General features: G+C 40.6%; 2 protein-coding genes across 6 annotated transcripts; one reads left to right on the top strand and one right to left on the bottom strand.

Annotated features, from left to right (window-relative positions):
- The first annotated feature begins 13478 nt into the window (after positions 1-13478).
- HIBCH (3-hydroxyisobutyryl-CoA hydrolase) lies at positions 13479-49828 on the top strand. Its single transcript, XM_041487590.1, has 12 exons — positions 13479-13614; positions 14571-14655; positions 15543-15623; positions 17622-17674; positions 30059-30137; positions 34242-34387; positions 35036-35122; positions 36288-36346; positions 37078-37159; positions 41655-41774; positions 42938-42971; positions 47924-49828. Exons 1-12 carry the CDS (start codon positions 13585-13587, stop codon positions 48037-48039), a joined length of 972 nt encoding a protein of 323 aa, XP_041343524.1. The 5' UTR covers positions 13479-13584; the 3' UTR covers positions 48040-49828.
- On the bottom strand, positions 49421-69055 carry CUNH2orf88 (chromosome unknown C2orf88 homolog). 5 transcript variants are annotated; one of them, XM_041487593.1, is made up of 4 exons: positions 62781-63027; positions 60305-60382; positions 57632-57704; positions 49421-53644 (listed from the first exon to the last, which is right to left on the bottom strand). In XM_041487593.1, exon 4 carries the CDS (start codon positions 53483-53485, stop codon positions 53222-53224), a length of 264 nt encoding a protein of 87 aa, XP_041343527.1. In that variant the 5' UTR covers positions 53486-53644; positions 57632-57704; positions 60305-60382; positions 62781-63027; the 3' UTR covers positions 49421-53221. The 5 variants fall into 5 exon arrangements, with proteins under 5 accessions (XP_041343527.1, XP_041343529.1, XP_041343528.1 ...); XM_041487595.1 differs by lacking the exons at positions 60305-60382; positions 62781-63027 and adding an exon at positions 68994-69055; XM_041487594.1 differs by lacking the exons at positions 60305-60382; positions 62781-63027 and adding an exon at positions 67486-67587.
- Positions 69056-72089: the final 3034 nt, after the last annotated feature.

The following is a 72089-nucleotide window of genomic DNA, read 5'->3' as shown; positions in this document are numbered from 1 at the left end:
ATTATTGACAGTTAAAAAAAAAAAAAAACAAAAACCAACATATGTTTAGTTTTAAACAGAATGCTAATTTTGGTCTGAAGGACCTGATTCTGCAGAGTGTACTGGCCTAAAGTTCTGTTAAAACAACTGGGGACAGACTTCAGGCAAAGACCAGGTGCTACATTAGTAGTTTGTGTTTGGCAAGGATTGCGAATGGATAGTTTATTTCAGCTAGTTGCCATGATATAGATACTATTATATAGCCTGTTTCAAAGAAACAGCTCCTCTTTAAGGCTGAAACATATCTTTGAGAAAGTTTGTTCCTTCCATTTAATGTCTTATTTTACCCACAGTTACCAATGCATCTTTCTCAGTCTCTCTTACAGAATTATATAGTAAAGTATAAGAAAACGGACCTCAGCTATTTGTGTATGGCTGGGGGAATAACACCACTCCCAGGTATCAGGTTTCAGCGCAGGACAGCTACTCGTTTTTTCGAAGTCTGTTTGGAAGTGTTGGCAGGATCTAAATGACCTTACAAAGGAATTTCTCAAACAGAAACAAAAGGATATTGAACTGCTTCCCAGTTCTGACTTTTTCACTGCCTTATTAGACAAGGTCAAGCTTTCAACCATATGCTATGGCACCTCACTCAAGGTGTTTTGGAAGCAAAGTGGAAAAAGGGAGCAAACTTGATGAATGCTGTCAATTCAGAGTGCACAAGTACTGCCAGAAAAACCGTGGTCGAAAAGTTAAACATTCTGATTTAGTGTCTCTACAGTGTATAAAAGAGTAAGTGCCTGTGGTGCTTTAGCTTTGCAGTGAGGAACAGCCAAGTGCCTCCTTCTCACGTCATTGAGCTGAGAGCTCCCAGCGACTGGGCTGGACTTCTCTGTGCTTGGCACCGTGACCAAAAGTGCCACCTGATTCCACCTGGCTGTTCCCCCCTGCTGCACAAAGAGCACGGGTTCCTCTGCAGCGGCTAATAAAGCATTTCAAACGGGGCACTTCTACTCTAGGAGACAGCTGCAATCTCAATACACCTCTAAATTTTTCAGTGAAGCTTTCCCAGTATTTCCATTGTCTTAGGCTCTTGCAGATTGCAATCTATTTATAACAGCTCAGCTATTTCTAAACCTCAAGCAGACAGAAAACTGATGCGTCATTGCAAGGATATGCCTTTGAAATGGCTGGGTGGGAAAAGAAAAAAAAAAATCCAAAACACAGGAAGGCAACAAAAGCAGGAAAAAATAGTCTTTGTCTACGTAATGGTATTAACATTCCTTACCCTTTTTCTGTCACATCTCCTGACTTCCTAAATCAGCACATCAACTATGAATTCTAAGTACCTGTGCTTTTTAAAGTCATTTACTAATTCCTTTTCTTCTTTCCCTTCTCTTCCCCTATAAATAGCTCTATAAATAGTTGAGGAAAGGCCTGTTGCCTGCAGTTAGACGATTTTATCTGCTTTTCAGATGTACAGCCCAGCTCCCTGAGGACTTCTTGTATTGCTACAGCATGCTGTTAACTCTTTGTTACCAGAAGGTTCAAAACTGTCAAAGCACCTATGAAGGAGGCAAAAAAAATTATATGTGCAAAACCAATTGCAAAGTGAGGAAAAATTCTATTTTAGCATAATATATGGCTTTATTTTTTTCACATGTAGAGAAATTCAGACATGGACTGTGTAAGGTTTACAGGAAAAAAAAAATCAGGATGTTCTCCTCCTTTCAAAAAGAATATGTTAGTGTTAGAAAAGTTCCAGGAAGGATGCTCAGAAGTTTGGACTGACTTCTCTGCCTGGAACAGCTGAGAAGTTTAGTATTCACCAGTCAGATAAAGAGGCTAATTAGCAGGGATATAGCAGATCTAGAAAGTCCTGAATTGGAGAAGGTAAATTCATTTACTCTTTCTTCTCATACGTGACAGGTCTCATCATAGCTTCAAATGAAGCTATGAGGAGACCTGTCCAAATCTTGCAAAGAAGCCATGGATGCTAAAGGTTTGTCAAGTGCCAGCAAAGGAACATGCACAGAAGAGAAATGCCCAGGTTACTGGATTTTTTGTTTCAAAGATCTGTAATCTTCTGGGGAACAACTAAAAGGTTCTAGAATTACAATAAATTAATAGTTCTCAAAAATTTTGTATCACAATTTGCTTCCCCTTCAGTTTTTCAAAATACCTTACATTCTTATAATAAAATGTTTCAAGGTTTTGCAGCTCTCCTTTGGACCACAGGTTGTTTCATGAGCCCTGCAGTTCCCTGGGCCACCATGTAGTAAATATCACTAATCCTCATACTTTGCCTTAAAAACTGTTTACAGATGTACTGAGTTGGGAAAGAATTTTTCCTATTCCAGAACGGCAGAGCCATTTAAATTTTTTTAAAGCATTTCCTACCTGAGTGACAGAAGGAGAAGCCAGAGCTATCAGCAGCTGGCCCCTCCTTGTATCAGCTGTATCTAAGCCAGAAAAGCAGTAGTCAAATGTTCCTCCTGTCTTCCATAGCCTTGGCCACTGCTAGCAGGAACAGCAGGGAATGTTAAGGAAAGCCTAAGGTCTCAGTTCCTTCTTTTTTTTGTAGTATGTGTGCTGAATAACGTAACTACAGAGAGTGCAAATGCCATCAGCTCTGAACTGTAGGGGGCTTTTGTTGTTCAGGATGAAGTGGTATAAAAAAGTTAAACAATTAAACTAAACACTGTGGAGTACAATTGTGAATCAGCCCTCCTGATGCCTAAAAACCCTTCAGACAGCACTCTCACAACTAATCTTGAAAATTCTCCAGGAAACCGTGTTATTTATAATTTTCATTGGCAAAAAATGAAAATGTGGATAGACACAAATGTACATGACACATAGGTTGTCTGTCTACCTCATATGTCTCACTTCCTAAATTAGTAACTTAAGCATAAACTAGCATTCCAAATAGTAATACTGGAAAAGAATTTCAAAGACTTGAAACTGCAATATATTTTAAATTTTGATTCAGCAGCAACAAATTTTAAGTCAATGCAGTATCATTAAAATAGAATGCAGTAATTAGTTTACAACACCTGTCTTATCTTACTCATCTTTAAATTTATGAGCTAAACAAAACTGGTAAACCTTTGGACTTGAGCAAGGTGGAGGTGATCCTGCAACAACAGGGGCTGAACAAATATACACAGTTCATACAGAAAAGGTGCAAGAGGAGGAAATGGATATTGGAAGGTTGGTTACTAATTAACCCGGGCCTATTCAGGAAAGGAAGACAGAAATTGAACAAAACTACAGTTTCAATTTAGCTATTTCCTGAGCTAAAGCTCTTCTGAACTATAGGTTTTTTCTGAGGTAAGTCTACAGTATTCACATTCTACGTATTAGATAGGTGTGAAAGATTCTAACAGATCTGCAAATAGTTCCTCCTCTTGGAAGAGTGAAAATTACACAGTGGGGGTCACTGCAGTCAAGTTTCTGGGTGCTGAAGTCACGTCTTGGAGGCAGAATGTTTTCCTCCACCTCCCAGAACGATGACACATATTCCAGAGAGAACTGCTCTGGTTGTTACTCTGCAGTGACAAAGTCACAACCCCTTGCTGCAGTCATTCTGTGCTGAGTAATTATGGTACCTACAAGCACTATGACTGATTACTGTGAATAACTAACAAAAGCAAATGAGTCCCTGGGAAACAGACTGATGATTGCAAATACCCTACAACCACCTGAAATGACATACTGGGGAACATGACGGAGTTTGGGGCTTTTTACTTCTATAAATATAAATACTAAGCTCTTTTCTTTACTTAAAAAGTAAAGAAGGTGGGAAATTCTTAGATAGGTGGGAAATTTCCTCAGAAGAAAAGATAAATTGAGAGACTCCTGTGGAAAGGAGTGTGGCTGAGTGAGCACATTTTAGTACATGGAGGATTTGTTTGTCCTGTGCTAAAAAAATAGGCTCATTGCCTTCTGCAGAACTGGGTAACAGGTGGCAGAGTTACAGGCTCACATGTGAAGCCATGGCCAAACTATTTGCTTGGAAAGAAAAAGCATACATCCCTTGTAACACAAGTAAGACCCTTGTAACCCTTGTAAGATCCTTTTAAATATCAGTTTATAACAGTTCACAGAACAGTTTTCTTTAAGATATAACTGGAAAATATATTCCATGTGTTGATTTGTAAAGCAACACAGAAATTCAAAGCATCTGAACCTTCTTCCTCTGGATCCCATAATCCTGGGTCATTGTGCTATGTGGCTTTTTACTGGTACATGCACTGCAAACATACAGATAAACCATATTTATGTTTTAGCTCACTAATAGGAGCAATGACAAGATGCCATTTGTTATCACCAGTGTATGGTGTCCTACTGTGTCAACTAAAAGGTTAATGTTAATGAATGAAACAGATGACTTTCTTTACTTCACAGAAGTGAGAACTAAAACAGAAGAGTGAAAAAGCAACAAAGTAATTTCTCATTCCTTGCTTCTTCAGACTATTCAAAATACACTGAAAATTGTATGTTGCTGTTGTAATTGACGTGACAGAGAGCTGTACCTGCAAAATTCAGCTGTCTCTTACTAGGAAGGGAACTGGTCAATGATGAGTATTCCAAAAGGCTCTCAAGAGCTAAGGGATGCTAGTGGTGACATAGGAAAGGAAATGCACAGATCAAGTGTATTTCATGATTCTCCTACTCAGTCACAGGGAAAAAAAAATTATTAACTTTTCAGATTGAAAATGAATTTCTCTCTCTCCTTTTTTTTTTCTAAACATAAAGTCTCTGCTTTCTTATGAAATTATTTAAATTTAGCATAAACCAAACAAAAGATGTTTTGTCTTAGTGTTGGCCAGAACTTCCTCTTCTTTATTTTTAAGCTATAAATGCCAATAAAATCACATTTCAAAGGTCTTACATTTACAGAATAGTCTCAGACTAATTCTACATGGTGCAACTTCTCCTAGGCAAAAGCACAGCCTTTAATTACATGCTTTAATTACATGCAGGTCCCAGATTGAAACCCTGCTGTTAACTCCTGCAGTTAACTGTACAATAAAGCACCTTCTCACTCCTAGAGCCTGAAGAAGTGCTCTTAGCAACAGCTCTATGAGGGAGTGCCTGCATTTTACTTGGCAGACAGAGGTGTGTCAAAGTATGACTCAATCACCTTGAGTTCCGTGTTATTTCTGAAATAATTATATATATTCCCATGCAGAGCTGGTAGCAGCATGAGCCTCTGCTCCAGCCTGCTATTGCAGAGACACACAGAGTGATGGACTGTCTGGGGCTGGACAGTGGCAACATGAAATCCATGGAGCAGACGCAAGACTGAGATTACAGAAAGAAGCTAATGAGACTAGAAATCATGCATTTCCTTTGGAACTATTTAAATCTATGCTGTGCCCTGCCACAGCTGCCACTGCCTTTCTTCACTGAGCACTATATCCCTAGGGAAGTATATCCAGTCAATAAGGGCTCAAGGAACCAAGTACTCTGTCCCTGTCACTGCCATTGCAAGTTTGTTTATGATCCAGGGTGACCGTATTTCTTCCTTGAAAAAAAAAAAAACAACAAAAAAATAACAAAGACAAACACTTCTCCTTCTGACTTGCTACACATCCTTCTGCCAGGTTAATCATTATACACACAGCTGATAAATTGAGTTGCATTGAAACGCATGATTACCCCATACTGGACACTAATAATTTATACTTTGAACAGAATATATCTGCAGCAGTGAGTGACAGATGCTTATTTAATAGCTTAAAGGCCTCTGTTTATTCTACTGACCTCTTTTTCCCTTCATTATTAAGTTTTTCCACTCTGCTCTGCTGTCCTTTGCATCATTTGCGGCATTAAGTGAGGTATCTTTCCCTAGGCAATGTTCAAGTAATTATTTTACAGTTTTCATTGTACTCCAGGATGAAATAAAACAGAAAGAAATTTTGAAAAATATTCTTAATATTGACTTTTAAAACAAAATGCAGATCTTTTCAAGTGAAAATAATACCTGTGTGAGGTGCCAGACTAGAAACAGAAAGGTTTGAATACACCACATCCATTTAAGAAGATACTGACTGTCACACTGTCAGCCAAACTGCACTGCTGAAGAGCCTCAGTTTAATTTAGAGTAACAAATTCTTGAAATAAACATCTGAGGTGCTCAATTCTCTGGTCTGCCAGAAAGCTACTAATTTGCATCAAATGCTTTTGTGCTTAATTCACTCTGATTCTGATGGAGACAAAATAGGTAACTAGTCATTCACTACGACCCCTGAGAGGGAAGCAGATGGTTCAAGACCAAAGTGTGTGACATTCCAGCTGAACAACAGACAGAACAGGGAGGCCAAGAGGAATCTTACATACAGGACTGAGCTCCTAAAATAGATTTTTAATGATTATAAATGTTTGGGTAATTTTTCCCTTTTTTTTTTTTTTTTCCCCTGCTTCTTGAGTAATATAATTCTACCACAACAGATAGATCATACAAGAAAAATTTCAGGCTAATGGTAGTTGGCAAGATAAGCATATAATCTGCATTTAAAATCTGATATACATTCATTGATATAAAAGGTATGAAAAGCACTACCTCCAAAGTTAACTGAACCAATGCTAAATATTAGGTAGCATTACAAGCAAGCCAACAGTGCTTCAAAATGCTACTGACAAAGGAATTGCTGCAATGTTTTAAAGTAAATGAGTCAAGTGACATGAACTTAATATTTGGAATATTGTTCCTCCTCAGGCTGGCTAAGTAATTCCAGTAGATTATAATTATGAGCTACACAAGATTCGGTGGAATGTTAGAAGGATATATTTAAAATATTATTCACTAGTCATAAATAAGACTTTTAAAACACCAGGATAATTAGTTCCATTAAAGTTACATCCCCATTGATAGGGCTCTGCCTCTTGCTAGCACAAGTCCATCAGCTGATCTGTCTGTTGTGTCACATAGAAATGTGTTAATTAGGCTTATTCATAACTTCCTTTGTTTCAGAGCCTGAAAGTTATGCCTACATTTGCCTTCCAACGCTAAGGTAAAATTTGCAGAGCTACAGGAGACAGGTTGTGGAGGAAGGCACTGAAGTCAGTAAGCCCAGTTCCCAGGCTTGAGGCTTCTACTCACTAGGAGAAAATTACATGCTCTGCACAATATTTTTTTCAGGTATCTCCAGTACTTTCAGAGTCAAATTCATTATGTGGCCGTTACTGTTATTGTGAATCATTGAAGACCACATCCTGATATAAGATTCTGCGTCAGTAACATGTATGGAAGGTCTGATGCTGGTGAGAAATCTAGTCAAAACCAGTGCATGGGTAGAGTTTTGGCTTGAGAAGAATGTGTGCAGCTCACTCGTGTGAGGGCAATGCTGAGGAGGATTATATATTGTAAAATCTGTATTTCAGATAGCTAAGTCAAACCAAGTCAGAAACTCACAGCTGTTGAGGACCCTTGGTTCTTGGAGTCTATCAGAGAGATTTCTTAAGAAACAGCACTACCACTTTGCACTCTACACCACTGCATAGTTCCTTACTAGTTCCACTGCTATTTTCATGTAATACAAGCAAAGCACCTCAAATAACAACCAGTTAACGCAAATAAGCTTGATTTTAATTTCGCATAGAAGCACACCGAGTAAATCTTGAATTAACTGATATTCTGGGACAGTGCTATTTCAAGAGGTCCAACAGGGACAGTATTTTGAAATACAGACCCACATGGTGTGAAAACCACATGCCTTTTTCTCTTCCTACATACAGGCAGCTCTGACTCTCACAGAATCAAGCACACACATTGAGAGCAGAACAGCAGACGTGATGACACAACGAGATGCAATACAGATATCATTTCCTAACAGACTCCTGAAGTCTGGAAGGCAAGCTTCCCTGCCATCACTTGCTTCATTCCCTGCTTCATCCTTTCCAGACCTAGGAGACTCAAGAACTGATTACACAGCCAAAGACACCTTCAGCAGTGAGATATCTTTGGGGTATTTTTTTTGTCCATTAGAAGTTAAGTGTCCTACCAAGAAAAAATGCACTTTCCTCTAGCCCCATTCCCACACACACTCCCTACAGCTATTTCCACCCACGCTACAGCTCTTTTTAACTGTGTTTAAAAAGCTGAGAGCGAGAGAAATGTGCTGCTGCTGCTCCTCCTCCTCAGGTGGGCGGGTTGGTAGCTGGTCAGTTTTCTGCAGCATTTCTCATTGCTAAATGCGTGGGAGGCTGAGAGCAGAAAGGGAAGGAAGCGGTCCTCTTAGGAAGGGAGGCGTATCGAAGCGAGTGGGAAGCAAATAGCCCCTTCCCACCTGCACATGTGCAATTATATCCAATTGAAAAACGAACACAATAGATCTGCAAGCAGAGCTTTCCAAGCTGTAGTCCTAAAAGGTATCAAACAGCTTGGGTCTCAAAGCCAAAGTCGGGGGTGACCAGATCTCTGGGAAGACAGCATTTTTCACCCACGGAGAACAGGCTCGTGGGGAGGAAAAGGAGGAGGGAAGAGGGCGTTCCTTACAGTTATGGCTTTGTACGTAGGTGGAGGGTGGTTCGGGGAGAGGAGTGACAGATTGCTGGTGGCAGCAGGGAAGAAAGATGTAGGAGGGTGTTTGCCCAGGGTCCCGTCTCACCCAGGGGGTTCTGGCAGGGTGGCTGCAGCACGAGTGCTATGTCTAAGCCGGGCTGGTGGGAGGAGAGGAACTCACTGCTGGATGGACCTCGCTTGGATCCTCTCTCGTCCTCTCGGCAGCATCTGCAGCAGCACACAGCCACTCCCACGCTTTCCCCGGTGCTCTCTGAGGCCAAAAGAAAATGAAAACTATTTCACTCACACAGTTTCATTATGGATTTGCTTTCAGCCTTTTCCAAACACTTTGTAGTTCCCCACTGATAAGATGCAAATTAATTGGTGAAGAAATACACTCTCTTGTTACATACAGGAGAAATTCACTACTGCATGCCATTAGCCATACGCCCTCATCCCAAATCTACGATTGCAGATGTTGTATGAGTGCATCATCTGAAAGGTCTCTGACCAAAAGCCCTGGGGAAGGCAGGCTGTTCACATGAGATGACTCAGGTTACAGACAAAAGCCAAAATTTGTTTCCCCACATTACATAGGTGTTTCAGTCCTTCTCTGGGTTGGCCTGCTGTTAGAGAGTGAAGAAACAGATTTGTTTTCTGCTTATTTTAAGTCTACTTCAGCTCTCAGTGATGTCCCTTGAAGACTCTACTGCAGACTTGAGCCTTTACTCTTAGGTATCCAAGGTGGCATGAGGAAATTTCAATCTGTGTCACCTGTTTTCAAGGGCTGTCAGCTGAGTCTGGACTGAGAAATAACAATGTGAGGATTGCATGAACTGGTAATTTTCCCATTCTGTTCCTCAAACCTTCACAGACACATTTTCCCTTAACCTTCACAGGCTGTAAGGATGCACTTACTATCCACACATACAGAAATGAGATGCCAGCTGTTAGACCAGCAGAGGAAAAGACTGAATTTACAGCAAACCTGGAAACAGCAGCATGGGACATGATGAAGTACTTGTACCATTTATTATCTGGTCTTGATCAACTACTCTGGAGCTCTCAGAGGCAAATGTGAGGCACAAATTAATGGTTAACCAGGGGTGTACAGGTGGCACACAGAACGCAGATGAGCTGCTCTTGGAATCCTTCTTGAGAGCAAGAGCTCCCGCATTCTAAAGTTACATGTTTTTCTGGAAAAAAAACCAAAAAAACCCCAGAAAAACCCACCCAAACCAGAAACAAAACCTGAAAACATCTGCTCAACTCTACAGACCTCCTACAGTCTGCAACTTGTTTTCTCTTTTCAAACCTGCTGAAGGTGCTGCCAGGAAACTTCTCCAGGGGGAGGAATTACAACCTGCTTATCCTTCTGGCTATTGCACTTACACTCTCTGTTCCTGGCTTGGTCCAGCATTGTGCAGCCCTCTTTGCCAATTGTAAAATAATTCATAAAATCCCAGGTTAAAGGTCATCTCATTCTGCTCATTCTCAGGCAACTCCATTACTTTCAATCTTTTTTCCACCACCTACCTTAGAAAAGTATTTTATTTACTTTTTAGAAAGCATTTTCACTTTGATATTCCACTCTGAAAAAAATGGGGTGTGCAGGAGGACTATTGAAAAATAGGATGATATCTGAATTGCTTTTTGGACAGGACTGCAGCCAGCTAAATGGCTGTGAAAATATAGCAATTTTCTAACATTTACGAATCCCCTGCCCCTAAAAAAACTATAGGTAAATTCAAGCCATCACCAGCAGGTTTAAAAATGAAGGCTCAAGGAAGATGGCTCTTATTTTGCCACCTCTTCTTAAAAATTACTTAAAAAAAAAAAAGGGAACTATTTTAAAGAAACATTAAGTATAAATAGAATGTCATCACCGTGGGGACAAATCAGTAGTTGTCTCAAGGCAAGGCTTGCTGTTACTTCATTGTTTGCAAAGGACTAGGCCCACTTGTGTCCTAAATCAGACATAAAGCTGGAAGACCACAAAGGGTTTACACCACTACTTACACTGAGACAGGAGGAGAACAGATCAAAATCAGCGTAAGTAAAAGATGAATCAGATCACCAGCTTCTATTTTGGACCCCCAGAAACAGACATCCCATGCAGTCATGTCCTGATCACAGCCTTGCCCCTGTGCAGGTGGACTTTGTTAGGAGATTTCCAAGGATTTCAAACAGCCTCCACCTGCTCCTACCCAAGGTTAGCTGCCACACAGCCATTTCTTCTTTTTCACAACAACACTAACAAACATTATCCCACAGAAAAGTTCTTTTCATATTTGTCTGTGAATTGTAGAGTTTCAGTCACAGGAAATGAGAAACAAAAATGTTACCTGCTTATCAAACCCTCTAATTAGCGATGCCTGGATGAGAGCTGCAGAGTTATCCTCAAAAATAATTTCCTAAATAATTATCTAAGTCAGGGTTCAGGTTTGCCAACTGTGATAATTTGGTGTCATTTAGCCTGGTTTAGATTTAATTGCACAGCACTTGATATAATGCAGCATATAGGGCTGTCTGCACACAAAATGACACCAAAAAGCTGCATCATTGATTATCATATAACCTTTAGGTGAAAGTTTGAATAGTCAGGATCACCTAATGAATTCTTGCAATTAATTAGTTTGTTGTAGACAGTCTCCCAGTGCCTGCAAAAGCACCTCATGTTCTGTTCCCAGTTATTTTTTGTTCACATTGTACAAGACTGAAAACTGAGACTGCGTTAATACAGAAATGTTCTGGTTTGGTTGTTTTTTTTTTTTGGTGCCTATTTAGTTTGATTAAAATTTTTACAACCAGATTTAATATACTCCGAGAGTCACTGCAACGGAAATGCCAACACAGATGACGCCGATATAAGCAGAGGCTGAATCATTTTAGAAATAAAGAGCAAGGTTGCCCTCTGGAGACTTCTCTAGAAGTGCTTCTGAGAGCTAGGACTTTTTTTTTTTTCTTCCAGCAAAATAAATTTGCTAAAAGGTTTTAAGTTTGGGGTTTTTTTTCTTCTTTTAAATACAAATGTGAATCAGGGCAGCTGATGCTAAGAACGTGTTACACCAAGATATGATGAAGCTACATTTCAACCTAATGCACTGTATTGTCATTTCCTCCATGGTTCATCATGTCTTTTCAATAGCAGTCTCACTTGTCAGCCTAAAAAAACAGTCATGGACTGGTCTTAGTTACTGAAATCAAAGCGAATTTTGTATTATTGACTCCTAGCGTGAAAAACTCTCAAGTGCCTTAATCTTTTATTTTTTTAAAAAAGGCAATTTTCACAGTTGCAATTTCTGAGTCTATTTATGCCGAACGCACAGGCTGTGTTTGGGCTCACCGTCGTCTGTAGCTACTGTTGGGTCAGTAACCGTGCTAGTTCTAAATGTAAATGTAAATACGTGTTCTCCATGTATTTACATTTACATAAATACACGTTCTCCATGTATTTACCTTCACGGATAAGCCGTTCTTGGTGGGATGTTACACTAGAGCGGCTCCTTAATCCCACCTCACGCTGTCCGTGTGTCAGCAGCGGCAAGGGCAGTACAGGTCTGCCGAGTGTTGCAGGTGCAAAGGATGAAAAGAAGCCGGCAGGGCAGAAATTAAGAAACCGGCCTTACTGCTGAAAACAATAAACAGCCTGAATGCAGCTGCGGCGCACGAAGCTCAGCTCTGAAGGCAGTTTGGCAATGCGAGCTTTCCCCACCTTCAGCAGCCAGCCCCACGGCTGGTGTTACTGCGACACGCGGCATTACCCGCTTCACCGGCAACGCAGCAGCATCACCAGATGCCCTCACACCATCCGGCCTCATCCCGAACGGGGCGCAGCTCCCTTTCCCTGCCCAGGTGAGGAATCTGCCGTGGTTACTGCGAAAGGGCTGCTCGTGGTGGCGAGCCAGCGGCCGCCCCCCGTGAGCCGCTCCCGGTGGCGGAGCCGCTGCTGCCCCTCAGAGCTCCGCGCATGCGCCCCGCGCTGTGCGGCGCCGCGGAGCCGGTGCGGGAGCGGTGCCGCCATGGCGGGCCGGGCGCTGCAGGCGCTGCCCAGGTAACGGGGGCCGCCCTGAGGGGCTGCAGCGGCGGCGGCGGGGAGCGAGGGGAGCGCCGGCCGAGCCGGCCGGGGATCGCAGCCCCGCAGCTGCTGCGAGTTGTAGTTTGGGCCTAGATCAGCCAGGCCTTCACTAACTTTCACCTTCAAAAACAAGCATGCGATTAAAAACCGGCGTAGTGTAGCGCGGCACTAACATATAACGCGGAGCTGGCTGGGTTTGTGCGCTGAAGGAGCTGAAAGGTGAAGTTTCTCACTCCAGCCTGCCTCAGTGGCCATTAATAAATTACAGCCTCCCTGCTCAAAGCCAGTGGCGTGTTCACCAAGTTTGACAGCCTGGGTCTCTCCTGTCACCCACAGAAGTGCGAGCTCGTACACAGCTTACACAAACCTGGTGTAAATGCATGGGAAATACAACGAGGGCAGGTTTGTGTCATTGAAACTTTTGGAAATAGACAAAGGTTTTGACAAGACTTTTTTTTTTTTTTTTTTTTTTTTTTTTTTTTTTTTTTTTTTTCTTACAAGTGTTTTCAGAATGTCAGTTTTAAGGAACCATGGATTTGTGTTTTATTAGTAGGGTGGGGAATTTTTTGTTTGTTTGATTTTTTTTTTTTGTGTTTGTGTGTGTGTTTCTGTAGTAAATTTTATTCAACTGAACTCAAAATGTTATTGTAAAACAATGTGTGGTCCAAAAACTTGTCTGAGTTTTATTACTCTGAAGGACTCAAAGTAGTTTCCAAAGAACTGTTTAGGAAATGCAAATAGAAGTACAGAGGGAAAAACTTAGCATACAATTCAATTCCAGAGTGCATGTTTTGTGATCCTAGATGGTGTGTTTTGAGAATATATTTCCATAAACACTTTTGTAAATATGTTACTCAAGTTACCTAACTGATGAAATTTGCTTTATTTGTTTTTTCATGCACAGAAAATGTCTAAGCAGACAGATTCAGCAGCAGAAGTGTTGTTGGAAAAGAAAGGAGGTGCAGGAATAATAACTTTGAATAGACCCAAGGCTCTCAATGCACTAAATCTGCCCATGATCCAAAAAATTTATCCTCAAATAAAGGTTAGTAGCTCCACTTCTACCCATCCGCATATGTTATTTGAAACCAATTTTAAAATGCAGTTATACACTTAGTGTACTGACTTAAAGGATGAAAGTTTGTGTAAGTACAATGAGCTCACATTTATAGCATGGGAAAAACCAGGCAGTTTAAAGCAAGTTAGAAAGAGGAGACACATCAAAGAACAGGCTGTGAGACAGAGATAAAGTTAGCATCTCCATAAGTAAATGCACATCCATGTTAATACCAGGACTGAATTAAGAGCAAGCAGGGCTCAGCATTTGTATGTTCCTTTTGGCAGCACCCACCTGGTCAGCTGGCACAAATTTCAACCCATACAGTGGTGCTGCTTCTTGATGGAGTGCATGTTTTGTGGAGAGGCTGCATGGCTGAAAATAAAAGATACCAGCCACTGGGAAGCAGGGAACTGTCAGTGTCATTCCTTAAATGAGAACTCATGGATTTGCAGGCACTGTTTCTACAAGCTAGTGAAGTACCATGACACTTTAAGCATGAAAATAGTCTCTTTTAATTTAATGATACTATTTATCATATGCACAGAGTCAAATTCATTAGATACCAGTATTTGTTGGATAATTGTCTGATGCCTTTTGGTGTTTATTAGACATTTTTGAAGCACAGCCTGAAAAGGTGTCAGTTCTTGGTTTCTGTCAGGCCCTGTTTTTTGGGGTGCTGCCTTTCTTCAGAGGCTGAGAGCTCTGCACAGGTGTTTTTCTGCAATAGGAAAGGCAGCTCTGCTGATCTCTGCTCTCATGGGTGAATAGGATGCAGAAGTGGCAGAAAGACATTTAGATCTCAGACTTCGGTTTAAGACAATCTATTTTAAAGTATGGTTTGATTTGCTTTTTAAAAAAGTGAAGAGTTATGGACTCTAAACAGAACAAGCATTTTTTACACAGATTTTTGTCTTATGTGGTAATATTTACTTATTTTTTAGACATGGGAGCAAGATCCTGAAACTTTTCTAATAATTATAAAAGGAACTGGAGGAAAAGCTTTTTGTGCTGGGGGTGACATCCGAGGTAAGGACTATCCTCACTTAAACATTTCATGTCTTTCCCAGTCACTACTTTGTGTTGATTTCCTTTGTTTACTATGACTTGGGTAAGCAAAATCTTGCTACACAAGAGATCAGTTGTGCTGACTCTTATGATACCTTGACGTGCAGATGCTATTTAAGGTATTTGTCAGGAGACAGCTGTCAGGACAGTGTATAAAAGAGTAAAAATTACATTTTTATGAATAACTGATTATAGCAGCCAGTCATTCTGGGAGGAGAGGGTTCTTGTCTCTACATTTCTCTTCCCAGATTTTCATTACTGACAGCTTCTTTCCAAGAAATTTGAAGGCCCCTAACAGGTAGCTCTGATAGTATTGGATAATTTGTGCCTAATGTTTTAGATGGCTAGATACAGATCTGACAAGGATGATCAATGTACCTGTGATTATTTTTTAGCTATGAACTGCAGGAAATCTCCAAAGTGACAAAATTAGCGTAAACTGTAGGTAAACAAGCAGCACAGGTTTTTGTTATAACAATGTATTTTAATGCCATGCTCTAATTATCTTCTCATTTTTAGTGTTTAGAGTCTTCAGTATACTCAGTTTTAAGTGACTGTTCTAAATGTTGGTATGAAAAGTAACACAAATGAGTACTAGACATTAGGAGGGGTTAGAAAATGGAACATACTCTCACAAGTATGTGACAAAGTGTCCAGCAAAATACAGTTAAATCAAATTTGAGACTTACATTCATATTTAAATTTGAGCAAATTTTCTCAAATATAATAAAGAAGGATAAAGTAGGTCTCTATTTGCTGTAGGAAATTTGCCAGCTTATGTGGCATTCTTTTACTTGTATTTTCTACTAAACTTACAGTTATCTTCGGAATTTTTATTTCTCTTTAAGCCATCACAGAAGCGGGAAAAGTTGGAGATAGACTGATACAAGATTTCTTCATAGGAGAATATAGGCTGAACAATGCCATTGGTATGTTAATAACAATTTCTGAAACAGTACAGTTTTCATAACACTGGCTTCAAATGTAAATTTATCTCTTTGAAAATCTATTAAAGACTGTGGTAACATCAGAGAAGTAGTAATTTTTTTTTAAACCAAGTTCAATACCAGTAATATAACATATCCCATTTTTATTCCTTGCATGCAGAATGTGTTTCTTTTGTTTAAATTATTGTGACAGCTACTGTATCCCATCCCATTGTTCTGGTTAGTTCTATTTCCTCTGTGGAAGAATTAGTTTTAGCTGCAGACACTGCAGTTCTGCCTTGAGTGTCATTGATCTGCTTCAAAGAAGACCTGAGGTAAAAATAGATGTGTGGAAAATCATTAATATTCAGTCAGAAAGCAAAAGATTAAATTATATGAAGGCTTTCCATTTAAATAGACTGCATGAAAGACTAGGGCTGCATAACTCAGGAGTGAGCTGCCTTGGTTTATTGCAAAGACACTGGGTGAAGTTTACTGGAGTAAAGCATATTAAGAAAGGATGTTAATTCTTTAGGGTAAAAGCCAAGATTTGAAGGTTTTCATGAGAAGAAACTACTCCAAACATATTTTAATTGAATACAGTTTGAGTTTTAAAATATGGTGTCCAGTGTTAGTCACTACAGGAGGGAGGGTGCTGTTGCTTGCATTGACAGAAGAGCACAGCTATTAGAGCAATTCCTGAAAAGTTATTTTTACTTTGTTTGACAGTTTCAGGACTGAGCATGCTTGTCATGTACCTTTCTTTCCTTCACCAATACAAGGCAAAAAAATAGTTTAAGGTTTCAAATAGTTGGGAAAAAATAGTATTACCTTGCCAGTTGAACTTGATGATGATTCTGTTGCAAGGGTACATAATTTAAAAGTCTGTTTTCTTTTTAAAATTTTTTAAAATTATTTGGTGTTCAATATTTCTAACGCATGTAATTACAAAACCTAGATTTTGCTAGCTTTAGTATGACTGTATTCCTTTAAGCCTGAGATTTCTGCTAAAAATATTTATTTATATCTTATATTTTACGACTTAAAAACACAGCGGGGAGCTGCTGTCACAGCATTGCAATGGGAAAGGCTTGCTGCTATAGAAATTTGTTTCAGGGGGCAGCATCTACAGCCCATGCATTAGCTTGTCTGTTCAAGTAAGAACAAAGTTCAAAATACAATTCTCTTAACATTTTCTGACTACTAATTTGAAGGATTTACTGCCTTTTAAAATAGTTTATTTTAAACAAGGCTCTATATAGTTGTTACAGAAAGTCTCACAACATGGTTGCAGGGGATACCTGTATCAGCAATCTCTTTGGACTGTAATTCTGACCTGAAAACACTGAATACAGGGCAGCTCTTTCATTCACAGTGAAGTTCTGAGTCTTTCCATGAATGGTAACTGAAAGCTTTGGGGTTTAGTTTTATGCCTTCTAAAGGGCCCAAGAGATGAAGTTGGTAATGCAGGACATTGTCATCTGAACCTGCCTGCACCACATTCAGGGCTGTATGCAAGAGCTGCCATGACAGAACATGCCTGCATTGCAGAATTTACAGTCACATTGTGGCTGGAACCCGCCCATACTTCTGGCTTTGTAATAAAGCATTGAAGGGCTGGAACACACCCCGTGCTCCTAATCCAGACTGTGAGAGGGGGTGAAAGGGCATCTGCTGTGTCCCAACATCAGACAAAGCTATTTATGCTGGCTAAACTGTCAGGTACTCACATAGCAAACAGTCCGATGTTTGATACTTGTATAATGTTCTCTTACAACACTCACAAGCCAGGAAATCAGAAACTAGTGTTTCTTTTCAGTACTTAAGAATTACATGAGGTACCTTCATTGTAAGATGATAATATGATTACTGCTTAAATTCTCATTTATTTTCTGCTGCTCTTGCTGAAGTAAGACATAGGGAAGCCTGTCATGTGGCAGCTAGTCACAGGCCCACTCTTGAAAAAGATGGGTGATTGTTTTCCTTTACATTTTCTTACAGGCACCTGCAAGAAGCCATATGTGGCACTTATCGATGGCATTACAATGGGAGGGGTAAGTTAAGGACCTTGGTGTGATACCTGATAGATTGTTCTAAAGTCATCTCACGTTGTGTCTGTGAGTTGAATGAAGCACACACAAGGCATTGATTAAGAAAAAGCATCATAATCTGAACCTTCATCTCTTGCTTGTTTGAGTGCACTGCTGCCCTTGTAGGGCCTCTCCTGTTCCTTGGGAGCTAATACAAGTGCTTTCTCTAGGAAAGGAGCAGAATCCCCTTACTGCTGGAAATAGCCCTCACAAAGGTTCTCAGAATACCAAGGGGGAGTTTACAGATCATACAAAATCTCAGAACAGTTCTCCATTCTAAGTGCATTAAAAATAGAATTATATAAAAATACATTTAAAGAGCAGCTCTTTGAAAAATTGGGAACATTCTAAGCTACACCTTAACAGACATTCACAAGTTCTGTGTTTTTCCAGCAAATAATCTGGAAATGCATCTACTTTCTCACCTCTGTAGTACTTTTAAAACATCATTTGTGGGATACTGATTCCACACAAAAGTCACCCAGGGCTGCTTATTACTAAAGCATCATAGAGAAGACTCCATCATATTGCTAGTTGTACTCAGTGTTAATAACTTTTTCATCAGTTGTTGTCTGTAAACACCATAAGGAGATAGTTAACAGGGAAATACTGTGCTTTTTTTACATGCTAAAATGATGTTTTAGTGAGTGTCACATCTGTAGGATATATTTGCACCACATCATAGAGTGGATTAAAATAATCTTCAGTTATTTTTAACACTGAGTTTAACTGTGAAGCCTGTCTGCCATGTCACTGCTAAAGATTTGTATTGTTTTCTGGCATGTCCCTATGATGTAGGTGTAGAGTCTATTTAAATAAAGTTTGTCAAAGATAGATACGAGACGTGGAACACTACATGATCCATGACCTGTCATGACTCTTTCCTTTTCATCTTTCCTTACACATTTCATTTGTCTGTTTTGGTCTTCTCAGCTTTTGATCTAAACATGCAGTAGCTCTCCTGCCCTTTGCTTCTTTGCTATCAAGCCCCAAAGATCTCAGCTAGAGAGCCATTCTCCCAGCCTAGCATACATACATTGTTTCCAGAATAAAGGGGACTTGTTCTGTAGCTCTTCTTGCAGAAAAACGGCTTTATTGACTATAGGAGTCTTGAAGGTTCGTAGATAAAAGATCGGGAGTCCATTTATGTTATGGACTTTTGAATAATAGGATGGAAAGCTATGAATGAGCAAAACTGCCCAGCAGCCAATATCTTTTTAAAGATCCTGCAGATGGCTTGTTGTGACTGTGGCCTGAGCAGGAATAGAATTTTGTCCTTTGAAAGAAAAGTGTATTTTTGGACTGAAAAGAACATAATGGAGTCAGATGATCCTGCCTTACTAAGATTCTTTCTGAATTCTCTTTCCTCTAAAGAACTTTTAAAAGACAGCAATTAGCCTGAAACTTTATTTTGGGTAACCAAATTTTAGTGTAGGATAGCCAAATTTAATGGAACTGTGACACAGTTTAACTGTCATTAGGGTTTGAATGAGCATTTAACTTGCTTATCATATACTAGAAGTAGCATCTTTACTTGTGGGTAGGGGATTAGATTCTGACTCAGAAAGTATGCAGCCTAATTTAGGGGAACTAAGTAAAAAAAATCACAGAAGTGTGTTAAAAACTCAGTTACTATGTGCTTGGATAGTAAGTGATGCTGCTGGTGCACAGATGCCATAGATCTGTGATAGTAAAACCTGGAATTTTATCCAAAAAATGAACTGGTTCTACTTCATTATTGGCTAGGGGCTGGTAGATGAATTTGGGAGCTTCATTGGCCAACAGATGGGGCTGTGGAGCTTGTTCTCAGCACCTTGGCTGTTCTGTAGTTCATCAAAAATTGATATTCAATATAAATGTATCTTTTCATCTTTTTGTACTTATTTGGAGCAGTAAGTTCAGATTTGTAAGACAAATTTGTTAGAAGCAAAGGTGACTGCAGTTATCTGAAAAATAGTGAAATGAGTTATAAATACCACATTTACTGCTAAAGGATGTGCATTGTTGAAAGGAACACTGGGCACACACTCTCAGGTTCCTAAAAACTACTTCAGATTTAGCTGCTTTCTGTCTGTAAAATTTCTTTTCCTTGAAATTAAGTACCTGAGCAGTTGACAAGAAGTTCAGATGTTTGGGGCTTTTAAAAATATTATTTTCTGCAAATGACGTCCTAAGTTTGGTCTTCTGGTTTTAGAAAAGTCACAGTCTTGTCTTAAGTTCTTTGGAGATGAATATAGGTGATTTATAAGATCAGGCCAAAGCTATGGTTTTAAATAAGGCTTTGGCACAAAATAAGTTCCTGCATCAGACACTCTCTCTAATAGATAAAAAGATTCATAAAATTGTTTTTCAGACCTGTTTCAGAGCCAAGTAAAGCACACTAGACAGTCTGAGTGGTAGCTTTTCAATGATTTGGCTTGGAATTCAAGGAGACTATTTGACAGAGGAAAAAAAAGAAAAACTGTGCACAGACTTTGGAAGTTGGTGAAAATGGTCAAGGTCACTGGAATAACTTAAAACAGTTTAAAAAATCTGTAACAAAACTTCAGTAGCTTTACAAAATGAGAAGTACATTTTCAGGAGGAAAGGCCATTACTTTTAGTTTATAGAAGAATCTGTAAGAGAATGAATGAAGTGCCCTTTTTTGTAGTATCTTATTCTAGAGCATGCAGGATTTAGAAACTTCCTGAGCCAGGCTGTATTTCAGAACTTCAGAACCACAGTGCTAAATAACCACCAGTGGTCACACTCACCTCTCTGTACATCTCATACTTCTTGACCATAAGTAGGCTTGCTGTTCAGAAAGGCCTCAGATTTCACAGTTGAATGTTGTGCTTTGTGAAAAGCAGCTTGTTGCTCTTTCAGGCCTATTGTCTAATGCTTATTTTTTTACTGATGAGTAAAGAGAGTGTTGCTCAAACATAGGAGTTCTTGGCCTTGTACAGTTTTCTACAGGATTTAATCCTTTATTCTGGTCTGTTATGCAACATATTTTCTAAGTTTGTTTTAGCCTTGCTTTGAAAATTTAGGCTTTTAGTTTTAGGATGAAAAAAAAATCTTCCAGTGGGGGAAATAGGTTTTAACTTTAACTTATATTTAAACAACATTTTCAGAATGCAGAAATGAGTTTGGTAGAATTGCTTTTTCTTTAATATAGTTTGCAATCTGACCAAATTTCCATCTCTGACTCCCTCAGATTGTGGAGCCCAGTTTGTGAGAGCAATAGCAGTACACAGGACTGATTCCTCTAATCTTTCCTCAGAGGAGGACCTCATGAGTAGAGACTGGGAGAAGAAGATACCAAGCTGTGACTGGGTCTTTGGGTTCATGAGTGGCTTTCCTTTAGTTTTGTCACCACACCTGGCAGTATGGGTTTTTAGGCAAGGTCTTTTACTTACACTGAGAGTCAACATCTAAGTTATTTATTTAGAGTTTCTTTAGGGTGGCTGTTGGACAGTAGAATTTTCTTAAGAACTGTTTGAGTATTAGTCTCTTGTGTAATATGAAATGAGTTAAGCTTTAGACTACACAGATGTATAGAGCTGGGAAGAGCATCAGGATTATACTTTTGCACTTGCATTAGGATTAAGTACAGCTAGATAACTGCCTAGCTGATTTTCACCTGGTGCACTCAGAACTCTCCAACAGCAGGAATGCTGTTTTTTCTAGATATGCCACCTGAGTGCTTAGTTATTCTTTCAAGCTTGGTTTCCCTGGTGTCTAATGTAAGTCTTTAGTATGTGTAATCAACATATTCCAGTCTTAGTCACACTCCCTGTGGACATTTTGAGATACTTGCACTACTTGCTCCTAGTCCTCTCTCTTTAATAGGGATAAGGATAGCTGTTCAGCCTTTGTTATAGATTAAGTCTTTTAGTCTTCTTGCAGTCCTCTGGAGTCTCTCCCATTTGTGTACTTTACAGTTTATTGCCAGAGACCAGACAATATTTTAGCTGGAGGATTCATCAGCACCAAGTAGAGCAGAATAATTATCCTCCCTATATTACAGAGATATTCTGTCACAAATAATCCATGTAAATAGCAGTTTTGAAAGCATCCAGTCCTAGGAGACCACCACTCCTATTTATTCCCAAAACTATTACTGTCACCTCTTTCCTCCTTGCCTACCATATGCTTCCATCACAGTGCATTTCTTTATTGCTTACCTTTTATCTGTTTTAAATCTTCTTCCTTGAACTGATTTGTCAAAAAGTCAGTTTTGCAGAGCCACCCTTTTCTTCAAAGACTACAAAGGAAAATAAAGTACTCCTTTTCTCTGAATTCCAAGAAACTGGAGTGCCTTAGGAGGTGGCCCTGGGCTGATGAGGCTGCCCAGGTATAGTGAATCTAGGCTGAGTGTTCTCCCCTCAGCCTTTGGCTGCCTGTTGGTGCCAACTCTGCTGTAGTGTGATACCCTCAGTAGTTCTTTTCACAACAGCACTGCCTTATTTGTACTAATTGTATGGTTTCTGTAAACCCCTGAAAAGTATCTAGGCATTTGTTCCATGGGAAGCACACTTACCATATCTGTATTTGATTATGCCTTCCTAAGTGTAGTTATTTTCATTTTGTTAGTTCCTCCAAAGCGAGATGGTTTTGAATCTTGCCCTTCAAAGTGTTTGCCTTCCCCAAAAGTAAACTGTGCATTACAGAAATCCTTGTTACTTCATCATCCAAGCAGATAATGAAGCTGTTAAATGAAGTTTTCATTGATGATTGGCTCTGCATGACCTCAGCTGGGGTACCCTCTCAGTTTTGTTGAAAACTGCTGCTAACTCTTAATGTTGTTTCAGAGGATGGCGCCCTCCATTTCCCAGTGATTACATCTAGGCTGTGCTTCCTTGTGAAAGGAAGCAATGCTGTGGATGGGAGACATCACAAACATTGCAGTTTAAAATATGGAGCTTTCTCAGAATGCTGCTTAATGAGTGATGTCATTTTAATCAAGGGGTGATGCAGGTGTTCCAGGGAAACACATGCAGCCAAATTCCTGAACCTATGCCATGGTTTGGAAGTATGAATTCTGTCGTGCATCTACCTGTGCATCTTCTCTTCTGGAATACAGATTAAGAATTACTGCATCCGTGTTGCAGTAGAAGAGTAATCTGAGTACCCAATATTTAGCTTAGCTCTTTCTCACATTAGTGCCATTTCATTTTTAGCAAAACATTCCAGATGCTGACATTGCTAGAGGAATCTGTCTTTCCTTGTAAGTCAGATCTCAGGACCTGATGGCACATCTACCAATAGTTACAAACATCTACATTTACACTTTAGCAGGATTTGGTCAACAATCCTTATTAAATTAATATTTGTTCTCAAGTAAATTGGTAGTGATGTCATAAGCAGCTTGTATGTTATCCATTTTAGTCAATAGAATTTTAGTACACAAAGGAGCTGAGTTGACCAATAGCTGTCTTTATCCTGTCCCATTTTTACCCAGATTGTGCAGCTGTAACTCTTCAGGAATGTTCCTTTCACTACCAACATATATCTAGTCGTTTAAGTTGTGTGCATGTAACTTCTACTCAGAAGTGCATTAGAGACCAACATTCAAAAACTAGGAAACATTAGGATTAAAATTCTCTATAAAATCTCACCTTTTATTGCCCATGTGTGATGCAATTTTTAACTACAGGAATGTGTATTTACAAGTGGATATTGCCCACAGAACAAAGCTATTCATTTGTGGTTTAATTTGGAGTGCAAATTTTATTGCACATCATGGAAATTCTGCTTAGAATTCTTACATATATATATATATACATTCATGTACACATTTGGGGCTCAGGTTGACTAGCTGCAGCATATGAAAGCTCACAAAATATTATGATTTTACATAGTACTTCTCTAATGGATATTATTACCCCTTCAGCCCTTTTTAAAGCTAGGAAACTGGAACCTAGAAGTGTCAGTACTTCTTGGGACTTGTCCTGATTCTTACTCGTTTTCTTCCTTTCTGTAAGTATGTCATGCCTCTTGTCAGCCATCATGCTCTGGAGCATCTTTAGTTTTGTTTTAATTTGCACTCTAAAATCTGCCCTGGAGTAAAAGTAATTGTCATACTAAACCTAGATAAGCTGCTTTCCAGTTCTCTCTCTGCCTGTCCTCCTCCCCCCTTGCCTCTGAATCACAGGGAAGCTTGTGGCCTGTTTTGTTGCCAATGCTTTAAAGCTGAAGGCAGCTTTAACTGTGAAATAGAATACAGATTTTGCAAGTACAAACAAATAGTTGTGAGATTGACTTGTGCACCACTTACCTCCTGAAATACGGGGTGTTGAAAACAATGCTGAGGCAATCCTAAGAAAGGGCTCACTCCTTGCTGCTGTTCCAGTCTCTGCCATCTGGCCATGCTGCTCTGCCTGCTTGGCTCTGGTGTATGATCCCAGGGATAAATGGTGCTCTTCATTTTGTGGCTAATCGGACTAGAATGCCAGCAACCCTTGACATCAACAGAAAGAACCACTGAATGCTCAATCATTTGCACATGATGTTATTTCCCAAAGGGATTCATAAAGCACTGTCTTGAATACAAGTATTTTAAATTATAGCTCAGTACTGGTACAGTAAGTAAAACGCCTTTTCTCTCCCTCTCCTTACTCCACAATGATTGAGATTTTTGCCAGCTTCTGCACAGATTTGTTCTTTCCATTTAATACCAGACTCTTGCATGCTAAAAGTCTCTATTTTTCTCTAATTCTAGGCCTTTGTGTACCTACCTAGCCTCATATTGAGAGTTATCTCATTATTTCCCTCCCCTTCCCTTTATTATAGATCAAGGAGTAAATGTTCTAAAGGGAGTTATCTTTGCCTGTTTCTCCATCCTTTCATATTTCTGCCCATTTTCCTCAATTCCTGAAGAATTTCAGTGCTCATTTTCTCCTTGAGGTGCAAGTCTTTAAAGCAGTCTTACACTTTCTAAGCACTTTTCTCAGCAAAATAGAACATCATTACAAAAATCCTCTGGATTCACTCCTGTTATCCCAAATAACTGTGCCACTGTTAAATAAAGTTCTGATGCACGTACCTTCTTTAAGAACAAGAAGTGTTTCTTCAATTTTAAGATAAAACCTAAAAGCTCAGTTATGCACTGATTCAAGGTGCTGGAACAGGTGCCTGCCCTCCCTGCAGACATCAAGATTTGATGAGCTGGACACAAGGATTTCTTGCAGTAGCTACATTTTTAGGTGGTACAGAGGGACAATTCTTCCAGAATTTTAGAAACAATAAAAAAGTTGCATTTGCCATCTTTTTTTCAGAATACACATGGCCAGTTATGTATAAAGAAACAAAATTGGGATAAAAATACTTTCAAGTGTAAAACTAGAAAAAAGTTGCAGTTGTTGCTAATTAAGAGCTATAGGCTTTTCAGATCCAGGTCTTCTTACATGTCTTCTTTTCTTTCTGTTGCAGCACAGGTCTTGTGTCCATTAAAAATTGTGCAGATTATGATAGCTACCCCAGTAAAAACTGTTTGTGATGGCTGAAAACTAGGGCTTTTAAAAAGTCAGTCTAAATCTGGTTGATAAAGGACACTCACTGTAGCAGCACTGGTGCATAGAGTGGCCTATGTGTCTTTTTCTCTAAGTTTCCTTGTAAGAAGAACCTGAGCTAAATGATCACTATTCATGTAGTTGGCTCAATTTGTTTAAATACTTAGGGGTCAGAAGAACAAGTCTAAGCCATCAGATATTACTAGAGATGTCTCCAGTCAGCTCATTGTGCTTCTGTGTGCCTGTAGCAATTTGGACTGAGACTCTCTAATATGTAATCAGTATATGGAAATAAATATCTTATATTTAAATTCTATAACATCAATATTTTATGTTTTAAAATACCACACTAAATTGTTGAAACAGTCACAATACCCATTGTGTTTAATGATATTTTTAAAACACTTGTATGGAGTTGATTTATATGTCAGCAGCCAAAGAAGGTGGTATTCTGTGTCCAGATTGATCTGCCACACTGCATTGCTCTGGCTCACTGTGTCATCTTGTCTGTTAGTATCTACAGATGAAAAAGTGGATTATACTCTTTGGAGTGGGCCATAACATTAATGATAAACAAAGATTAATTTTGATTCAGTTTAAGATTCATTGTGTCTGGATGCAGGGGATAATGCTCTTACATCCATGATTTTTGATCCACTGTAGCTATAAGCTCCTGCTGCTTCCTGAATCAATTCTACTCACCCACTTTGGAAACATTTTTGCTGCTCCTTGGCTATTTTTGCACATTTATATGCAGACATATTTGCCCTTTGTTGTGTTATGCTCAGTAGATTGCTACATTTCTTTTTGGTTCTAGCACTACCAGAAGCTATTCTCATGCAGTTAAAAATGTAGGAAATGCAGTCACTTGATGGGAGCTGTTACAAAAGGACTTTCACTCCAGTCTGTATTGGTATTATCATAACACTGCTTACCCAAATAGCTAAAAATTATTTACCAGCCTGGTGAAGGTGGTGCAGGCAACATCCCTGAAGACTTTTTCTATTTATGTTTCTTTTATTGTGCTGCCTAAGCATTCCTAGGCAGTGATTCCTTTACAGTGTGAGATAGATTATTTAGTGAATAGCCAAGTGTGATGTGTGGTTTTGCTGTGACACAAGTCTGCTTTTCTATATGTGACCAGGAAGGGAGTACTTACTTCCCTCTGTATAGTTCTCTGTTATGGTGGCCCTCAATTTCAAATAACGTCTCTAAATTCTCTGATTTACTAAATGTGGGTCATTCTCAATTTAAGATAATACAACCTTTGGGACACAAAAAGATTCACAGTAGTTGTATTTAATTTCTGCATCTGCTGGTCACATTGTTTCTCATTAGAAAAATACATGTAATAAGGTTCTGTATCCATCATGAAAAAAAAAAAAATGGAAATCAATGATAAAGTTTCTATACACAGTCACATAATGACTTTTGAAATACAGCATTGAGTGGGCAGTCTTTTATGGGACATAACATTCAAATACTCTGCATTCTTTTTTGGAAGCTTGTTGATGAATTCAGACTGAACTGCCTGTAAAATGATGTGCCTCCCTGAGGCATGCTGAGACTAACACAGTCCCATGCTATGAAGAAGCTCCTGTGAAGAAAATTAACTCTATCTCAGCCAAAACCAGCCCAGTAGTTTAAATTGGTTGCTTGTTAATTTCTTTATTCTCCTTAACTTCTAGTCTCATTCAATAAGTACTCTTTACAAAATTCAGCCGTCAGTGGAAAAAGAAGTTTCCAGCAGTAAAACCTGATTGACCATGGGAGTGTATTACCCTGGAGAAGTCTGAAGGAAGACATCAGCTTTAGTGTACAAGATCATGAAAAGTAGAACTCTGACAGTGCAGAATAAAGTGTATTTTAATAAAGATATTATAGTGTTAAGACTTGTATGTGTAAATGCTGGAAGTACCTGGTGAAGTGAACACAAAAGATTTTTTTAATGGTGTGGAGGACCTCCTAGGGGGCACTCCAGCTATGTAAGAGTTCAGCTAAATGAAAACAAAATAAAATTAGAAAATCCAGAAATGAATGAGGAATGCATTTAGACTTCTGACTGGTTTGTTCTTTCCACAGGATGTATTAACCTAATGACTGTCTGTCCTCTGTGTTAGATCTAGAAGGTTAAACATGCAGTGGTATGCTAACCATTTAGGAAGTTACAAATAAACAAAAAAGCATATGAACACCAGTAAAGAAGTTACTGGGATTTTTACCATTAACTAATTTTTCTTTCAAAATTTTATCTCAGTACTGGATTATTTAGCAATTTTCTTCAAAGAAGCAAGAATATTTGCACCTGTTTCTTTATGGCTAAAAAGAAAATACAGTTTTAGTCTCTTAAATATACATCTGAAATAAGGCTGTACAAAACTTGAAGGCTATCTACAACCAAATCCAATTATGGCTAAAGCACTTGAGAAAGTGAAAACTGATTTAATTTCTTCTTTCAAAAGAAAATTACATCTTTCAGCTTTCTATTATTAGAACCCACCATTTATTTTTATCGCTCTAAAAAAAGAACAAGCTTGGAAGAGAAGCTCCCTTCATGGAATTCACACTCGAATCTTTGGTACTTAATACTCAAGCCAAAAATTTGAATCCTTAAACAAAATTCTGATTGTCAAGAAAACAAGCCAGAAAAAACACTTTGAGATAGATGGTATTTGTATTTTTAGATATGGGATTAGAAAATACTAATTTAAGCATTAGAAATACCAAAGGGGCATGATTGTATTTCATTATCTTTAGAGAAAAGTCATCGTTATTGCTGAACATGCATAAAAATAACAGCAGGCTTTACTTAATGCAGTGAAAATATGCTATTATGACATTAAAGAAGTTGGAAGTGATGAAGTCACATTTCCATTTCATTTAAGAGTTCTGGAGCTGTTTTAGGAGCGAAGGCAGCTTTACATTTTCAGGACAACCAAACACAGGCCCATTGCTCTTGCTGCTGCTCAGGTGAGACCTGACCAGTGCTCAGAGAAAGGGCTAAAGGACAGATCAGGGGTGAGACATAAAGTTTTATCCTGTGCAAATAAGATTCAAATGTTTCCTCAAACCCCATTTGCCTCCATGGAACAGCAGTGCTTCCTGTGAATACATTTGGCTTAGTTCCTGAATATAAAATTGAGTTTGATAACCACTCACCCTATGGGTGCATTTCTCAGGAAATTAAACTGGAATCTTAAAAACTTCATACATCTATATTAAAACCTGAGAGTGCCAGATAGTCATTGCACAGAAGAAACTTGAAAATATTTTCAGATTTAGTTGTGTATCACACTAATGGAATAAAATAATTTCTTCTCGGGCAGAATTGTAAGAGAGGCCCAGGAAGGGAGAGAGGAAATTTAATTCTATTAAATGGAGATAACTTTAAAAAAATTTTGACATAAAACCTAATGAAATATCTCTGTAGATAAGCAAAAGAAAAAGAAGTTCTACTCTCACCTTAAAAACCTGTCAAATACATACTGCATGTCCAAGAGAGTATCACCCAACTAATCCCACTGTTTTTGCTGGGAAGTATGAAATACTGTGAAGCTATTTGTGAAGACTAATAGCCTTAGCTGGGTAAAGTGCCCTTTTTCTAGTATTTGAACAATTAAAAATGGTATTTAAAATCTATTATATCCTCATCAGACACTGGCTTCTTTTGGCCAATGATTTTTAATATATCTTAGTTTTAACATGAAATGGATGTTGGAAGGTCTGAGCAAGTGGAAAATTAACGGTGAGAAAGGGAAGTAAACTGAAATGGTGGAAAGGATGAAAGAGAGAATATTTGTGTGAAATAACTACTTGTGAATTATTCAGCAGAGGATCTTGTCTCTAGATAGGATCAAACACACATTTCTATTGACAAGTATGATGTAGGAGAGAAATGAGACCTCAATATGTATGTTGTGTTTGTGCCCTATAATCCAAGTATTCTTGGATTACATTGAATATTTTTGTTTTATTTGTTTGCCTCTGTTTGATTTTATCAGTTTGCCTCTTAAAGATTTATCTAAATGAAATTTATTTTGTGCAAAGTGATGTTTTTTTTTTTTTAATTGGGACTTGCTGCTCCTTACTACCTAAATACAAAAATATGGCACAGACAACACCAGAAACTCTTCTGCTTTTGTGGGAAGGGTTTCATCATGACAGGCTGCTAGAGAATTGTGCTAGATACTTAGAAATCTGAATACATTTGTGCTCACACTTGGTGAACGCAAGTGCCCACGATAAAAAATTAGTTTCTAACCATTTATTTTGAATTTGAATCAATAATGCTGAAGGCTTTTTCTGCTTGAAATACTTCTGTGTTTATAATGTAGGTAATTATCACATTAGAAGAATAGTTAATTATTAATTCTTTTGAAAGTATTAGGATGACAACTTTGTGAAATTTATGTATTTTTCAAAAGTATTGGGGTTTTTTTTTGTTTTTTTTTGGTGATATGAAGTATGTGCAAAAATTATAAATGGAGTAACTTTAGCAAAAGGATGTCAACTGTCTTAGTAGTCCAGTGGAGATAACAGGGTCACTCATGGTTTTTTGAAGTTATTCTCTGTATGACTCACCATCTTTCGAAGCATAGAAAAAGCTATTTCAGCCAATGATGAAGATAATATTATGCTTTATTGGCGTTTGAACCATAAAAGGCCTTTTAATATTTTGTTGAGGTGCACATGGTAAATCTAGTATTATTTAAATTGTAAAGCAAAGCAATAGGTATGTTACATAGAATTATTATTTTGATTATTTTTATGATTATTTTATGATTAATCAGAACCATAACTGTGGTTATGATTATTTTTACCAGTAATTTTATAACTGTGTCCTTTGCCTGTATAGGGAGTTGGTGTCTCAGTCCATGGACATTTTCGAGTTGCTACAGAAAAGACTGTTTTTGCCATGCCAGAAACAGCAATAGGTAAGTGTTTTAAGAAAATATCAAATGTTAACATGTTTAGGCTTTCAGTGTTTGTGTAATCAGGGTGAAATGTCTTTGACTGGATGCTTTGGTGGTAGGGAAAGAATTTTAAAAGGGAATTGGAGATGACCATATGTGGAAAGTATTTTCTGTTAAATTATCAGAAACTTCTCTGTGTTCTGGGAGTTGGTCATTGAGACTCTTAACTGTGTAGACTGACACAAAGGCTGTCAGGATAAAACTTTTCTTGAAAAAGAACACCAGCTTTACCTTGGGAACTCAGTGTGAGTCAAACTGGGTGTACCACAAGCTGCTTTGCAATGTTAATGAGAGAGATTTTGGAATTCTGGCTTTTCTTCTAGATTATTAATGTAGACCCATTACAACTGTGCACAGATTGTGCCTAGGCAAGAGCACCTTTTTTTGTTTTAAACAGCAACATGTACCTTGTGTTTTCTAATGTTTGATGCTACAGTTTCTTTGTCAATTCTGAGGGGTACAAAAAAGAAATATATCCCAGAGCTACATAAAGATAGAGGTATGGCTCAAGAAAAATGAGTCAGATTAAAGGGAACTCTCCTGATGCAGCTGTCAAGCACAATAAAGCATAATAAACCACCCAAATACAAGCAAGATCATTACCATTTTAATTCCTGAGAGAAATATTAGAGCAATTCCTGCTAGCTGATAAATGTAATTTTTCTGAACAAGTAAAGTTGGGAAGAAAAAACCAAAAACTACTTTAGCCCTCCAAGTATTGTCTTATTGCTGAAGAAAAGCTTAGTAAACTAAACTTAATCTTTAATACAACATGAGTTTTCTAAGCTCTGAAATTAATAATCAGTTGTTGTATATGGAAACCATTTGAAGTTAACAATTTGTATTTGGGGTTTTTTTTAACTAAATGGAGGTTCATTGGCATATGAAATTATTCTAACAATAAAAGTACCTTCACTTTTTTCTTCAAAGGTAAAGATATAAGTAGTTTTATATTAACAAGAACTATGTACTTTACACAGATTTCCTGTGTTGACAAGGACTTATTTAAACAAAAATAGACTGTGAAGATGTGAAGGAAAAGCTTAGAACTTGCTTAGGAAAGAAAGTAATTAAACCCCTTTTAGGATCATTTAGAAGTAAAACCACTGAAATCTGTTTGGATTTAAAGGCTTAGCTGTTTTGATCTCTGTGGGGTGTGTTTAAAATGTCTAGCTCTGTAGATACTGTATTAATTGTTTTTTTTTTTAATGTGCTCACTTATTTCAGTAGGCATGACACCATTGCTGTGAAATGAAAACAAAGCATTCATTCAGCTGCTCTGTTTTCACACAATTATTCTCCATTTGCAGAATGCCATAAATAAAAGGATATAGATAAATATGCCACTTAGCAAATAGAAAAGGCTGTTCTAGACTGTAGGAGTTTGACATGGATAAGATAAAGCACTGGAAAGCAGCACAGAAGTAGGAAGGTGTGGAAAAACCACTGGTGGGGAGAACGAAGGATGAAAGCATAAGGTGTGGGCCTTGAGGTGATGTTACACTTAGAATGGATACTTCCTTGCATATCCCTGCTAAGTTTTTAGCTTTCTAGAAGTCAATACTAATAATTTTCCACCCCCCTCTGCCAGACAAGGTAAGAATGTAGCAGCAGTGCCTCTTCTACTTGGCAAATGCAGGATTGCACCTTTGGGATTACAGCAGAGCAGGTTGCACCTGTGTCAGAGCACAGGCTGCACATCAGCAGTACAGGCACAGGATCATGGCCTGGGCAGCCCAGCAGTAACACAGCTCTACTCTTACTTCACTAATTGAGAATTGAAATTGAGAAATGATTGCCAAATGCTAACAAAAAAATCAAAAATCAGGTGTGGAATACATTAAGAGAACCCCAGTAGCAAAGAGAAACGTGGGAAGTGTTACTGAGAGAAGGGCAATATGTAGAACATGGACAAGAGGAGTAAAGTTATAAGAGAAAAAGGAAGACAGGAACATTGAAAAGGGTACAGTAGAAGCTATAGCAGACTATGCAACCAAGTAAGTTTAAAGTGGATTAGGTAGACCTTCACTAATCCTGTTTGTAAATTCCTTAATTAAAGAAACCTTCATTCAATTTAGGTGTATTTGCCTCTAAAGCTACTTAAACTAATCAACTTCACAGTTTATTTAGAACTGATTTCCTGTGTATGGCCAAGTGGAAAGACACTATGGATCCCAATAGAAAGATGTTTTTCCTCTGAAAGTGTGCTAGAGTGTGGGGGGAGCAGTAGTCCAGCATCAGTATTATTTTAATATAGCAAAAATTAAAAATATTGTTGTTGTTCTAGTGGATGGAGAGAGTAATGTAATTGCCTTTTTGCTTTGGAGGGCATTTTTAAGATAGGTTTTACTTTTAAATGATGTAGGGTTTGTTTTTTTCTTATTGCAGTAGAAGGATATCCAAGGGGAGACAGATGAATAGAAACATAAAACTAAATAGAAGTCTTGGCATCACAGTTGTGATAGCTCAAGCTGAGAAGGTAAAATGTAGAATAGACTATTTGAGAATGTGAGTGCAGATGAAAAAGAAGGTAAGTGATGAATTGGAGCTCATACAGCTTAGGGCTTTTAAAGGGTATCAGCAAGGCATTCAGCATTTCAGAAGAGTTGTATGTCTCAGTAGCCTGGGAGATGAGGAATAAATCAATTAATGACAGCACACACATCAGTGGGAATAGAATACTATAGCTGTAACTGATAGGAAGTGACTCCTAAACCCAGCCTTTTGATGGAGTAGAAGCAGCAGAACAAAAAGAAGACCAAGAGGGAACCAGAGGAGAAGCTGAGGTGGGTTAGATATTAAGATTATTAACAGAGAAACACTGAAGAGCAGCTGTCTGAAAGAAACCTTCCCTTATTGCATCCAAGAGGGAGGACTATTTAGGGAGCACTAATTTCCCATGTCTCAAAATACTTGGAATAGGGTCTTTCTGTAATGCATACATTGACTCTTGTGAACAAAAGCAATTACACATGAGTGAAAAATTACCATCTTCTATCAGATCCCCATTTAAACTCCTTATGTACCTCTGAATTTTCCCAGTTAATATCTCTTTGACAACTGTCTTACAAGTTTCTTATTGCTCATTTGTATTCTGTTTTACTTGTTTTGATTCATTTAGTTCATTCTCTGAAAGTGAAAAAAAAAATCCACCACACCTTTAATTTCTTTAGAAGACTTAATTTTCATGAGTGCACCATTGGCATGATTTCAGGGTAGTAACTGGACCCTGCTTCCATGCATTCAGATTTCTGAAACCAAGACTAAATACTGAAATCAATAGCTAAACTAAAGTTTTCTCAAGTTTGTTTAAAAAGATGTCTAAATTTATTTTTGGTGAGCAATTTATATAACAGAAGGTAGATACTTTCCAATAAAACTTTTAAAAGTATTTAAAATTCTAGTCACAGCTTTAAATTCTTTAAAAAATTACCCTAATCTGTAGATTTTAAAAAGCATATAAGAGAGTTACTAAACTGGAGAGTTCAATATTATTTTTAAATTTTAGCTTAGTCACAATCCTGTCAAAGAGCCAAGTACTAAGTCAGCCTCCACCTTCAGGAAGTCCCTATCAATATTGTTGATCTGTTATTGCTTTCTTAGCCCCAAAATTTGTTCAAACTAAGCTGTGCAAGAGGCACTTCATCAGTGTTTAATATTTTTATAATAATAAAAGATTTCAGTGAAAAAGCAGCATCCAGTTTGAGCTTGCACAAATTATTTCACAATTCTTTGGGTCACTTCTGTTTCCTTGCTGAGAACACAGTTGCTTTTTCAAGCACCTAAAATTGTCTCAAGTTGTTGGCAAATAGAATAAATATTCTTCTTTGGTATATGTTTGTAAAGTACGTGCCAGTGAAAAGGATGAAGTTTGGAAAGTGTTCAAGAGTTTGCTTTTAGGAAGGGTTTTGATGCCAGAAATGTCAAGCCAAGTCAAGGAGAAATTCAGGCAAGGTTTCTGTGCCTATGTAAGGAAGATGAAAATAAGACAAGAAAAAATTGCTGCTAGTGATGATTAGTACAAGACCTCCTCCCTTCACTTTTGTTTTGTGTTGTTTATTGCAGGCCTTTTCCCTGATGTAGGTGGAGGGTATTTCTTGCCAAGGCTCTCAGGAAAGATTGGCTATTACCTCGCGCTGACAGGCTGCAGGCTGAAAGGAAGAGATGTGCTGAAAGTTGGCATCGCTACGCATTTTGTAGAATCTGAAAAGGTAATGTGCCAGCAGTGCTGGCCAGGGCACAGCCCACACCCACACTGAGCTTTGGGGTTTTAGCCCCCAGTGCCCTGTTACCAACACCCACGTCTGCAGAGGTGCACTGACATTAGCTGGCCATGCCCTGCGAACGGGCATGGTGAGACACTCTCAAGCTGTCCTTCTAGCTCTTGCCAGCTGGTGACAGCTTTGCTTGAAGGAAGGAGCAAATGGTGCTGTTTTTACAATCCCACTGTTGGAAGGGCATGATCTACTCAGCTGAATGAAGTTGCTTAAAAAATTGTGCAGATTAGACAACAGTGTATGAAACGAGAGATTCATACAACTGCAAAGTTTGCAGTGAAGGTAACCCTCCATTAAAATGTTCTTTCCTCTCAGGCTGGTGCAGCTGTAACACTGCCTTGGGGGGCTGCTTGGGAAGCACTTCTTTGCTGTTCACTGCAGACATAGTTAAATTGGGGTGGTTCAACACTGACACATGAGCTGTCTCCTTGTGTTGTTTGTTTTGTACTTCTTTAGGGTCTGTCAGAAAGTTGGGGAGGATGAGGGGGGTGTTTATATATGTATATCCTACTATTACCATAGTAATAGCCCAAGTAGTAGGTTTTGTTTTACTTACTTGTAATTAAATCTTATTTTTAACAGCTACCTGCCTTGGAGAAAGACCTGATAGCACTGAAATCTCCTTCAAAAGAAAAAATTGCAGATTTATTGAACTCTTACCACATGAAGGTAATCTGAAATTACTGAAATCAAGCAAAATTGTTAAATATATATAGACATTTTTATTTCCACATTACTGATTATCTTTTTCTATGTTTGAAAATAATGAGTTTCCAAACTCGTTGCACTCTCTCCATAATACTTGTGTTAGCCCCATGTAACAATGGGCATGAAAATAAAAGGTTTTGCCTCTACAATCAGTGGCTGTTTTAACTCTTTTGATGTGCATTGCAGTTCTCTTTCAAAAGAAAACCTCTAGAGTCAAACCAGTATTCAGTGTTACTCAGTCAATTACTTTGCTGTTGTTCAGCTTTAAAATCAGCTGTGCTACTCTTGTTATTGCTGTTTTGTAATTACTAAGTTCATAAATAAGATTAATTGGAAAAATAAATGGGATAAGCTAATTTACATCATAGTACTGATTATTTTGACAAAACAGAATGCTATGAAATAGGAGTGATTATATGTTGCAGTATCCTCCTTTACAAGTTTACACTGAATGGAAAAGGAAACTGTGTATTTTTAGTTATCAGAGCTGAAATGCCAGGGAACATTTTCAGCTTCAGCTGCAGTTCCTGAAACATCTGCTTATGTCCCAAACCCCTTAATGCCAGAAGATGTGAAACATTTGACAGCCTTCCCACAGAAGGCCAGTGGATCTATCATACACTTTTTATGTCTAAATAAAATTTTGTTAAATTACATAAAAAAGAGGGGCAAGAGAAAGGCTTTTTTTTTTTTTCTTGGTCATTAAAAAAGCCTAAACGCAGGCCTGTATATTTTTAAAGAAAATAAAAGGTTGTTTTAAAAAATAATCTCTGATTCTTGAGTAGATTTATCTGCACTGACATTCTTAGTGCATTGCACAGAAGTGTTTTGATAGAATAATCAGAATTACTTGTGTACAAGATAACCTCCCAGACAAATAGCATATGTAGTAGCTCTGAGCAAGCACTGCAGTATGAAGCAACATCTTTAACATTCACAGGATAGTGACAAATTCATAGATCCACACTGCAAAATTTTATTTCATTAAAAATTGCACTGTCTTGTGAACATTAAGTGTTCATTTATGGTACGATATTTCTGGAACACAAGTCACTGAAATTTTCTGGTACTGATACACTTTTAGTCTAAAATAACCAAGTAAAATATGTATTTATTTTTTAAATAGTGCACAATTGATCAAGAAAAGGAGTTTGCTCTTGATGAACATACGGAGAAGATTAACAGGTATTCAGTAATCTTTTAAAATTTTTTATTCTTGTGGGTAGAGAACATGAAGTTAAATCTAGTAACAGTATTTCACAGATAAGGTGAGAGAAATTACCTCCAAGTTGAAGTAACATTTAGACTTTAGGGAGCTTTATCTGAAGCTCATTAAATATTTCACTCATCAGTACATTAAATACTTGGGCAAAGTAACCTGATTCATAGCCTACGGCACATTAAAATGAACATTTTCTGTAGATATTGGATGGGAATTTGTGAGAGTAACTATTCCACTGAACAGGACATGTTACCTAACACATTTACAGGACTCATTGGGTTAAGGCCATTTCTATGATAGCTTGGAACTTAAGGAAGGGAGAAATAAGTGAGAGTGATAAAGAGCTAAATCTCTGCAAGAAGGATGGCAGTAACTACATTTGGAGATAAAAGATGCTGACACCAAACCAGTAGAATGGAGCTGATAGCTAAAGATTTACTATGTTCTAAAAATACAGCTAAGACTGATGGTAGTAATTGAAATTTACAAATAAATACCAGTTTGTTAGTAAGGTTTATTGAAACACTAGAGATTTGTAAAGGAAAAGGAGATGCCCGAGTTACTTGAAACTGAACAAGATGGAAGACATTGCTAAGAAAAGCCAAATCAGCTGGTTATGCTCTGTTTCCAATATCCCTTCAAAGGTAAAACAGAGACTGAAGCAGCTTGTTAACTGATTTTTTTTTTCTTCTAGTCTTTTTTCAGGAAATAGTATGGAAGAAATTGTTAAAAAGTTAAAGCAAGATGGTTCTCCTTTCGCCATGAAGCAGCTAGAGGTAAAGTTCTCTATGTCATTTTTGTTAGAGATTTTAAGTCTGGTTTTATGGTTTCTTTCCATAGGACAGACTTTAATTATCCTACAGGGCTTTGGACTGAGAGCCTCAGGTTCTCACACACAGTCCTGAGGGATTCTCAGTAGTTCTACTCAGACAAGGGTATTCCTCTAAAATCACACAATGTGAGCATCATCTTATGGTGCATAAAATTGTAATTTAGTAAAAAAACCAAACTCCCCTTTCTTTTCCCCTGCCCACAGTCAGGGGATTGTTGGGAACAAGTGTTCCCTTTATAGCTTCTCATTATATTGCCAAGGCTTGGAATAAAACAGTGCCAGAACAGTATTGTTGTTTTTCTTCCATTCCAGATATGTCATTTGGGTAAACAGCAAAAAAAAAAAAATAATCACAAAGTATTTTTTGATCTTTCTAATGCATTTCTGAGTGCTGGATGTAGTCACTACTCAAAAAACGTGCAGCAATGCTACACACGTAGTTCATACTTCAGCCTCAAAAGCAAGAAGCAACTTACATTCATTTATAAATAGTATTGTATTTTCTTTTTTTCCTTTGAAGTATCTTTGTTCAGGTGCCTTGTAAAAGTTTTGTTTGGAGCTAGTGAAATATTCCAACTGGATAGAATTGAAGTGTTCCTCCAGCAAAAGAGTCGTTTTAACTTTAGTTACAGCTCACAGAAGAAATCCTCCTTTCATAGTGAAATAAAACATCCATCATCTCTGACTTGATATGAGCAGACGGAATTTTATAAGGTAGTATTCACATTAGGCACCCTGTCACTTTTTTAAAAAAAATTTAATTCAAAATGTAACACATTGTCACTGGAACTATCAAACAGTTTTTGAGAAAGGAAGTTCTAAGACTATCTTTGTGCCAATCAGTACATCTAGTACATTGCAAGAAGTTTAGCATATGTCTTATAAAAGCAAAATTGAAGAGAAGGCTGATTTTTTCCCCTACCATTCCAAGTTCCATTGGATTAAGCAGTCAAGTTGAGTCGAGTTGGTGCCAGAATAAAAATGTTAACTGTTCATATTATATTGATTAGGTTCAGTGAATGTTGAAAACAACAAAGAATTATTTGTTCTTTTTCCTTATTGTTTATGATAGTACATTTGTTTAACAGTTTCAATTCAGAACTTAAAACTAAGTAATCTATTGATAACTAAATTAGGTCATCTACTTCAAAGTTATGATTTTGTGTAACTGATTTTTTAAATTCCTGAATACCAACAACAACAACAAAAGGCTATTTTGTTGCTTCTTCTGTTCTCTTATGTCTTTAATAGGACTTTATAACAACTTTTTTCTTTCATGTGATTCATAAATTAATGTCCTTGGAGTTGACCAGAGTTTCAGAACAATCATCTGTTCTGTTCAAGAGATAAGGCTCTGTTGGTATGACTTGCCTCAGTCCATGCAGAAATTAATGGGAAAAACCCCATCAAACAAATCCCACATTTTCTAGTGGATGCAAGACTTTAGTGTGAACAAATACTTAAATTTCAGAGGAGTTTCTGACAGCAGACATGCTGTGCTAAGCAGTAGGATTAGGCAAGGTTGTGAAACCAAGGTTTCACTTCAGTGTCCAGGTACAGGAACAACAGCAAATCTGCCTGATAAATGTCATATCAGCTGATTCAGTAGCAGCAATGTCTCTGCTTATTCTCCTTGCCCATTCCTGTATTTATTATATGTATAAGTAAGCTTATGGAATAAGCCCTAACTGAAATTTTAATACAAATATCCTAATTTGGAGGTACCCCTTGGTACATTTACCTTGTACCTTGGATCAGCAAGGTTAATAAAATGGAACTCCTAGTTCTGCAGTAATCCAAGTATGCTATGAGCCATGCTCTCATGTACCCTGTTCTCTTTGACCTACACTAGTCCTGCTTTTTACTTTCAAAACATGCCTGCTTGGCAGGCTGTCACATATTTGATACTGAAATACTGTGTGAAGAAGAATATAAAGTTGTTAAAATCCTACTTGAGAATGACTTCATGACTTACACCACATTTTGAACCCAGCTACAAAGTGGTAGAAGCTAGAGAACTAACACTTTGAATTCAGTAGTTTTCGAAGCTTTAACTTTGTAGTGCTACTTTGTTTTCAGGATTTACATGAGACACAAAGCTTTAATCTGAGGTAGGTGTGCCATTTCTAGTGGCACGAAGTAAATGCAAGGTCTAAACCTGAAAAGCATCAGATACTTGACCGAGTTTTCACATAAATAAATGATGGATGTCTTCATCTATTACAAGGGGAGTGATGCACTGGACTTCTGGGAGGTTTTGGGGTTTTCAACTGAAAGAAAGTCACTATTCCTTCCCACTTTTATGCTTGTAAGGAAATCTGCTGTGTCAGTGCCACTTAATTCAGTCACCTTCTGTTAGCATTTTATTGGTGTTCAGTCTACTGCAAATTCAGCTTAGAGCTTTGAGGATCATTGTGTCAAAATCAAGATGGTTTGAAAGATACTGGAATAGATGTCAAATACTTCTATGAAGACTTATTTGCATTTTAGTACTCCCCACTCCAGCCTATCCTGTCTCTTTTCCAGGCTTGTTCCCTAGCACCACTCCCCTCCTCTTTGTACAGAGGATGTATTTATAGCTACACCGGTGACTCATTTTTCTGCAATTACACCTACCCATTTTCCTGCCGTGATCCTCTTCCTCCAGCTTGATTTAAGTCAGTACCTCCTCCACCTTCAGCCTCATTGATATGCCAAGATAACCAGTCTAGTGCATCTAGCAGCTCCCTTAAGTGCTGTTTCCAGACCTTCCCCATTCCAATGCTTGCTTTGACCAGAACTTGCCATGACCATTTCACCCCTGGAACCATCTGGCTATACCATGCTTAGCATTTAACCTGGTCTGAGCAAAGACTTTCTAATCTAAATGACAGAATGTGAAACTCAAAGGAGGACAGATGAAAGATAAGGCCAGCAAGAGCATCTTACAGGAAATAAGGGGTCCAGTTAAGAGCTGCCACCCAACTGGGACCTACAGAGTGATGTAGTTAGAGGAACAGCAGATTTCTTAATCTGCTGAAAGGCACCTCATTGTTGGAGAGCTTGACCAGGACTGAGGAACTGTTGGCCCTTGGAGCCAATGTGGGCTCATTCTTTGCCAGCCACTCTCTCAAGCACAGTGATTACATGCAAGTTACAGAACGACAGAGCCAGTGCTTTGAAGGCACAATTCCACACACTCCTGCTTGTATAGCAATCACATGTTTTCCAGCTTAACTAGGCAAAATGGGTCACTGCTGTATCAGCTGGTGTCTGGAGGGATGAAGAGTAATCGGGAGCTAGAAAAAAATGTTGCTGCTGATGACTGGAAACCTGCCATTTCAGGCTGTGGTAAGGAGCCTAATGTCTGCAATGAAAATGTAAAGAGGCAAATCTTACCATCTGGTGCTTTTTAATAGTGATAAAAAATGTCCTAATTATTATCAGGAAATGTCTGTTGTACCATGAATGGTACATACCTTTTATTTGGGTTTACAGAGAAAGGAGGATTGTGTTTACAGTAAGAAAACAATGATAAGCTACAATAAGATTTAGCTCCTTTTCCCCACAACCCCATGAAGGTTTAAAGCTCAGTTCTTTTTTCTTAACTAGGATTTTTGTCTTTCTCCCCACTTTCCCCTACTGTTTACTGGCATGCAGTTCAGCAAAGGATACTCCTGAGAGCCAAATTTTCAGCTTTTGTTTGTGTGCTTTACAAGAATCCTGTCTGTGGCACAATATTTATAGCCTGTGCTTCTGTCAAAAGAAGTAAGGCAAAACCTCCAAGCTTCCTATCAGCAGAGTAATGTAGGGCTAAACTACTTCAGTATCTGTTGATCCTAGACAAGAAACCTGGATAAATATGTTTGGTTTATTCTAACATTTTCTTCCACAGATTTCTTCTTTGCATATCGTTTGGTCTTTGCCAATGATCGTGAAGCAATGACTTGAAGTTTGTTGCCAATCTCTCTCTTACTACCTTATCACTCTATTGTACCAAACAAAACTTAAATGCTAAGCAATACTAATATCACTACAATATCAGTAAATCTAAGAGTAATTCACACTAAATATATATATATATATGATATTAAAAAACAAAGTATAATTGATTGTAACACTTGCCTTCACTTATCTAAAGATTCTCCTTGAAAATGTCTCTCAAACTACAGTAATTTCTCTGGCTAGTAGTAATTTTATCTTAAATGATGGGACCTTAGGAATTCTAGGTTTTCCACAAGTGATGGCACACATCCCAGAGATCTTGCTGATCAAAGCTTATACAGGAAAGTTCATTTAATGTGACACCTTGGTGGGAGGGAGCAGGAGGAATAGTCACAGAGGTAGCTCAGGGAGAAGAGAGCCATCATTTACTTCACAAAGTTTAAAATGCACAATAGACAGACTAGCAGAAGTGTCCACATTGAAGAAAATAAAAATAATGTTAATGTCTTCCCCAGACTATTAATAAGATGTCACCTACATCTTTAAAGCTGACTCTCAGACAGCTCAGAGAAGGAGCTTCCATGAGCTTACAGGAGGTACTCCGGATGGAATACAGACTGAGCCAAGCGTGCATGGTAAGCAGCAGCTGAGCCCCTTGACCCTCTCCAGCCACAGGGGGAGAACAGTTTACCAGACACTAAAATTTTTATGTAATTTCATCAAGAGTTTATAATTTATAGGTTTTAACCTTCAATATCATCTTTGTGTGTTTGTGAGGCTGTCACTTGTTTCTTGTTTCATGTTATTATATGGAATGCAAAGGACACTACATTAATGATGGTCAGATGGGAATGTAGAAGACTTCTGTTAAAAAAGTATGAAAACATTAATATATAGATAGTTTCATGTTTGGATTGTAATTTTAAAACTGGTGCTCTTGAACAGGTTTTTTATTCAAATTACTTAGTCCTCAGTGCCTCAGTTCCCAGCAGCAGGGTGCAAATAGTTGTTTATCACTGCCTTTGAAAAGTGTTGTCTATGAAAAATTTATCACAGCAAGAGATTTTAGTGCTATTTGTACTAAGTGCTGAGTACTTGGATAGCATATGGGAAAGTGATCCTTGCAGTGGAACAGAGCTGCTAACTGAATTACCTGAACAAATGCCTTGCAGGGTTTGCCATGGCATCCTTATTATTAGTTTTGTCACATTTTAAGATAAGTTTTTTATATGTCCGATTAAATGATCTGTGACAGTTAAAGTAAATACTTTAAAAAGTGAAAATCTGTCTAATTCTGATGTTCTAATGCCTGACTAAAACTAAGATTGTGGCTCCATTACTAATGAAGCATGCTTAGGGATTTAAGTGTTACATTTCCCTTTTTTAAAAAGGAATTGGATGTTTACGGGATTCCATTTAACTGCAAAGTCCAAGTATGCAGAATACATCACAGTTCCTGAAGACTGGCCTTTATCAAAAGAACTTCTGATACCACACACCTTAGCCCCATTATGTGAACCTCTTTAGAAAAAGATCTGAGGTGTTACACAGGGAGAACTTGGACTGTGGCACGGTGCCTGATCAGCTACAGGTCAACAGACTGATTTTAAGAGATGTGGCTGCACTTAAGAAGATACACAGCTCTTTAATAAGTAAAGACAAAGTAGGCCTAGAAAAGAACAGTTCAAGTGGGATTTGACTGAATCTTGAGAACTTGCATTTCAAGCAGAAGTAGGATAGGGAAGGGTGGGATAAATAGAGCCTCTCATGTTAACAGGTTTTTTTTATCATCTTTCAGAAAGGCCATGACTTCTACGAAGGGGTTCGAGCAGGTAAGTATCCACACCAGAAACACTCCTCTAGCTTAACAGCACGCAGATTCACAGTTGTGGTGCTTCTTTGGAAATCACTACAAGTGCATGCAGCAACAGCCCAGAAAAAACTTCCCAGCTTTCCATAGGTTTTGCTTATTGAACTTCTGTGTGGCCAAAATTTATTATTGTTCCAAAGCACAAGAGCCATGTTGCTTCCTTTGTGCAGTCTCAGTTCCCTAACGTTATTTATCCATCTGGTTACACCATTTCTCATTTAACACTGACAGTACTGAGTAGAGCTGCATGCATCACTTGTGTCCAGGTTTAGTGTTGCCACAGAGCTGGTTCAGCCAGCTACACAATGCTTTGAGACTCAAAATCAAAACCAACTGTTTGTATAGAAAATGGTTAGAACAAAGATTTACTTTTCCCCATATCCAGAATATCTCTGGATGGAAGTGTCTTACTACTAAAAAACTATATATGTAAACTTAACATTAACTAATTCAGCACTTTAAGGCATTGGTCAAGAGAAGTAGTGATAAAATGAGAGCAATGGCTCAGCAAGTTTATCCAGGGGACAGACTTCGAGCCTGTCCTTGATCCTACTGCTGATTCACTGTGCAGTTTGTCAAACCCAAAGTCACATCTGTTAGGAGCTGTAGCAATTATTTATGTACTGTTCATCACGAGATGAAGTAAAGCACGGGCATTCCTTTCTCCAAGGAGCTTACAGTACAAGGCATTTAGATGCATAACTTTTGGTAGGACTTTCAGTTCACACAGTTACGTACTCAAGTATTATCACCTCCTCCTCATTGTTTTATATCTGTCTTTATAGAGCAGCTTAAATTCCACTTGAGGAATGGATATTAGTTGGAGTGGCTGCTATTAGTAACACTCTACTAAAGATAGCCTGGGGTGAGAGATGCAAAATTTATTCATTCAGCATGGGGAAGGTTTCTGACTTTAATTAATTAGTTTTTAGCACTTATTAGCAGACACTCCTTTGAAGAATTTACCACACATGTTGAGAAGTGGTTTCCATTATGTTGGTAATGGGGACAAGGATACCTCAAAAATACTGTTTCTGGGATATATTCTAAATCAGCAAATAAGCTGCTGAAATGTAGTTATTCAGGAAGTGACAAACTCCAAGTCTGAGAGTCAGAGGAACACCAGCTGAATTTCTCCTTGCAAGCCACAAGGTCATGAAACCATCTGGGACTGCAGTACAGTACAAAGGCAAATCCCTTGTCAGTATGGCCAGGAAATACACAAACTGCTTGTAAAGAGGCTGCAAGAACTGCAATTGGGAAACTTCTCTTTTATACAGGATGATGTAGCAAAAGTTCAGCTATCTGAGGGGAAGGAAAAAAACAAACCCACCAAAGATCCAAGTGCACTGAGGGGATTGCTTATAATAATAATTTGTTCCTGAAGCACTTTTGTTCTCTGCTTACTGCATAGATCTTGTTCTCAGATTTTCAGTCTTAGCATTGTTTCTCTTGTTGCAGAGGAGTATAGAATCTGACTCAAGATGACTTTTGTAATTTAGTCTAATTTCATAAAAATCATTATCCATCAACGTGCTGAGCATCCTTTTTAACAGGAAGGGAGATTATTAAGTACTTCACAGGACCAACCATTGTGAATAAAACTGATAAAAGTGTTACATATTAGCTTTCTCTTTCTTAAAGCCTTACATTACAAGCATTTAAGAGCCAGCTCTTGACCCTCTTACCACAAAAAGATCTACCATCAAAAGAAGTTGAGTTACAACAATCAGATTTTAGTTTAAGAATGTTTCTCGGCAGCCAATGGCCACAGGTCAGGTTTTACTAATACCTTTCATCTCCTTCAAGCCATAATTTTAAAAGGCTTTCTAGGGAGTAGTTTTAAAGCTTTTTAAACCTGCTTTGACCTGAGGTCAAAATTTCTTCCTTTTTTTTTTTTTAGCCAGTTTTCTTTCAACCTGAAAATCTGCTGTGGCAGTCTTCTCTGTTTATGATTCTTGTGATTGGAACGATTAAAGAAAAGCCAAACATCTTAAAGCATAAAACACATGGATCATATTTCATCAGTATTTTCCTATAAAATGGTAAATGTGGACTTGGAACACATTAGGTATCAATTTTTCACCTTGATTAATAGAATAATATGTCAACTAAAAAATGCATAGGTCTGGGTAGTTGCCAGGAATTGTTTTTCAAATCTTACTGCTTAAGAAAAGTGTTCATCTTTGGAGTCAGTGCTCAGACACATCAGGTAGGATACAATCTCGGCAGCAAATCTCAGGGGCAAATATCTGTTAATTCACCCTCCTAACTCTTTGTGCAGGAATGTGCACTTGAAATGGAATTGTAAAGGTCTTCTACATCTTGCTGATGCTGCAGAGATGGTATTTGTGTGCAGCTTCTGCCACCTCCCCTGCAGGGCTGGCAGATGTGAGCTGTACCCTGGGCACCCCAGGGCCCTGCACGAGCTGAGAGATTTTATGGCAGCAAACAGAATGTCAGGGGCTTGGAAATACCAGAGTTTTGACTGTGCTGGAGGAAGATCAGCAACAGAGCACTAACTGAAATTTGGTAAAGTCACTGCTACTGAACAGAAGAGCTTTGGGATTTTGATTAAAAAAGGTGAAATGCAAGAACAAACCTTTAACATGATATCTGTGCTCAGTTACTTTTATCATAATGAATTTCCCTTAGCCTACCTTAGAAGTCTTCAGAATTTCTGTTTTCTTCATGATTGATCTCAAGCTGGAGAGATACAGAATGTAAAGAAGTCAATGCAGAAAGGGACTATTTTCATGATACTATTAGAAAAGAAATATTTTGACTCATACAAGATTAAAGACTCCAGTGGGGAGACCATTATGAGCATTGAGTTTATCCTCCAAGGTAGAACTGGCCACAGATCCAAACAGAAAGATGAACTTGAATAGACAGCAGTACCCTGGAGTGGAGAACTGGCAGCACTTACTACAGCATGGCAGAGGAGAAGCTCTAGTAACATACACATGGACACATTTTCCTCTTCATTTAAACCACCTCTAGTCAATGTTGACTTTTGTGGATAACAGACTGTGAACCTCAACTAAAATTGAAGAAAATCTGTAGATAACTACTATTCCAATGGAATAAATGTAGTTGATTTAGGATAATTACATCTTTTAACCCAAGCCAATGAGTGGTTTCACTGTGTTCAGAAATACCCTGCAAGATCACAGCTTTTCAGTAAGTTACCCAGTTGAACAACATAGTAAAAGCACTCTTTCACAGGACTTTTCTTTTAAACAATTGTCCTCATGGATTCTGTTTTCAGTGGAATTGCAGTTTCCCTTATAATGGGTTACCTTTTACAATTAATTTGTTTCTAAGGAGTCCTTAGTTCCCTATTTACCAGTAAACAGGTGTGGGGCTCTATTTGCCTTTCTCTGTGGGGATGTAAGCTAAAGCATTGTGATGTCTGTATGCCTTCAGCTACAGAAATACTAATTAGTGCAGTTGTCATTTGAATGGTGTGTATTTTCTAGCCATTCTCAACCATTGGTTAAAGACAGAAAAGTGATAGAGAAGTTTTCAGGTCACATTTTTTTTTTAGAAGTTGGAAGGCAGACCATAATTCCTGGTTTCTTTGGTAAGCACAGTCTCTAGGTAGGTATTCTTTTAACTGAACATAACATTCCACCCCCTTACACATTCCTCATCTTGGATATTTGTAGTTCACTCAATAAGAACAAACTTAGTTTGTAAAAATGTGACAACTTACCCAAAAATAGCTGTTATTCTTGGAAATATCTGGTCTCTGTGTGTTATAGTTCACCTGCCTTTAGAACTATCCTCCTCTAAATGCTTTGTCAGAAAACAAACAAATAAAAACCATTCTCAGGAGAGAAATTTTCTCTTCCTGCCTGTCCTCTCTTATCTGCTGTGGGCTGTGTTGGTCATGAGGTTCCCCCAGGCCACAGGTGCATTTCCAAATCAGGTGCTGATCTCACTCCTCTGAAGGGAATGAGGGTTGTGAGGGTTGTTGGCAATCAGTGCAGCCTAGAGAGCCACAGTTCTTACAGCTGTTCTTCTTTAAATGATAAAAATCTCACATTTTCAGTAGCACCTTTATAGGTTTCTTAAAGCCTGCAGGGTGCTTGGAAGGATGCTCTGGAATTCTATTTGTACTGGTCAGTTTTACACACAAATTAACTCCCTCTTGTTTTATTGTTGCCATTGCTGACATGCCTTCAACATTCCTGTGATACAGGGAATGTTCTTTGGGAATTGCCATTTTCTTGTTAGCCTTTTACATATGATTCATTCAGTGATGGTTTTTATCTTCAGTGATGTATTTCCCAGGATGCAGCATGAAGTCTGTGTACTAAGGTTATAGAGATTGTCACAGTTAAATCTACCCAGGCCTCAGTAGCTGTCAGTATTTACAAATATACACCCTCACTTCCCACAAAGATACCCTGCTTTACTCTCTCCTCGTGAGTTATTTCATTATTAATGTGATGTGTTTAAATTAGCTTTAGGCACTTAGCACCACTGAGTCATCTCCTGTACTCTCCCAAGAGTCAGATTTTGCACAGAGGTGTGAAAGCCTTGTCCAAAAGCAGCACTATAAAGTGCCATTCGCAGGCTCCCATGAAGTGTAAGGCAGCCAAGAGTGTCAGGTCTGACTAAACCACCCATTTCAGGTCTGTTCCTTCAAATCTTGGGCTGCTCTGAAGTGATTCACTATTCCTTGTATCATCCAGCAACTCCCAGAGACACCTCTGGGCAGGTCACAACTCAGGAACTTCAAATAGAGTAGGAACATCTGTGTTACAGAAACTCTGCCTTCTCCAGAGCACACAGATTTGGTTCCCCCATGGAATCACTGTAGTGGTCTGTCTTGCTGCAGTCTTAAGTCATTTTAATTGGAGGAAGTTTATGAGTAACTTTGGTGTTTCTCTGTTCACCTGGCAGTGCTGATTGACAAAGACCAGTCCCCCAAATGGAAGCCTGCTGCTCTAGAAGAAGTCAGCGATGAATTTGTGGACAGTTGTTTTAAACCACTGGGAAATGACGATCTCAAGCTGTAAAGATCAAACCTACTGACATCTTATCTGTCTGCTTAGTTCTGTGATACAAAAATTAACTGCAGTGTGATCAATTTGGACAAGACTTTTTTAACTAGCCTGAGATTCACAAGTCTATTTTTTCTTTTTTTTTTTTTTGCATTCAGGAACATTCTCTGTAATGAGAAAATAATTGTATCTCTGTTTAATAATGGGAAAAGTCACTTCAAGGCAAATTGTTATTTTTACTACTTACACAGTGATTAACATTTAATTTTTGCATCAACTTTTAGTTTAGGAGGAGCCCTTGGGGAAAAGAGCACAGTTTAAGGGGTGACCTAATAAGAAAAAGTCAAGAGACCTTTTGTGCTCTTGGCTTTGTCACTGATCTGGTAAATTGAGATTTGTGCCACAGATTCTTCTGTGTACAATAAAAATAAAATATGGTTAACCTTTAACGCAGTCAGAGCTACAAAGGAAAATGCAAGACAGAATCCATGGTGTTAAATACCCTTTTAAATAAAAGTTCAGACTGATACATTATTAGTCTGAGAACAAGAAATTGTTCTATTGATTAAACATTTGTCATTTTTCAGCCTTCTGTGTGATGTAAACATTGTTTCAAATGTGATAATCTTGCCAGAGCCTGAAGCACACTTCTCTTTGCTTGCATAGCCCACTTTTTAAAATGTCATTATGTCTGATTCAACTGCATAATCAGTATTTCACAATTTCAGAAAATTGCTGGTTTTTCTTGGTCTTACAGCAGCGAAGAAACAAGTGCCTCAAACCTCGCTGTGAACACCAAGCAGCAATTCCCAGTGCATTCAAGGTGGCAGGGTTCTGATCTGGTGATACATGAAGTTACACAGCATAACCAGAACCCCTTGATACAAGTATTTGTGGGAGGGAAATTATTTTTTCTATTGTATATGCAACAGACAGCTACTAATCTTTCTTCAACATTACGCCTTCTTTTTTATGCTTCACCAGATCACGTAGCAGTGTTTCTATCTGCTTACTTCTACGCTTACAGGCAGGTCACAAGTACAAATTTTGGCTTCTCTGAAGACCAAAGGAAGAAAACTTCTGCTCAAATGCCATAGTCAGTAACCAGCACCACCTGACTTTTTGGGGAATCAAAAACTCAGAGCTGCAGCAGAACCATTGTGGAATTTTCAACGCTGGGCAGTTTTTATGACCAACAGCAATGGTCTGCAGTGGCTTAAGGCTCCTTCCTTTCTAGGAGCTGTTGCCTGGAAACAAAGTCCAGGAAATTCAGGCATCAAAGTGAACTACCAAGAGTGACTTTCAAAAAATCAGAGGTGAGCAAATGGAGAGCTAAATCAAGAAAAAATGGCACCTTGCTTTGGCACTAGAGTCTTGTAAGATAAAATTGTTAAAATTTCAGCTGTGAGTTTATGTTACCATGGACATACTTGTTATGGGACTGTCCTTGAGTTTAGTTCCAAAAGTAATTGAGATTTCATGAAAACCTCTAGGGTAATTCTGAAAGTGTCACGTGACTTTCTAGCTCAAACTAGTCCCATAAGAAGTGCAAACTTCCCCTTGTATTATTTAAAATTTTTATATGTTTTACATCCATAAACAATTGGTATCTTAAATTTTATTTTTTGAAGATGAGTTATCTTACTAATTCCATTATTTTTGTATAAAAGGAGCAGTCTTTAGCCAACTCTATTAAATGAAAAACACAGTAATTCCCAGGGAGTAGGGATCATGGCTCCTGTGATTGTACAAGATCTTAGGAAGAACATACTTTTGAATTAATAAACTTTGACTCACATGTTCAGTTGCTTCCAGAATTTATGTGAACAGGAATTATCTCAAGCTCAAGGTAACAAGATCCTGTCCAGTCTTTGCAATCTTGTGGTTTTTTTCAAATAAAAGGCATACAAGCAGATGGTAAGTTGAATTTTATTTGGTCCACAAGAAAATATTTTCCACAAAAAATATTGTAAAAATATATTGTAGTGTGTTTTATTTGGGAATACTGATGTGCCTTAGTCAAGAAACGTCAACTTTACAAGTTGTGCTGCAGTTAATGTATTTTGAACCATTATTAGAATATCAAGTCAGTCACATCATACCCACTCAGATTAATCTTGTTTCCTGGAGAAAATATAAAGCAAATGTATTTTTAACTCCTAAATAGAAGTAAACAGTTTCGCAGAGTATGCCAGTCCCAAACTGGAGTGCCTTTATTACACAAAATGAAGTCAAAGAATCAGTGGTAACTTAGCTGGAAACCCACTGTCAGTGGTTCTGTAAAACTCTAGCACAGCTTAGCATAAATTTATTTAGGTGAAGAAGTCTTGATTTTTACAATGTATTAGTGTTGTGCCTGTTAATGTACAGCAGAGCTCTGGAGAGAGATCTCCGTCCATCTCTTACCAGACTGTAGCACTGAACAGATTTATTTTCTATTAAGGGTAAGTGCATTATTTATAAGGACAGCATCCTGTAAAAGAGATGATTTTCCTGGTGAGAAGCCGTCTCCCTGTTGTTTGCTTTCCATTTGCTGCGTGCCTTCCCTGAAGTGCCAGTGTCATGGAAAACATCCTAAAGGAGCTGGAATTGCACTTGGGGCCACTCTGGAGCTGCTGTAATCTTCAGGCACCGGCGAGGGCCGAGGCTGGCGGCTGCAGGTGAGGGACCGGTCGGGCCAGCAAGCAGCTGGTGCTGTCAGCCCGTGGGCAGCTGTGGGGCAGGCAGGGCAGCCACAGGGGAGCAGTCCTTGGGGCACGTTTGGGGTGCCTGGGTGACCCCTCCTCTGGGGAAATGCCAGTGCTGATCACAAGGGATGCTGGGGTGGAACCTCAGGCTGTGCTATAGCTCTGCCTGCTGCAGGCAGCCTGCCAGCAGGGAGCTACTTTCAAAAGGGCATCCGATATTCCTGAAGAGTGTCAGGTGCTAAGGCTACATCCAGAGGAAGGATTTGAGACGTGGCAACAGGAAGCACTGCAGCACCTCACTGCCCATGGCAGCCTCCAGGGAGCCTTGTACAAGGGCCAGGGCAGAAGCACCTCAAGGTGCTCTGACAGTGAGTGCAGTTTTCTGCCTGCTCCTCACCTGCCTGGCCAACAATGGCTGTGGAGCTTTGGCTTTTTATTTTTCATTACTGTCGTTAGCAGTGTTCACATCCTCAAGCCCACACTCATGTTAGAAAGGTTGGCCCTTTTTTTTCTTTTTTGTAATAAAGCTTTATTTTAGCTAAAATAAGAATATGAATATTTTTTAATACTGTGCTTAAGCAATATCCATTTGATATGTACTGACTTGATCAGTGTTTTGGCTTTGCTTTCTAACTCATACTAATACATGGAGGTATTTTAGAGCAAACAGAGTATGATCAAATGTTCTATATGCTGTAGAACTGGAAGGAACATCACTGTTAGGAGGAGAATTTAAGTGAACCATAAAACCTTAGTCCCACTTTGCAAATGGCTTTGAAGACAGCTGTGTAACTTCAAAGAGGACGATATTACAGCATAAGCTGATTTTGTTCCCTTTTCCAGCAAAAGCCTGAGAACAGCCCTAATAGCAAGTCACTGGGAATCCAGTCTGGTCACTGGGATTTAATGGCAGCCTTGTGCTGTGTCACAGAGAAGCATTTTCCACCCTTCATTCCAGATAAAACCCCTTCCCCATATAGGTAAATTTCAAATACCTAAGTTTGTGTCACAGCATTTGGAAAACAGCTCAATTCATAGACTGTCTACAGCATTTGACATGGTCCTCTTTCTGCTTGCTTCCCATTGCTTGAAAAATCATGCTTTGGATCATTTACTAGAACTATGTGTACCTTTTAAAAATAGTAACAGCTTTAGCCAGTATGGAAAGCATTTCTCTATAAAATGAAAACAAAATGGAAAGCATTCTGATCTAGGAAAAAGAACTTTGTCTTTTAAACTGGGCGTCACAGAGAAAGAAACAAACAGGTGGTAAAAGCCAAGCTGTTAGAAGGCTTCACTTCGTATAAAACATCAGCAACATTGTACCTTTGGGATGAATGAAAACAATCCATGGGTGTTCTGATCTGTCAAACAGGAGCTGTGAGTGCAGTGGGTCAGGCCGTGGATCCTGGGCAAGCAGGGAGCAGCGTGTGGATGCACTGGGGCAGAAATGCAGCCCTTGAGCTTTGGGCCTAAGGCTTAGTCCCTAACTCTGCATTCAGGGCACTGCTCAGGGATTGGGCTCCTGTGGCTCCTGCTGGCATTGCCATGAACAGCTTTTCCAGTGGGGAAAAGTTTTTCCAGCAGCCTACAGAAGCTGAAAGAAGATGTCCTGTCCCAAGAGTGGTACTTCAGAGAGGAATTTCAGTGTAATGCAGCCACAGCTCCCATGAAACAAACTGTCCTGAAGCACTGCCACACCTTTGAAGGTTCCTTTCACTAGTTCATCAGTAGTTTTTGCACATCTCTCTGGGTTACAGTAAAACAACAAAACCAAATCCTCTCAAACCAGCACCCTAACACAAAAAAACCCCAAACAAAACCAGAAAAACAAAGAGCTTCGGTCTGAACACAGCAACCAGATGTCATTAACCTATCTTACTGCAGGGTTTTAGAGACAAGCTCTCATGCATTTACAGAAGCATCTGTTAATGATAATGCACTGCTTATCGACACTGGCACGTTTCTCACTGGTTCACTTCAATGGAAGGTGAAGAGCATCATCATCCAAATGGCTCCCTGAATACTACCGGGGTTTACAAAGTGCCTCCCATCACCTTCATTTTGTGATTTTACAGATTTAGTTAGGTCACAGAATCAAAAGTAAAATTTATGACAGCAGTAACCTTTGCTACATGCAGACCTTGATTTCACTTCAGCGAAATGCAGACAAATTCACCAAGCACAGAGTTCATCTCACCTACAGACAGACCTCTGATCTTTTATGCAGAACACAGAAATAATGCACCTTTTGTCCTCTGTGGCAGTGCTTGTAGAGGTGCAGGGCTGCCACAGTCTTCTCATCCTCCTTTTAACGCTGATTTCTGCTCACATCCAGCACGTACAAAGACAGAGTAGACTCAACACATGGCTGACAACGCATGACACTTGACGAACAGGTTCTACTGCGATCCAGTTAGTTTGTTAGCAATCTGCACTAAAAGGCAGACTTTCTCAGGCTCTCCCTGCAGACACCTCCCCACGGCGAGGCTCTGCGCTGGCAGGAGGGCTCAGGGCACGTCGCTCTCGATGAAGGGGATGTCGCTGTACTTGCTCTCGGTCACCGCCCACTGCTTGACCGCCTGCTCCAGGATCTCGCGCGACAGCCGGTGCGCGTAGTCCAGCACGATGGTGCTCGAGGGGCCCCTGTCCTCCGCCTGCACCGCCAGCAGCGACGACTTCTCCCCAGTGCACCCCTCGCCGCCTCCCCCGATCCTCTCATCCTGGACAGCGTTGGAACCTTGGAAGGCAACCTTGGATTTGATGCATCCCATGGTACATTGGAAAATGCAGCTGCAAAAGTCAGTTCAGCAGCATGTTTTGATCAGCTGGAAGCGGTTCCCTCGTTCGATGCAGTGTCGCTGCTTCTTGCCAGTGGCTCCAGTTATTTTCAAAGAACAGAACATCTCCTTTTGTGCTTCTTCCGAGGAAATCTGTCAAAAGAGTGTTTCATATAAAGGCAATAAATACGTTACCATTCTCAGTGAGCTCAAAGGAAACGTAAATTCACTACAGGCGCTTGTAGAAGCGGCTTAAGTAAATCTCTGCCCAGCGTGCGTAAAATGTTTTTATCGGTAACATCCATCTACTACAAGTAGGCAAAGTTTGACCTGAATTCACGCTGCCTTTGAATGCAAGTCCCAGTATGGGATGTAGGCCATCTAGGAATGTAAAAGTCTTATTGAAAAGAAAATTCTGTTTCTTCCAAGCTGACAATGCGTTACGCTTCTCCTGAAACTGCAAACAAATACTGTTTAGCTCCAGGGACTGCTGCTGCTGGAAATAAACACCAAAACCACCCCCCAGCAGCACCACACAACCACCATAGCTAGAGTCCAGTGTCATGGCTGTCACACACCCTCTGGGCACAATGACACTAATTCCCAGTGTCATTCTGCTGTTGCTGAAGGAGGCTGGAGCAGGGCAGCCACCAGAAGGTATTCACAAGGAACAAGAGCTGGTTTTGTTTTTTCCCTGGAGCGGGTAGGGAAAGCAGCAGCAGCCTGCTGTGATCAAGGCAGTTCCAACAGAGCACCATTCTCACTAGAGCAGGACGACTCTACATGTAGAGAAGGAAAGTGACCAATGAAACACCTGGCAGAGTCCTTTTCAAGTCCTTAAGATCCAGAATTGGTCAACTCCAAATATGGGTTTTTGTTTACTGGCCTACAAAGCTGTTTCTGGGGCTACTTTCTCTCAGGCAAAGCAGAATCTCACGATATGCCTGACTTTGCTTGGCATGCGCTTACCCACTTATCAGAGTTAACAGACTGCCAGCCAAAATAAAGACTGCGCAGCACAGAAACCAACTGTTCCCTACAGCTTCACCCAATGACGCTGTACTAAGGTCAGCCAAAGTTAAAGATGTTTTGTAAGTAGCCTTTGAAAACACAATCATGGCAAAGATGTTAAGCCTTACTTATTTCTTTAATACACTGGAGGAAATAGGGGCTCCAATCCAGTAACCTGATCACAGGCAAGTATTTGCAGAGGAAATCAATCCCATTTGCAGGCAAATGGTGCTTCACAGGTAGGATGGGACTTCCCCGGTCTAGTAGCTGACTCAGGAGAACCAGATTCCTGGGACACGTTCCCCTCCTCTCTCTGCTGCTTCATAAAAACCATTGCTAGCTGTTGGTAGGGCTGAAGTGCAGAACAGGAGTGGCTAGTGCTCCTGGCAGGAAGTCTGTCCTAAATGGCTCCAGAAACCACTAAGTCCACACAAACTGTCACACCTTTAGCTTTGTAGCAGGACATTTCAGCATTGTAGAGGAATGTTTGTAGCCCATGTCACCGATGTTCAGTGACTCTCTTTGTGCACACTGACCTGTGCAGCACGTGCCCAGGGCTTCGGGACAGGCACTGCAGTCCACAGGCCTGTAACACAAACCCTGCTGCCAAGGGCTGACCTCTACTTGCAGTTTTACCCAGCACAGAGGACAGCCAAGCTATCAGATTTTTATTCCAATAACTTATCATTAAATGAGTAAAGACTGGATGGATAACTTGTCATGAGATGAGTAAACAGCAGGGTTCCCTTCACTGCACAAAAAACTACATTTATCCCTATGGAGGTTCATACCCATGTCTATCCACATGTAAACTTAACGTGCCTCCAGATCAGAGGCCAAGGAGAGGCCTGAAAGCAATTCAGGCAGCTGAATAATTCAAAGCTTTAATAGTAATATCTTGTGCATGTCTAATTTCAATATTTACCATCAATAAAACATTAATACTAATCACTTCCACTTGCTCTTCTGGATAAATATGTAGATCCAAGTACATGGTAAAGAGTCACAAACAGCAGGTACCACCCAGCACTGCTGATGCCTGAAAGCTGCAGTTTCATCCAGCCAAGGTAATACACAGCTGCAGTGTATTTTTATCAGAGTTTATCCCTGACACTTTCCTTAAAATAGTCTCTTCAGATTTGGATTTTTTTATCCAAGTCTGGAGCTATAGTGGTCCTTTTTTTTTTTTTTTTTTAAGCTTTTTAATGGAGGTCTGTTAAATAGAAGCTAGCTTCAGTTAGGATTTTATCCTGTTTCCCTTTAATGTTTCCCTTGTGCAGCTGGAGATTTCTGTTAGGGGATACCAGCATATGAGTTAGTGTCTAATGGAAAGGATGGAATGTCAGTAGAGGGAGGATTTTCCTTCTTAAAGCAGGTAGGGAGAAATTCCCAAAGGTCAGCATCTTCCTCTGCAGAACTCCCCACCTCTGCCTCTTCATCTGGGCCAAGTCAAACGTTCCTGAGACTGTCCTACACAGAGGACAGGGCAGCTCTAAAGCTTGCAGACAGCAAGGCACACAATACAATTCAACTGTTCCAAATCAGTTGAGCTTCAAGGCCAAGTTATGGACCCTAGTTTGAATTCCTGCCTGTTGCTCATTTCATTCTTCACAGAGCTCAGTACTTTCCAAGCCACTGCAGTGAGTGTTACAGTTTGCCCGGTCTACTGGAGTTAATAATTGTTGGCACAGAAATAATTGCAAATGAAGCTGCCCTCAACCTTCTGGCTGCCTCCTTGTTTTGCTGACAGCCCTTGCCTGCACACACATGGTGAAGTGCTGTTTAAATCCTCTCTGCCTAACTCATCTACAGAGTGTTAAGTTGTGACAGATTTTAACATCTCTACCTTTCCTCGCACATACCCTGAGAGGGGAAAAAACCCCAACAAATTAAACCAGCTCATTTTACTCCCAGCACGATGCAGCATCCTGTAACTGCACAAGGCAAAACTGTGTGACAGGAGCCTGTTCTGTCAGTGCCCAAGCTCTGCTCTGAGGCCAGTTGTGCCTCAGACATCACTGCATAGATGGTTTGGGGCTCAGGCCAAGAGCTCTGCAGCTCCTCACGTGACAAAGCCGCTGGGCTTAGCTGGAGCCAGAGGTCAGCGTGCTCTGCTTGCTCTGCTCACTCCCAACCAGGAGCTAAAGCAGCATCATCAGAAACCAGAACTCATCTTCTCCTTTTAGAGACAGATTTTACAGTAGGTGAAATGCTGATTTATTCATCTGAAAAATATAGGCTGCTAGTTGTGCTCAATTTTACTGCATGCACAGTCAAGATGTTTTTAAATGCTTCATTTAACTTCAGCACAACACTGTGGATGACTTTAATGGAAGTCTTGAAAACAATCAATTCCATATTGGAATTGGAAGCTCCCAAGGATAAGTTCAGATGTTTTTTCACCTAATACTTTATTTACTGTGGCAACACTAGGACAGAGAAAATATTGAGGGGGTGGTAGCTGAACTCAGCGGGCACTTGAGGACTAAGCAGTCTCTTTGCCAGCCTGGCAAAGTGTTTCCTGCCAAGATAAGTTCATTTCTAACTACTGAAGGAAACAAAAAATGGTGAAAGGATGCCTGCAATTCACTATTAGACAACATAAAATAGAGGAAAAACGCATTAATTACATAACTGCCATTTAAAAAAAAAAGATTTTTTAACAGCATTAAAATAATAAATAAAAATAATTGCAAAAAATAAATGTGCAATATCAAAAATGAAGGGTTTCACTGGCCTCTACAATACACCATCATATGATGAAAACAGGCAGAAAAGCAAGCATTTTGCTGTTATGCAACATCTGTAGCCATTATAAGCAGGTAAGTTCCTGCTACTATTGAAATGTTTTCCATCCATGAGAACCTCAGGAAAAAACCTTGAAGTTCAATATTACACTATAAGAAACTGCTTTCGGCAACACTTTATATCACAGCAGTCACTGGATTAAAAATAAGTCAAAGTTTTCAAAACAGCTTCAAAATGTGCAGCTTTGCCCAGCTGAAGGCAGCAAGTAATTCCTGCTGTGACAGAGCCAAACTTTTTGGTTCAACTGTGACTCCTCCTCCAGCAGGGAGGTTTTCAGTTTTCCCCTGGGTATCTGCAGGAGAAGTTCAGAGTGCCACTTACCAGAACCACGTCTGCTTCTAACAGGTTGTCCCCTTGTCCCCAGGAGAGCACAGACAGCTTCACGTCTGGAACTCTGCAAAGGGAACCCAGGAACAGAGCTTAGCACTCTCCAGGATGTCAGAGGTGCACAATATTCAGAGGTGATCAGTCTGTGGTGCTGGCCCTGCACAAGCCTGCCTGCCTTTTCTCCCACACAGAACTTGACTTTGAAAAAGGTAAAAGGATGATACAGCACTTAATAAATTAGACTGAATGACAGGCTGCAACAACTTATACACAGCACCTAATGCCAGGCTCAGAGTGGGGCCACTGCTTGGGCAAGTGGCTCCTGGTCATCTTTAGGATGCCAACCTCCTCCCACAGCAAGTCCAGGTCAGGAGGATTTCAGCAAGGATATCGGAAGGGTATTGTGCCCTATCTGTTGCCTAACCTCAAAAGTTCTCTCCCGTTTTCCCTTCTACCTCTCAAAGCTTCTATGGAGACCTGGACCTGGATCACACAAGGACACAGGGAGAACAGTCAGACAATCCCAGTGCTGCCATTATCATGGAAACAATAAACTCTGGAACAAAGGTATTCAAAGCTGGAGCTTGGGCAGGTGACCTACCAGCAGAGGTAACCAAACAGCACTCAGGCATCCACACCTCTGAACTGCACCCAATCACTTCAAATATTCACAGCCTCCATGTGATAACAGAGAGGAAACCCAGAACACCCTCTCTCCCCAACAAGGAGGGCTGTAACTCAGGAGCACTCGTGGCACTGCCCTTTGGATCCTGTGCGGCTGCGAGCAGAGCAGCAGCACATAACTGGCAGAGGGATGAATCACTCACTCCGTGCACAGCATCCCCTCCATGGCTGCAGGACTCAGAGCTCCCTGTGCAAAGCAGCCCCAGGCAGGGGCTCTCAGAGCAGTCCAACCCACCAGGTTTTCAGTCCTGCCTCTCCTTAACATCCAGCTTCCTGCAAATCCTACACAGGAGATGCACTATAACATTTATTAGAACAACTCGTCCTAATCATAGGAAAAGGAAGTTTTAAACAGCTACGGTTACTTTAAGACAAGCACAATACCAAAGATTCTGCTGCTTCAGGCAGTCACTGATATCCAAATATCCCAAAACAGCTCAAGACATGAAAAGCAAAACTGGAGCTCTCATTCCTCTCAGAGCCATCCCCTCGCTCTCCTGTCGCTTAGTGCCAACAAGAGATAAGAGCTACAGATTGGAAAAGGCTGGATGCAGCAACTGCAAACAACTGCTGTGCAGGATTAGCATGGAAGGGAAAGTCTCCTGGTTATCTGTCTCAAGGAACGTCCTGGAATTTCAAAGGCTTGGGTTTTTCCCCTCCATGGCCAGAACTGACAAAGCTTTTCCAGGCTTCTAAGCCAGTTTCTAAATGAATGAGGGAATTATATATTTGCTTTTCCAAATCAGGCAGGCCTCTAGTTTACTTTAACAGGTTTTTCAATAAGAGCACAGCTGATCACAGAATCATAAATTTGGTTTGGTTGGAAAAGGCCTTTCAGATCAAGTCCTACCATTATCCCAGCACTGCCACGTCCACAGCTAAAACGTGTCCGTAAGGGCCACATCTCCACATCCTGGGCAGCCTGTTCCAATCTGACCACCCTTTCAGTGAAGAACCTTTGCTAATATTCAACCTAAATCTCTCCTGGCACAACTTGAGGTAATTTCCTCTGGATCTACTGCTTGTTACCTGAGAGAAGAGACTGAGCCCCACCTGCCTACAACCTCCTTTGTCAGAGCACTGAGTTACTTAATGGAGGCAATTTCCATGTCAAATTTCATCTCTCAAGCACTTTAGCAATGCAGTTAAGAAACATGAAAATCTTCAAACTAGAAGAAAAACACGAGAGAAGAAAATGTTTCTTCTTACTTCACTTTATGATTTACATGCAGTGCAAGTGGGGTGTTTTTGCTGCTAAATAGTACAGCTGTGTCAATGTGAGTTTTTATGCTGACAAAGTCTGGAAATCTAAAACTAGTACTGACTTAAAATAAAAATTAAAAAAAAGGCAAAAGCCCCCATAAAATCAAGAAACTCCCCAAGACACACAACCACAGAAGCCAAGAAGAAAAAAAAGTGTTTTCTCCACTATTCTAGCAATCTTACCCAAGCTTTGGGAAGCAGCAAATGAAAATAAAATACCAAAAGAAACCTTTGGATGAAAATATCCAAGAGTAGTGGATATCCATGAAAATATCCATGAGTAGTTCAGAGAACAGCAATGCCAGTAGGTACAGCCCTCAGCAGCCAGTGTTATTCTTCATTCAGGAAGAAGAAGTCTTGTTAAAAGCAAAGAACACTGTGTGCTTGGTAGCTGTCTAATTTCATGAAAGTAAAACTGTACCCAGTTGGCCTGTCCTGAAATCCTCCCTCCAGTGCAGCAGTTTATTCACCAGAGCTGCACACACAGCTCAGGAGGCAGCCCAAAGGCCATTGGAGAACAGGATGCTAAAAACCTCTTACAGGTTCTGCTCATATTTTACCTCAGCTGCTTGTCCAAACAGCTGTACAGACTGCTGTTAGTCCGAATTGGGACAGAAATGTTTACAATTATTGACGGTTTTTCCCCAATGTCTCAGAACACATGCATGCACCAGTACAGACTGCCAGACCATGGACAAGAGGGAACATTAACTTACCTACCATTGATGGAAGCCTGTTTTCTAGGTGGGTAATAATGAACCAATGCATTTCCTTAGCAATTAAGGCCTTGGAGTGAGACTGGAGAAGAAAGGGCATGAAGAAGATTCAGGGCTTCTCAGAAACTCCATCTGCAGGAAGTTTAGCCAAGATTTAAGGAACCCAACTATAGAAACTATAGAGGAATGCCTTTGGAAGGGACAGCTAATAGTGATAGAGGAGATCCAGAATTCTCAAAGACTCCAAATACAAAATAATGCCCATAACTGGTGAGTGAACAGAAACAAAACACCAGAAATGGATATAAAGTTTTTGACCTATATGTACAGCTGTTTCCTTGCCCTGCATCACACCAAAGGATGCAGATCCAACACTTCTTTCAGCAAAGCCCACAGCTCTTGTAATTATCACTCCCTCCCATCTGTACTAGCTGCAAATCCACAGTCTGAAGACCATCCCCATAGCAGGGGAAAACACAAGGCACACCACCAAAGGTGTCAGAGACACTGGCCAAGTCCTACACTGAGCTTAGACTGCTCTAAGGCACAGCACTGGGCCCAGACAAATCAGCCTCTTGGTTTATCGCAGCGCTCCAACACTGCAACAAACTAGAGTGGAAATGGGAATTTTCCTACATATACCGTAAAATATCCAACCCAACAACTCAATTATGGAGTCACAGCCTTCCTACTAACAGTCCCCTTCAGGATCACATTGAAACATTAAGCTACTAACTCTCAGACCAAGGCTCAGGACCTAGCCTGGTTTGTAAAGGTGCGTTCCTGTCCTCCACAGGTGCCTGGCAGAGCCAGAGCTGCAGACAATGAAAAGGGATGCACAAATCTTTACGAGCAAGAAAAGCCCCTCCTGCAGCTCTTGCTGGCTGCTGCCCAGCCTGGGGATCCTGCCAGCAGGAACTGAGGAGCAGCAGCAGCTAAAGCAGCGGATCGGTGTCTCAGGCTGACAGGGTCGGGTTTTATTGTAGTGGCTGTCACAAGATTCAACTACAAACATATGGAGCTGCAGAGCATAAGGTATGAATGAGGGACACTGCCTGCCTTTGTGACACCCTCAGGAAGCTGAAGGCTCCACTGGATTAACACAAATGAAAGTCAGAAGGAAGGAGACAGTCAAGATCTGCCCAAGATGACCCACAGAAGAGCACAATAAAAGCAGCACACAACCCCATTCTGTTCTTTAATCTCCAGAAGCCAATTATAAAAAGGGAAATGGGAATTAGGAATGCACCAGGAAATCCATTTTTCCACATCTCACACAGGAAGACACAGGAAAACACAGCCCCACGTTTTAAAATCACAACTATGTTACTACTGATTCGCACAAACCGAGGAGTAAGAGGACAAAGCCAGGAGTTAACAACCAGACGCTCCAACTGTACAAAAGCTGCCCTGAATTGCAACAAAATGTCAGCCTTAAAAACCATTCTGTCTCACGGCTCTCCCCCGGTGTTTGTTTCCTTGAATTCCATCACTCCTAAGGTGCCAGCTCCTGCTTCCAGCAGTTGCCGCCTTCGCGCCTGGGAAGCGGGAAGGCCGGCAGCCAGGCGAGGCAGCCGTGCCCGCGCAGCCTGGCACCGCTGCCAGCCCTCTGTCCCCCAGGACCCTGCCCACGGAAACACCTTGTCCCCAGGGACACCAGCGTCCTGAGGCTCTGCCCAACCCCTTGGGCAACTTGTACAAACCAAGGTGATTTTAAAGCAAGAACGTTCTCAGCAGAACGTGATGTTCAGAAGAAAAACTAATTTGTATGTACTTGAAGGTTAAAAATGCCACTTTGTTAAGGCTACAGGATAAATCCCCGCATTTTCTCCTTTTTTAAAATTACTATATTTAGAAACCTAATTTGGGCTGCTACTTACTGAACTATGAGAAAGCATAATATATTTCTAAATGTTTAAGAATTTTTGCCATGATGGGTATCGCATTATTAAATCTGTATTTTATAACATGCCAGATGAAGGTAACCTGCTCTGTATAAGGGTCAGTGTGGAAGCCTGGAAAGGTACTCATGGCAAAGCAGGGGCTGACAGACCCTCACATCACCTCGGCCGGCAAATACAGTAGCCTCACGTCTTCCCCAGAGCAGGAACAGCGCTTGGAGAGAGCCAGCCACGCCGTTCACCTTCCCACTCCGCATCGCTCCCATGCTGTCCGCAGCACCGCCTTTCCTCAGGGCGCCCAGCGGGAGCGGCACCTCCGCTTCGCTCAGTTCGGAGGAGTCCGTGGCCGGCAAGCTCGCTGCGAGATGACGGGAGGAGTGAAGCAGCCCCGCCGCCTGTCCTGACAAACCCCACCTCAGAGCACGGCTCTCTCTCTCTCCCTGCTCTCCGGCACGACACGAGCCCAAGGCAGCTGAAGGCCAGCGCTGCCCACGGCCGGGCTCGCCCCGCGGGTGCGGCCGCGCATCCCCGCTCCCTCCCGGCCCCGGCGCGGCTCGGGGGATGGAGCCGGGCACATACCGGCGCGGCGGGGCGGTGTCCGTGCGAGCAGCATGCTGGAAGCGTGGCCCCGCCGCGCACGGTGCCCGGCCGCCGGGCTGCCCCTTCCTCCGGCGGTGCCCGCGGGATCCGGCCCTCGTCCCACCGACGCCGCCGCCTCCTCCAGGCTCCTGAACGGCAAAGACGCAAACCCACCGTCAAAGTCCATGCTGGGAGCGCCTCCCGGCCCCCGCCCGGCCCCGCGGCGCTCGCACAGGTAGCGCCGGGGGCCCCGACCTGTCCCCCCCGGCCCCTGCGCCCGCCCCGCATCCCCCGAGCGCCCCCGGCGCTCCTGCCCCGCCCGGGGACGGCCGCGCTGCCGGCACCGGCCCTGCCATTTAAAATAAGGGAAGAAGGGGAAAAAATCACCCAGGCAGGAAAGCCGCCTCTCATTGGCTTCTCCTTTAAATCCTCCTCCCCCTCTACTCGGCCCTAGTGAGGCACATCTGGAGTGCTGTGTCCAGGTGTGGGCTCCTCGGCACAAAACACGGGGAGCTACCGGAGAGGGTCCAGCAGGGGTCACAAAGATGATGAGGGATCTGGAGCAGTCACAAGGAGAGACTCTGAGAGCTGGACCTGTTTAGTCCAGAGAAGAAGAGACAGAGAGGGGATCTCATTAATGCATATAAATATCTCAAAGGCAGCTGCCAAGAGGATTGTGCCAAGCTTTTTTCAGTGGTGCCCAGTGACAGGATGAGGAGCAGTAGCCACAAACTAAAACACAAGTTCCACCTCAACATGAGGAAGAACTTCTTTACACTGAGGGTGGCAGAGCACTGGAACAGTTTCCTGGTGAGGTCACCTTTTCTAGACACATTCCAAACCCACCTGGGTGTGTTCCTGTGCCTCCTGCTCCAGGTGACCCTGTTGGATGCTCTCCAGAGGCCCCTTCCAACAACCCTAACAATTCTGTGATTCTGTAAAATGTGGAAAAGATGTTCAAAGAATGGAGTTGCCATATAAAAGCTTAGGGCCATCACCATTGCGTGCTCCACTCAGCCCTGGAACAGCACTGAGGTGCCAGAACACATTGAGCACACAAGGACTGGTGAGCGTTAAAGCAAAGAAAACAGTGGAAAAGACTGGGGGAGAGGCCTGGGTGATGCTTCTCTGATTTTATCCTGTCAGGCAGCATCAAATCATGTACAACCATAGAGAAGTATTAATTATACCAAAGCTTTTTAGGAAACACCCCATTCCAAAAGAAAGCTATCAGAATGAAAGCTGAGCAAACTAAAATAGCATTTTCAATAAAAAAAAAAAAAAGCTATGCTAAAACTGAAAACTATTCTGTAAGAGAGGCTGCAAACAGATACCCTGGGTAAAGCATTCCTGCTTTTGGGGAGTTCTTGACACCCAAACTACTGTACAATACACAGGAGCATGCCTGGGCATCCCCTCTGGGAGGCTGTCACAGAGCTCTCGCCTGGCTGGGGCTGGCAAACAGCACCCCAGGACGCACAGGAGTCTCCTGGCCCTGGTGGTGACAGGCCTGGGACAAGGCTCATGCTGGCCCTGGCTTGTTCTACAGCAACAGGCTAAAGGCCAGGGGTGCTGCAGGGATGGGCACTGTGCTCATGCCCCTCACTGCAGTCAGCACTCACTTTCAGTGCCTGTGCTGAGCTCTGGCTAAGTTTCCCATCTCTTTAGGCAGGTTTTATAGAATCAGAGAATCATTTAGATTGGAAAGGACTTCCAAGGTCACCAAGTCCAACTGATAACCCGGCATTGCCAAGTCCACACCACTAAACATGTCCCTTAGGGCCACACCTACCCAGCTTTTCAGTACCTCCAGGGATGGTGACTCCACCACTGCCCTGGGCAGATTGTTACAATGCTTGGCCATCCCTTTGATGAAGGAATTTTTTCGAATATCTAACCTAAACCTCTCCTGGCACAACCTGAGGCCATTTCCTCTGGATCTGTTGCTGCTAGTTGGGAGAAGAGGCCAAGCCATCTCACTACAGCCTCCTTTCAGGTAGTTCTAGGGAGCAACAAGGTCTCCCCTGAGCCTGCTTTTGTCCAGACTGAGCACCCCCAGCTCCCTCCTCACATGACTGACTCTCTAGCCCCTTCACCCAGCTCTGTTGCCTGCTCCTGGGCACACTGCAGCACCTCAGTCATTATTGCCAAGCAGGTCTCCAGCTGTCAAGTAGGTTTCTAACACATTTCCAGTCAGTCATTGCCTTGCCAAGGAATTTCTTGCAGTGCTTTCAAAGCCAAAGAAAACACTGCACTGGTAACATTCATCAAGAGAAGAACCACTGTAGCTGCTGGTCACAGATTATCCATTGCATGCTGGAGGGGCTGTGCAGGGCCAGCAGAGCCAGGGGATGGACAGGTACACAAAAATAAGAAAAACATCCACTGCTCCTCCAGTGGCTGGGAAACCCTCCCTAGCCTGGAAAGCTGGGAGACAGGGAGCAGGCAGCCACCCCTGCACACAGCACCAAAAAATCCAGCAGCTCCTTGTATGAGAGGACTGCTGCTACAGCACACAATATTACACTCATTACTTGCAAACAGCCCACCTGTGAATTAAAAACCCCACATATTTTACTAATGACTGCCTTGGGGCCTGGAGAAAGCATTGTGCTGCCAAGTGCTGGGTGCAGGGTTTGTACACACTGCATGTGCTGTGTCGTTTCAGCCAGCTCCAATGGGACAATGCTCCCTCAGAGACCAAAGACAGAGTTTCTGGGGCTGGGGTGCAACAGGAGACCAAAGCTCAACCTTTAGCAGCAGTTCCCAGGGCAGGCAACCTCATGTCCTCTTCAGCTCCAGGTGTGATTTTTAAGTGGCAAGTTCCCCAGGCAGGATTAAGCCCCTTGGGCACTCAGCATGTGCTGCTAGGGTTTGCAGGGGCAGGTCTGAGGAGCTCGACCCAAAACCTGTTAAAGCTGGTGACACTGTGCTCTCTGATTCAAGGAGTTTTGACTTGGGACCTGCTGACCTGGGCAGATCTTGTGCAAATGTTTTATTACTGTTTTAGCTCATCTGTAGGTGGCTGGAGGAGAAAAACAAATAAACTCCTAGCCCTGAGAATTAAAACAAGATGAAGTACTGGAAAGGCACAGTCACCTTGCATTAACACAGTGGTATTAGTACAACAGTGACTTTTAAACTACATCCTGTTTTTAAACAAGAATTTTGTAACTAAATTATAAATATCTTTGTATAGGCTTATGCCTGCTGTGCTCTTTATTATTCTAGCCTGGTTTCTAATGCAAGGTTCTACTTTTATCTTCAGCTTTTAAATGAATGCAGCTCCCACTAAGCAACTTGGTGCCGTGGGGCAGACATTCCACAGGCTGCAAGCACAGCTGGTGCCTGACTGGATCACTTCACTGCATCCCAATAGATAACAGTCTGGTCTAGTGCACGGCTCATCTCCTGTGCCACCACCCAACAACAAGCCTTGGACTGAGCAGCAGCACCTCAGTGTGATGTGGCAGGGACAGGGAGCTAAGGAGAGGGAGATGCATGTGATGAGAATCTCGAGCCCATATTTATTTCTAGGTGCCAGAACAGATTTAATATTTCATTAGCTGTGGAGTTTGCAAGACAGCTGATTATGTTGGGCTGGGGCAAAGCAGTCAGTGTTTTTAAATGCAGAGCATCCATTTGAAATGACTAAAGCCAGGCATGGGCTAGGCAGTTGATGAAATATTTAGCTTGTAAAGCATTTCAGTGTGCAAGGCTGGGGCCAGTTGTGGGTGCTGTGATGTTGAAAACCACAATACCCAAATCTGAGGTGCCCCAGCCCTCAACATGGAGGCCTCAGACGTACAGTAGTAGCCAGGGAGTGGGGCTATAGGGCTTCAAGGTCGCCCCCTGTGCCAGGGTGCAGGAGCCCTTGCTGGGCATGGATTAGTTTGGGAGGGCACAGGCATCAAAGCCTTTCCTGCAACTCAACTTGCCAGATAATGCTGCCTCTTGCACCCTTCTCCCAAATTTCAGTGTCTGAAAGCATTTTCCTGTAGGGGTAAGGAAGACACTCTCCCCTCCAGAAGAAATTGTTTTAAAGCAACTTTGACTTTTTGTTGTCATAAGACCTGGTATTTATTTTATTAGCTATTTTTACTTGTTATTTGCTTATTGGAGTTTGCTAGTTCTTCCTATAATATAGCCCAAACCCTCTAAATTCTTGGCATGCCCTGCTCTGTGTGCACATGTTCACCCCAGAGTGATGTGGATGCAGCATCAATGCAGCTGCAATGGGGGAAACTGGTGCAAACAACCACAGAAGTCAGGGAATGGTGTTAGCATTGGAACTGCTGCAATGGTACCCAGACTGGATGGTTCAGCTGTGCTGAAGCTTCAGAGGAACCTGGGTAAGAAACTGCTAACCTACTTCTTTTGGGTTAAAATTTGTCACTTAACAACCTTTGCACCAGATGGCAAAGTTTAAATGAGTTTGTCCAAGGGTAACAGAACAAATGAAATCTGGTTTCTGCCTCCCTCTGACACAATTTCACAGTTCCTGCCCTTGCTACCCTTCACACTTCCTCCATATCTGTGAACCCCTCTCCAAGCCTTCAATCCCTCTTCTCTGTCTCACACATCCACAATATCCTACTCTCATTTCTGGACTACTTACATGTTTTTCTGCCTCAGCTCCCTCCCATTTCACCTGTAAATGGTGCCCAGTATCCAGTAACCCCAGCTTCCTTCCACATCTTCTGACCTGAGCTGTGTGGCTGGCAGCAGTAGCACCTGCTCAGGTTTTGCCAAGGTGCTGCTCAGATGCTCAGTCCATCAGTCCTGCTCACCACAGATGCTGGGTCAGATTCTCCCTGCCTTTCTGACAGAAAGCAGAGAAAATACAATCATTTTTCCCAAGCAGTGCTTAAGTTCATTTAAGAATCCACTGACAACCCAATGATGTGGCATTCAAAAAAGGGGTACAAAACTCCATGAATTTATCCAAATCCAACTACCAACTCAATCCCTAGTCAGAGGTCACTGGCAGAAACACTTGCTCTGTTTCTCAATTTATTTTTTTAACTATACAAGCAGACCCTGGTATAAGGGAGGGCTTCACTGAGGCACATATTTCTAATTCAGCTGAAGAGTTAAAGGGAAGCCATGACAAGCACCCCCAGGAGCTCCCCCAGCATGCCCACAGCCACGTGGTAACTTTACCAAATCTATTTTTACGTGCAGTAATCCACTTAACTGTATGGGTTGGAAAATGTTGCACAGTCTGAGAAGAATCAATATAAAGTCTAAAGAACTATAAAACCCTGATGATTTTTGTTATTTACTAAACCCTCCTAATAATCCAAAAGCCTTGAAGTTGTACCTGATATGCTGTGAATACCTTCTAATAAGTACTTTGGTAGAGTTTCAAAATCCAGCCCATGATGCAAAGAATGTCACTGCAACACATCTTTATAGACTAAAGAACTACCATCTGAATAAAGGCTCTATTTTCAAAAACTTTGTGCATGGGAAAAGTGTTCTTTTCCTCAGCTATGGATTTTTCTTTTTTTTTAAACCTAATTCTTCTTTCATTACACACTGCTCTCAGCTGTTCTTGCTGTTCTACGCACAACCAAGATTTACCAAAGCCTTTTCTCAGAGCTTTTATTCTCTTAAAATATTTCCTTGATGTTTGCAAGCATGTTGATTAAAAGTAAGGACACATGAGATTACAGGATGCCCAAGCAATGCCATGGCAGTCCCTCAGTGCTGCCCTAGTTTTCAACTCTGTTACTACCAAAAGTCCATGACAGTGGGGATTGCACGACGGCTCCAAACCTTAGGGCACAACATTGATTTCTAGATCATGGTTATTTTTGGAATGTCCCATCCTCCTGCTCTCAAAAAAAGGTTTGATAGCTTTTACATTTAAGTTAAAATACAACAGAATATAGATGCAAAGCCTAATTCCACTTTCTTGTATGGAGAGATCTTGAGTATTTAAAATAGGTTTAACACTTTGCTACTAGTTTTACTTCTCTTGGTGTTAGCTGGATGTGCATATACTGCTATAACTCGAAGGAAAAACACAAAATCAGTGTGTGCACTGAACTCTGTACCCATTAAAGAACCCCCAGCACTTTGTGATTATCACAGTGAGACATTTGGGGAAGGACTTGGGTTGTTTTTCTTTTATTTTTTTTAAATTATAAAATACCTAATTTAACAGCAGAATTTGAAGAACATGCTCAGTTTCACACATGTACTTACACTTCACTGTGTCCTGCAGGACTTCATTGGATAGGGGCTGAGTTGCAGAAATTCATTTCATCCAGTCAGCAACACCTGTGCAAAGATATTTAGAACTGCTTAAGTCACCATATTTGCAAAATTTTCCAGGAAAAAGCCCCAACATTATCTACTTAGAATTTGTCTAGATGCTTAAAAATGTGCTAAGAAGATAATTATGACAAAGTTACACTGTAAAGGCACTCTGCTCAAAAAAATGAGATGGAATATGTGGGTATTTTTTTGTCACATATAACAACGTATACTTAGCATCAAAGTAAAAAAAAAGAAACCAGATTCACAGAATGATTTAGGCTGGGAAGCTTCTAAGATAATCAAGAAGAGGGGTAAAATAAATGACACGTTTCTACACAGCACAAATGATTATCCAACTGAATGTAATAGTTGTTAGATGCTTTTGTTTCAATTTGTGAAATTAATCCAGAAACTATTAGAAAAAAAATTAATGGAAATCTATTTGGACAATTTTAGGAATCCTCAAAATGAAATTTTTGCTCTTGATAAATGACACGTTTCTACACAGCACAAATGATTATCCAACTGAATGTAATAGTTGTTAGATGCATTTGTTTAAATTTGTGTAATTAATCCAGAAATTATTAGAAAAATTTTTAATGGAAATCATTTAGACAATTTTAGGAATCTTTAAAATGAAATTTTTGCTCTTAGGGCTTTCCAGGTTTTGTGTCCAGGAAAGGACAGTGGTGCTGACTCCCTGGGACTCCAAACTCTCCCCAGGGGCAGCGAGGTCAGTATCTCTGAGTAACCCCAGAGCAAAGACACCCAAGGAATTCAGAAGCAGAGGAGAAATTGAGTATTCATTTTGACTCGAGGTGACAGTTTTCCAGTTTCCTCAGAAGAGGGGAATTTCTTCCAGCAGGGGGAGATGGCAGTGAGCCCGACCCGGGCTCTGCACTGCCAGAGGAGTGCAGCCTGCTCCCCTGTTCACACTGGCCTCGAGTCCCGGGCTGATTCGTGGCCATAGCAAGAACTAGGGTTGTTTTTCTCTAAGAAACCTTTCTGCATGATGGCTCCTGCTGTGTTGCCCACAGAACCCGGGTGCTAAATCAGCACAGCAGCACAGCACATTCATCGTGAAGCAAAACAGAAACAGCAGCAATAACCCCACCAGGAGCTCTATCTGGGGAAGAGGCAGCTATAGCTGTTGTCAGTCTGTTTATGAAACTGAAGATTGTGTTTGGCAGGAGGTCAGCAGTGAGTCTGAGCATACATTGGCTATGAGAGGCAATGTGGACACCCAGGGTCCAGCAGCAGTTTGCACCAGCCTGTGCACTCAGGCACTTACCTGCTGCTGAGCAGAGACCATCCCTATCCCATGTGCAGGGCTGCAAAATAGAAATAGATAGAATAATAAATACCAAATCTTATTCACATTTTTCTTTTTTCAAATAAGGCAGTATACCAGCCACAGAATATTCCTAATTTATATGCAAGTCCTCTTTTACTTCATTTTTTATCAGTACCTAACAGCACTAAGGCATGAAGCCTAGGCAGACATGCAAACTGCAGCCCTGGAAAACCCAGGCAGCAGCACACAGCAAGAGGATTAACCAAACATGAGGCATTAGAATATTGCAAAGAGGATCAAAAGAGATTTGTGACTGAAAAGCCACCCACCAGAATTACAGTCAGCTGAGAAGCTGGACTGAGAGAAAGTGGGTAAATGTTTTGCATTTAGATGTCTCCTAAAATAAACTTAAACTTCAGGATGTGCACTGCAATACAACACCAGATCAGGCTTCCCTGCGACATGGGGCTGCAAACAAAGCCACCTTCTTTCTACACTGAAAATCATATCTTTGTGACAGTCAGACATTAGCTGGAAAAAAGCAAAAATCCCATTGAAATATGGTCGCTGGCACGCCTAAAACAAAGAGCCCTGAGGGCAACAACAAAGCAGCAGCTGTACAAAAACTGCCATACAAAAGGGAACAATACAGAGAAGTAAGAGGAACTTAAGGCCCAATCTTGCCATGACATTTCCTTCTCCAAAATAAAAATGACTGTCAGTTCATGCTCCAAAAAGATACTAAAATTAATTATTAAACAGGAAATTGCCTCCCAGAGGAGATAAAGACAGACATCACTGCAGGCGAGGTTGTGGACAAGCAGAACAGTGACACACTAAAACCCTGCTCCTACCAATTCTGTGACATCTGTGGACATTAATGTACTTCATGGAGGGAAGTCATGTGTTTCAGAGGAATGTTGTACCCACGTCTGCATCTCCAATTTTCACACTGAGAACAACATTATTATGAGCAACAACTCCTCCCTCTTCCTCCTCCTCTGCTTTGCTTTCACAGCTTGCTTTGGCTGCACCTGCCTATCTTTATGTCCATCCATAAATCTTTCCTTCCTCTTCCTTTCTTCAGATCCAGCAGGAGAGGGAAGGTCATGAGCAGCCAGGTGGGTGTGTGGCTGTTAACTGAGCTTAACCCACCACATTATTTTATCCCAGCTTTATTCAGAGTAAGCCACCCTGCCCCTAAGAACTAGTTCTTCATGTGTTTTTAGGGACAAGGCCAAAGATGATGAATGGGTGAAATGCAGAGTTTTTCCTAGTACCTACAGTACTAGGAAACCCAAAGCCCAAACCACCTTTCTCCATCAGATCAGTTTCTCCACCTTGAAGGATTAAGCAGTACAATCAAGTGAAAGGGAGAACTCTTGCTGCTATGAGAGCAGTGGTGATGGCTTTTGCTGCTTTAAGAGCCTGTCCCAGTTCTCTCAATGCTCCTGGAGGGCAGGCCTGCATGCCCCCTGACTTTCAGGGCTATCACAGGCAGCCCGTGGAGAGAGCACCAAAGACTCTGTTCTGCCACGCAGAACTGGTCAGTGTGCTCAGGAGGTGGGCAAATAAAACTGGCTCCCTTTGAGCACAGGGCAAATGGATTTGCAAATGAGCCAGAAGAAATGAGCCAGAAGATGCCTTAGAAAGAAGCTGGGTTAGTGACTCCCTCAGAGAATACATTAAAGCAAAGACTGAAGGATACAGCTGCTGAGGAATTGCATCCCTTGGGGAGATTTATGGGT

The sequence above is a fragment of the Pyrgilauda ruficollis genome, unplaced genomic scaffold, assembly GCF_017590135.1.
Source record: "Pyrgilauda ruficollis isolate IOZ18807 unplaced genomic scaffold, ASM1759013v1 scaffold81, whole genome shotgun sequence".
NCBI lineage: Eukaryota > Metazoa > Chordata > Aves > Passeriformes > Passeridae > Pyrgilauda > Pyrgilauda ruficollis.
This window is presented reverse-complemented; position numbering and strand designations above follow the sequence as displayed.

Bases quoted from the DNA above. Each gene is read 5' to 3' on its own strand.
- HIBCH (XM_041487590.1), top strand. From the start codon at position 13,585: ATGATCCAAAAAATTTATCCTCAAATAAAG. The intron at 35,123-36,287 runs GTAATCTGAAAT...TTTTTTAAATAG, and splicing joins TGAACTCTTACCACATGAAG to TGCACAATTGATCAAGAAAA. The intron at 36,347-37,077 runs GTATTCAGTAAT...TTTTTCTTCTAG, and splicing joins CATACGGAGAAGATTAACAG to TCTTTTTTCAGGAAATAGTA.
- CUNH2orf88 (XM_041487595.1), bottom strand. From the start codon at position 53,485: ATGGGATGCATCAAATCCAAGGTTGCCTTCCAAGGTTCCAACGCTGTC.